This window comes from Prinia subflava, chromosome 2, assembly GCF_021018805.1.
Source record: "Prinia subflava isolate CZ2003 ecotype Zambia chromosome 2, Cam_Psub_1.2, whole genome shotgun sequence".
NCBI classification, from domain to species: Eukaryota; Metazoa; Chordata; class Aves; order Passeriformes; family Cisticolidae; genus Prinia; species Prinia subflava.
This window is the reverse complement of record NC_086248.1, coordinates 33,826,290-33,898,229: the sequence shown is the minus strand read 5'-3', so window position 1 is coordinate 33,898,229 and position 71,940 is coordinate 33,826,290. Positions and strand designations below refer to the sequence as shown.

The 71,940-nt window shown below is 38.5% G+C and overlaps 1 protein-coding gene across 2 annotated transcripts; it reads left to right on the top strand.

Annotated features, from left to right (window-relative positions):
• The first annotated feature begins 15,236 nt into the window (after positions 1-15,236).
• Positions 15,237-69,526, top strand: IBTK (inhibitor of Bruton tyrosine kinase). Of its 2 annotated transcripts, none has more exons than XM_063389537.1 (29): positions 15,237-15,436; positions 22,908-23,575; positions 26,826-26,922; positions 27,258-27,382; positions 27,765-27,875; positions 29,035-29,205; positions 30,485-30,602; positions 32,409-32,589; positions 33,921-34,044; positions 38,006-38,183; positions 38,878-39,052; positions 39,871-40,464; positions 41,793-41,879; positions 42,779-42,861; positions 42,967-43,004; positions 44,785-44,878; positions 45,267-45,368; positions 46,110-46,227; positions 47,854-47,914; positions 48,673-48,800; positions 50,232-50,344; positions 50,952-51,100; positions 51,301-51,464; positions 52,627-52,719; positions 53,846-54,001; positions 58,982-59,134; positions 65,487-65,555; positions 65,651-65,783; positions 68,152-69,526. In XM_063389537.1, exons 2-29 carry the CDS (start codon positions 23,252-23,254, stop codon positions 68,275-68,277), a joined length of 4,065 nt encoding a protein of 1,354 aa, XP_063245607.1. In that variant the 5' UTR covers positions 15,237-15,436; positions 22,908-23,251; the 3' UTR covers positions 68,278-69,526. The 2 variants fall into 2 exon arrangements, with proteins under 2 accessions (XP_063245607.1, XP_063245606.1); XM_063389536.1 differs by having other exon boundaries at positions 15,238-15,436; positions 53,843-54,001.
• Positions 69,527-71,940: the final 2,414 nt, after the last annotated feature.

Below are 71,940 nucleotides of genomic sequence, written 5' to 3'. Positions count from 1 at the left end.
CAGGCTCAGAATTAAATTGTTTCCCAATTCAGAGAGGAGAAAGTAATTCCCAGGTTTTATTGTTGTCATTGACACAGGCAATACTAAGTGTGAAGGCTAGAATAATCATTTTGTTATCTCAAATCTTTTTCAGGTTTCTCAAAAGAATTTAAACTTATTTCTTCCTCAGTTTTAAGTCCTTTGTTTTCTTCAGGTTAATTGAGAATAGGCTAATGAATAATCCATCAGCATGTGAATTCAGATTCTGTGAGAGGATGAATTGTTTCACTCAGAAAAAAACCCAACACTTTAGCAAATGCTAACCTTGTGGTTCCAGGCATTTCATTCATTGTAAGTAACTAAATTCTCAAGTCAGGGCACTTTGTAGGGCTTCTAACTATTTCCTTGTTACAGAGACATTCTTGTCCTCAGTATTCACAGTTGGTGTCTCTACAAGGTAAATATATACTGTTTGCAGACTTCTGATAAGTAGAACAGCACTACTCAAAAAATGAAGGTTCTAGATGTAATATCAAAATACCTCCCTTGGGAATAGGGAAAAATACAATTAATAATTTTTGTTATTGGCTAAATTTTTCTGCTAAGTCTATAAAGGAAAACATGATATTTATCCTCACTAAATCTCAAGTCTTACCTTGCCAAATATAAACTTAAAGAAGGTTTACTAATTGTTCAGACAATGCCTTTAATAGTGAAACATGAATGGGGAAGATGTATCCCCTAATTACTTTTTGATGGTAGCTTCTTCTTGGAAGAAAAAAAGAAGTGCTGTAGTTATTTAATCTAAAAATAAAGTTAATTTGTAGAAAGCAATTCTGAGTGTGTAAAAAGGTCAAATGTTGAGAGAGAGCTAAATTTGTCAAGGCATGTGTTAATTGTATGTAACAGAGGGCTTTAGTAGGATGGGGAAGAGAACTAGTTTTTCATTCAATTAATTAAAAAAATAACCTTACGTCAAGGCTTAGATTTGAACAAATCATATTTTTTTCATTTAAATTATATTTGCTAAAGGCTGGGACTTTTTTAAGCTGAGATGTCACATGAATTTTGATAGGAGTATTTTTAGTTTGTTAAGCCTACAACTGACTTTCTGTATCTCAGTGGTTGCCTTGTTTACCTGCAATAATAAAACATTGCTGGTTCTGGAAATCTAACCTCTCTTATATTTATACACTCAAGCTTGTTTATATTTTTAGATTAGTACAAAACCACTTTCTCATGGATCTATGCTGCCACTCTGTAAATGAGCATGAGCCCATGTATATGACTTCCTGTGGGGAAGAAAGGAGATTCGTAGGAGAGGGGCTTTGCATGTGGCTTTCTTAGGCTGTAACCTCAGCCATCACACAGATTCCTTTTTTTTCACTAACCATTTCCTCTCTGTCAGTGAAGTTTGCCCACCTGAAACTGGTCACGATGTGCAATATGGAAATATTTTTTGTGTTGAAAAGTTATGTTGGACTGTTGCACATGCTGTCAGATAGCATTGGCAATCAGTGAGGCATTCACACTCTCTAAATTTTAAGTTAATCAAAACTTTTCATTTTATTCAAAATTCAAAATTCATCACTTATGTTAGGTTCTTTTGTTTCCTATACTGGTTGCTCCTTATCGACCTGCTGTAGCTATTTTCATTTCTTTTGCATACGAGATTGATTTGACTGTGTTAATATAATGAGACCTGCTATTTTTATAGGAACAGAGTATATTTTTTTTCTTTTTCCATAAGAATGTTATATAAAACACCTGGCAGCCTAAGAATCCCAGAGATGCGTTATGTGGAGCTGAAGTAAAAGTCTGCCTTTGTTACAATGGCCAGAAATTATTTTGGTTGCAATGCCAAGTGCATTATAGAGTATATTACTTTGCTTATGAGATAGTATTTGTAAAATCACAATAATGTGAAAATAGGTAAAAACATTATTTTTCAACAGATTAGATGACTTGTTTACTGTTTTTTTTTTTAAGTTAACAACTTTGAGCATTTTCCACTTTTCATGAGGCAGTTTTTATTATATTTATTTTTGCTAAAATAACATATCTCCAACCTCAGATACAGTTCTTATTACAGTGACAATAAACTTAATTATATAAAGGGAATAACTCTGCTGGGTCAGAACAAATTTAAAATTACAAAAACTGCTTGACTAAATTTCAATGCTGATTCTACAAATAGCTCCATATGTTACATTCCTGCTCCTAGCCGAATCCCAGGAAAGGAGCTGCACTCCAAACTGGGCACTGTCTATACAGAGACAGAAAGAAAATCAGTGCTGTACTAGCATTTGTATCAACTTAATATTCTACTTGCCTGTTATTCAGTGTAACAGTAACAATAATGTAGATCCTTGGGATAACCCAGTGCTTATTTTTCAACAGCTTGAGATAATTTTAATTTATGAAAACAGGTAATGAATAAAATAAGATTACAGATACCTTTTTTTTTAAAGAAACCATCCATTTTTCCTCTGGAAGGCACCAATTCCATTCAAGCAGAGCTAGTGCTGAGCTCTTTTAACCCATTCATCTTCCTTACTAGTTTTTCACTTCAATTTCTGGACTTTTCTGGGATCCCGGTTAAAATTATTCACTAGATTGCATCTCTTAGATCACACCATTTCATTAATGATGATATTCCTTTTTGATACTTTGGTATTCAATACCTATGTATCTATGTATCCATGTATAATATGTATCTATGACATCCATGGCTCTCTGATACTCTCCTTCTGGACAAAGTAGCCCTACAGCTGTTAAAAAGCTTCTGTGATAATGTACAGAGCATCCCGGAGATGTCTAATGTTTTTCTTTAACCCACCATAAATAGCAGCCTCTAGACAGTGTAGCAGATATATTCAGTGTTAATGTTTCACAATAATCATTAGATTTATGAACTCAGGTTTTTAAAAGATCATAATTTCTCACAGGACAGCTTCAAAACTTACATGTTGAACAAACTGACTGTTACAAACTTGTGCAGGCATTTCTCCCCCCTCACCCCCCCCCCCCCCCTTTTTTATTTTTGTCTAAATCTTTCACAAGGAGAATTGGGATTTGTGTTCATCTTGCTTTAGACAATTAAAAGTTGATATCATTTGGCAGGGGTTATAGATGTAATGGGAGACAAAAGAAGTGCTCTGAGGTAAAATGGCTTGTGAAAAGGTCATATCTTACTGTTTTAAGTCAGCCTCATTTTCTTAGCAGCATGTAGAAAGTCTGACTAGCTCTGGTATATAGAATTATTTTATAAGCTGCATATATGTAAGTCTGAACTATGCACAAACACTATAAATGTCTACTGCTGCATGTACAGTACTACAGATATGGTAAAAAAAAGACCAATTAGATACATTACAGAGTCACAAACCTGAACTTTTTCCAGCAGCTGTAGTTTTATGGAGAGGCTGTCTTGTGCCCCAGGAGACAAAGGAATGCTTTCCTCTCTCCTTGTGCAAGGGGCACAAGGGGCAGCTGTTGATAGCCTGGTTTCCTAATTGAGAGGCATTAACATTTTCAGTACTCCTCTCACAGCACGAGAGATGCACTGGTAGCATTCTCTCACGCACTAAGAGAGGAAATTACCTCCCTACCAGATCTTCAGGTGCATGAGGCAAATGCCTACCACTTCAGCTGCATTGTTATAGGCATTGCTGTACTTGCTGTGCCAGGTAAGTGTGCAATAGAATGAATTACTGCTGTCTGCTTGAGTGACTGAGCACTCTGTTGAAGGTAACAGGATGACATTTGTTCATATGCTTTCAGGAAAAACTCTTTAAAACATCCTAATGGACTTTCTTTCATTACATAGCTAGCTACATTTTAGGATGTGAGAAAAGCAATCTAAGATGAAGTGCATGAGGGAGGTCACACCAGAATTCTTTTTCTGCTTTCTTGACTGATGGGAGAATAATGGTTTTGTTTATCTTTTGTCCTAGCAGCTGGTAATTCCTATTGTCCTTTCATCTCTAGATTGTTTTTTTCCTTCTGCGGGACAGATTAGAACCACAGACCTAATCTTCTGCTGCTTTATATCCTATGCAGCCACTTACAGGTGTGTGTATAGTTCACCTTACCAAAATGACAATGCTTTACAGGGACATAAATTAGAAGATACAAGCAGTGAAAGCAATTTAAAGAGCAAGGCAGGAGACAATCAAGTCCCAAGGAGACAGAGAAACTACGTTTAAGTCTTATGCCATCTGGACACAACTTTTTGTGAGTGCTTATGAGTTTAAAATATCTGTAGGTGCTGAGGCATCTGAAGGTTCAGCGACATATGCCATTTTTATGCGATGAGCAGCTGAGTCCCAGATCAGAGATTTACTAGCTGTTAAAGGGAGACACTCCTTAAAAGACTGCTGCACACAAATTAAGCTTCTTAGTTTTCAGAAGCTGCTCTTATAGAAGAAGTTTTCTGTATTTTCTTCCCCTTCAGCTTGTCCTTTGCATAAAGCTATGCTGGATTTGGTGTCTGGCTATGTGCAAGTCATGGCAAATGCTGCTGTGCAAGGGTAGTGCCTATACTGGTAATACAGAGCTCTTTGTTGGACAGAGTTGAGAAAAATCTGGCTGTAATCTTTCAGGCTGAAAAAGACTGGATACAAAGCTTTAAGTCATATAAAAGCAGGCTGCAGAGAGAAAAGAACCCTGAGGAGGGCTTGTAACAGCAATGTCCTTACAGAGTAACCAGTGAATCATCACATTGACTACATGATGTCATTAAACCCCACCTATTTGGGCCTGTTTATTACTGAAATTGTGTTTTGTATCTCGTCCCTTCCACAGCTTTGCAACACCATTCACTTAAAAGTTTCTTAATGGGTCTCTTACCTCAGAATACCACCTCTTAGTATCTTTTGCCCAGCCTTGTTTCTCCGTGCTTTGGTGAAAGTCTAGCATTATGCCACTTAGTATAAAACATGCTTGCATTGATAAGAGCATCATAAAGATTTTTGTTGTGCTGCCATATAGCTGAGCCAAGACATAAGACAAAGACATTGCTGCAAACTCTTTACTAAGGCAACTAAAAGACAGACAAAAAAAATTTTCACAGTTTGGATCTTTAAGGATGTTATTGAATTATAGGGAAAACCAGGCTCCTTCATTGCATTTTTGCCTTTTCTTTTTGCTTGGGAGCTGAAGCAAGTCTGCTTAATGAGCTTTGGCATGAAAAATGATCTTTGTTTCTTTCTTTCTATTATTTGCTATAAAAACAGAGCTGAGAGAGCAGGGAAGAATACCTGAAATACAAATGGGTATGTTCAGAGGGAAATGACCAGTTTCCTTGAGGTAAAGCAAATGTCAGGGCACAGTGGGGCTCGGGGCTGGAGTGGAAGGTTCCCCCCCGGGGCTTGAAAGGTCTCATAGCCAGGGATCCCATCACCACAGCCAGCCAGCAGGGCAGGACCCTGGGCTTGTCTTAACCATGTCATTGGTGGGTGAACTGACACCCAGCAGCTATAGCTGAGAGATGCTTCCAGTCCTTCTTCCTTTTAAAAACCATTTTAATCTGTAATTTTTTTAAACATAATCTTTTCATGTACTATTTTGCAGGACAAGGAGCCTGTACTCTTGTCGGTCCCTATTCCATTTACACTCTCATTATATGAAGGGCTGAAACACAACTAGTATGGTGAGCCAACCTGGAGCATCCTGGCTCAGCAGTGATTTTGAAGTATTTTCCCACTTACCTTGGAAAAGTTACATACCTCTGCTAAAACATCCATTTGCAGTCTGGGCAGTATTATGCTATTGTTTCAGTGTTATTGCTGATAAGAAAGATGTTAGAATTGTGCTGTGAACTATGTTGTATTCCTTGTTTTCTTTCTTTTTGCATAGCTGGCCTACAGAATTCCTGCCTCTCCATCCTGTCCTCTACACATTTATTGCCATGTCTGTGCTGCAGTTGTTCTGTTGGGCTCCAGCAGGTTTGTGAGGCTCTGCTGAAAACAAGATCTGATCTGATTTGGATTAAAAAGAGGAGTACTTTTGAAATCCATATCACTTCAGTGTAGATCTACTGATGTGGTACTACAATATCTTCACTGATCTGAGAAGATACTTACTGGCTTAATAAAACCTTAATTTAATCCTCTATGTAATCTGCCCTGAAAAGTTTATTCTCTTAAAAAAATAAATTAAAAAGCAACAAGCAGCAAGATGATAAGGCTCTTTTTCAAGAAGTAGCAGCCACATGTTCTGTAAGCAATTTACTGCTGACCAAACTCTTAAGCAGAAACAGCTAGGAAAGATGTATGCATGGTAAAAAATACTTTTAAAAATGAAGAATGAATCAATGAATGTTTTTGCATTTTTAACATCATTTTGCATTTCAAATACTACAAGTTTTAATTCATTTTTCAAAGTACTGAACATTCACTGAATTGCCACTTATAGATTCTGAGCACAAATCTCTTTATTTCACTTCCAAATGATGTCAAATTAAAACAGTTCTGTGTTTGATCAAAATAGCATCAGAATTACTGCAGTGTCACTCTTTCTCAGTTGATGCTTTAGGTCAGTCTCCCTGTTCTGCTAGCCTATCCAAGCCTGAAAATGATTCTGCTGCCTGCAAGTACCTTGGGCAGGAGCTGAACAGTATTTAGCACAAGGACAGCTTTTCAGGTAACTCCAAAACCAAATAAATGTGGGACCATGTGAACACACTCTGGGCCAGGAGAACTGCACATGATTAAGGGATAACTTGTTAAGGGCTTCCATGATGTAGCAATAGGATTGCAAGTTTGCTTTAGCCCAAATCAGATAGGTGGATAGAGTCCTCCTAGTCTGCATTATTCCTTCTTATTTCCTTCATTATCTGAAAAAGGAAGTGAAAGAATGGTCCAGCTCATCAGTGCCTTTCTTTTCCTCCTGGCTGTTGGTTATTAGCAGTCTTTCATATGAGAAAGAATAGAAGTTTCTCAGCTCAGTGAGGAAAGCATATATATTCCCAGATATATTCCCAGATAAGAGGACTGGCAAAACTAGGGAAGAACTAATTTTTCTTGGTCAAATGAAATAGAAATTTCACATGCCAACTTCTCTCCCTAGTTTTGATTCTGTAATGTTTGAGTAGCTACTTGAAAGTAGACGACAGAATTTCATTCTGTCTCTAAATAGTACCATAACTATTTAAACAGCTAAATACAACATGAACTCATTCACTTGCAGTAGAATGAAAAGATGTTTCCCTGGTTCTGCTTCAGGAAAGTAGATCATACTCGCTAGAAATTTTAGTTTCTTAGACTGTATTTTCCCCTCACGTTTTAAGAATAAGGCTATCCAAAACACTGCTTAGAAATATATATCTTGCCATACTTTTAATTCCTTTTTGGATAAGCGGAATCAAAGACCAGACGTGTCTCGACAGTGGCATCTAGTGGCGCAATACGTGCGATGCCTTTAGAGAGCCGCAACCCCCCCTTCACCCTGACTGATGTTTGCTCCACGGATTTGTCCCTTGGCAGCTCTCCCTGCGGGCCACTTGAGGGCTTCTTCCATCCAGGATAGATGAGGAATACATCTAGCAGCCTGCAGGGGAGATGATGTTGTTCTGGGGGAAGAGGTCCATGCCTTTAGTTCAGTTGTTAAGATTTGCCCTTTGCCCATCTGAAAAGATTTCCCTTGTAATGAAACCATAAAGGGAGATTGGTATCTTCTGGGAACGTATTGAAGCTAGTCTGACACAGCAAATCATGAGCCTAAGATCTATGAATTTATGCTGAGAAGCTGCAGAAGAATGTCCCAGCAGAGCTAACAGGAACTATTTAACCATCCGGGTACTTAAAAAGAAAAGGTGGAAAAAAATCACTTTTTTTCCCCCTATGTCTAAATAGCTTCACTTTACTTACATTTGTGCTACTGTACTTAGATGTTTCCACTACATTGCAGAATTCCAGCCTACTGTCATGAAGATGAGGATCATCACCTTTATTCACGATCTGGGACATGAGATGTACCCTCCCAGTCAGAAGAGGAGAGAGAGGTATATCCTATAGACAGCCATGATTATCTGTAGGGATTTTATCTGTATGTAATCTGTGGTTGCCCAGCACTGAAGAGTTTAGAATGAATGTAAGGACAGGAGCTGGCTTGATTCTTGAAGCAAACTTTTACAAAAATGAGATACAACTACAAGTGCAGTGAGATAACACTACTTTCGTATTACTTGGACTCCCATTTTTGGAGGTCTTGGTCCCAGGGAATGGAGCCAGGTAGTTGAATTTACTGCTCATTTGGGAAGGAAGGCAGAACAGAGTTGAGTGGTTTTTTGTAGTATCGTTGTTCAATCTATGCTGTCTCACAGACATTAAAGATCTTTTGGGCTACAGTACTACTAAAATACCCCTTTGTATCTGCAGTGTTGTATTGGATGTTCATACTGCATAATCAATGCTAGAAGAGGAGACAGAAACCTATTCCATACCTGGAAATAAACAAAATTAAAACTAATCAGAAACAATTACATCGAACTTGAGATTACTTTATTAAAACTTAGAAATCAGCACAGTGTATGAAATCCATCAAACCTAGTGCATCCTCCTGGCGAAACTAGAGCAAATAATAGAAAGTATAATTTCCATTTATGCTCATTATAATGGTAGTTCATAGAAATGCTGCTGCTTAACTTCTGCTATTAGAATCCTTAGCAGAAACTCAAACAGTTATTTCAAAGTTGCTAGACTTAATGTTGAAAACTATTAATCAAAAATTTCCTTAAAGGTGTTAATTGAAAAAAAATCTGTATGTTTTCTGATCTATTCTGTCTAAAATACAATATATGTATGTATGATCTATTTATGGTGGGTCTAAATGATACCTGGGTAGTTTTGAGTTATCTGTGAGAAGAAAAATGAATGTTTTCAGTTTTTGTGTTTTGTTGGACCTCTTGGAGTGAGTCCAGAGGAAGGCCATGAAGACAATCAGAGGCCTGGGGCATCTCTCTTATGAACACAAGCTGAGAGAGTTTGGGCTGTTCAGCCTGAAGAAGAGAAAGCTCCAAGAAGCCCTTATAGTAGCCTTGCAGTACCTAAGGAGGCCTATGAGAAAGATGGAAAGTGATTACAGGGAGTGAGAGCACAAAGTCTAACGGTTTCAAACTAAAAGAGAGTAAGTTTAGATTAGGTATTAGGAATGTTTCACTATGAGGGTGATGAGGCACCGGAACAGCTCACAGAAAATGCCCCATCCCTGGAAGTGTTTTGTCAAGGCCAGGCTGGATAAGAGTTGACCTGGTCAAGTGGAAGGTGTCCCTGCATATGGCAGGGGGCTGCAATGAGATGATGTCTAAGGTCTCTTCCAACCTAAACTATCCTATGATTCTATATGTTTTAAAAATTTTGTAAAAAGGAGGCCCTAATCACCCCTTTTATAGTTTTATTTGTATCTTCATTTGCAGTTTCATCACACACTAAAACAAAACTGAATCTCAAATTTTAGATATGAAACTATTTAGTGTTTTTTATACAACCTTTCATTCCTAGGATTTGACCAACTTTAGAGAGTCCTATTTGCATCCCACCTTCTATTTCCCTCCAGTACCTAAAGGGAGCCTGCAAGAAAGAAGGAGAGATGCTATTTACAAGGGCATACAGTGACAGGACAAGGGGGAATGGCTTCAATCTGAGACAATAGGAAGAAATACTTTATGGGAGTGTGAAGAGACTCTGGAACAGGCTGCCCACAGAAGCTGTGGATGCCCCATCCCTTGAAGTGTTCACGGCCAGGTTGGATGGGGCTCTGAGCAATCTGGTCTAGTGGAAGGTGTCCCTGACAAGATATTGGAATGAGAAGCCTTTTATGGTTCCTTATCAGGCCACTCTGACTCTGTTTGGCTGGGGAGTCAGCAATCACAAACTGCTTCATACAAGGGACAATTTGAAACAGAAAAGTTAAGTTCCTGTTTTCAGCAATCCCAGCAGAGGTGCTTATTTAGATTGTACATGGAAACAGACCATGATCAGAGTGAGGAAGGATGAATATCCTTCCCACTGCATGATGCAATATTTAGAAAGCCACTGGCACAGCTAAAACTAGGTCAAGAGAAATGCCTTCAGCTCTGCGCCTGCACGTCACAAGCTCAACTTGCAAAGAAAACTGCGGTGCCAGGTTCTTGTTGCAGAATTGCCTGCTAACTGAACAACACTGGCATCATCTGAGTGTTGCAAGACTTTTTCGACTGTAGATGGCACTGCAAGGTAAGTGCAAAGGTGTGTCGGTTGTAGTGTTGGAGATTTTATTCTCTTGAGATTTTTTTTTTTAATCTATCAAACACTCTGATATCAGGAGAGTATTTTATGACTAAAGACCTAAAATAAAGTAAGTTAAAGCCAGAGGAGACCTATCTGGAGGTGATGGAAGGGAATGCCATGCTATCTTTGCCAACATACTATTTAATGCAGCGCTACTGGGAACCAACACTTTCCACAATAGTGGTGAGTTGCTACAGGGATGGACACGCGTGGTGCTTCCAGCTGTTCCTGGCATCCCTGGTCATGCAACTGGAGCAGGACAATTCACACAGAATCACGGAATCACTAGGTTGGACGAGACCTTCAAGATCATTGCGTCCAACCCATTCCCTACACCTCAACTAAACCATGGCACCGAGTGCCACATCCAATTCCAGTCTCCAGGCATCATTTCAGCTGGGCATGAGCTCCTGCAGAGATCACGGTGGCACACTCAGAGAGACAGGCTGCCTCTCGCTGTGCCCAGTGCTGGGAGGCACATCCTGAGCCAACCCTCTGCGCTCTGCCCCCCAGCCTCAGCACAGCAGCATCACACTGCCAGAACGGCCGCTAGACCTGGGGCTCAGTGCCAGAGTGGGTGTCAGATGCCTTCTTCAGGGGCAGCACCAACATCGCTGCATCTGGGCACGAAATGGACAGAAAAACATCAGCTGTACCATAAACAGGACTTTTACCTAGTCTTTACAAAAAGTTTAAAAAAACTCCTTATTTTTTCCCGTAATTGGAATAAGCCAAAACAGGTAGTTTCTCTCTGTTTCCACACGTTCAGAAGATAGAAGCAGATGCTCTTCTTATCTTAGCCTCTCTCTTTTTCTCTCCCCTCTCTGTGAGACTGCCAAAGACCAGCAGTGTTATTTGCCATGGCTCTAGACTGAGATTTGCACTGGAAAGTCTGTATGAAGCCCAAGAGAATGTCCTTGATTCTCTTGTCTTTTCATCCATCTCTCCTCTCTACAGAAAGTTGATGCTCTGAAATAATCTACAGCCTTGCTCCTTCTCTTCAGGAAGGGTGATGCAGGAAAGGCCACAAATTGAACTTTTTGCTTCAATTGTACAATAAACTTTCCCCAGAATTAAAAAAAACCCAACCAACCAACCAACCAACCAACCAACCAAACAAAAAACCCCCCACAAAAAACCAAAAAACAAAACAAAAAAAAAAAACACCCAAAGACCAAAAGAACAAAGCTCAACAACCACTTTGTTTAAAATCATGTTCTGTAAAATATTTCACATCACAACAGACAATACCACAATAACTTTACATCTTTACATGTACTGCAGTCTCTGATTTTATTGAAGATTGCATTTTGGTAACTGTCCCTTTACCAGGTCCCACAAAAGCTCTTTTAGTACCTGCAGTATGCCAATATCATTTTCATGTATATTAGGCCCTTATCACAGGATTTTAAAATATGGAAGTTCTGAAAAAAAGTGGGGCAATGCATTGTCACCACACACACCTCATATCACTGATAACAAACTGTCCTTTCTGTGTATCTGGACTACTACAATAATAGAGCATCAGAGGCTCCCGAGGTCTAATTAGACAAGCTGGAAATTTGCAAGCTAAAGAGGAGATGTTTCTGACATGGCACAGCTACATGGAAGTGTTCCCAGTCATGCAAGATGAGGAACCTGCTTTGCTGGAGCCACAGTTTGCTGAGAGAAAGCTCCTGGATGCCACCACATCTCTATTTCCTCCTTCACAGGGTAGCTTGATCAGTTTGGGAAGCCCATATCCATCACCACTGTCATTTCCACGCTGTTTGATTCCTGGACTTCTCCACACTTTTCTTAGGTTGTTATCTATTAGGAATTTAATGACCTCGTCTGTTTGAGTAAGAGGATAAGCTTTGTTAAAGCAACCACCTTAATAATAAATTTGGAGACACTTTTTTTTTTTTGCGAGTTTTCCCTTCTAAGAGGTGTTACATTCAATTTTGCTTTATTAGTCCTGTAATACAAATTTTCTAGCTTTTTTTTTTTTTTTCCAGTTCATTAAAGAGAAGGATCATGAGAAACTTTTTTAGTAGCAGAAGTTAAGCCTGGAGATGATTAAGGTTCTCTTCAGCAGAGTATTACTGCTGCCAATAACAGTTATTACTCAAGGCTCCAGAGGACATTGGTAATAATTAGGCCAGCTAAAGCACATAAATAGATATGGGAAGGCAGAAATCTGTCACTTGACATTTAGTATAGCTAAAAAGAAAAAATCTAATTATTTTCATTTTTGATATATAGACTGAAATTTTTGATTCCCGACTTAAGAAAATAATCACCCTTCCTTTTTTTCAACATTTAGGATCAATTTCACATAGAATAAAGCAGAAAGTTCTTTTTTTCCTTACTGTCACTTACATCTTCTCCTCTAATTCCTCCAGTAACCTAAGTCTGGTTCAGAGTACACTGGATGGATGGCTAAGACTAATAGGTCACCAGAAAGCTCTTAATGGGGTAATGTCCTCCCTATAGCCTTGCTTTATTTCCCCTAACCTTAAATTTATCTCCCCTACACACATTTAGAGCACAGTCAACCTGCAATTCTTCAACAGTCAATGAACTGAGAAGCATATTAAGACAAAAATACACTCTGTATGCTAGTTAAGTTGTTCAGAATTGATGTTCCTCCTCAAATTCTGAAGATGGTTAAGTATACTGGTTTTCCTTTTTAAGTGTCACTCTTCCTTTCTTTTTTATGGAATAAACTCTAGAGCTTCTATAAAAAGTCACAGCAGCAGTTAGAGACATTTTTTCCTGTAATTACAAGTTTATTTCTGATAATTCAGATTTTTTCATCACAGACTGAAAGAAGCCAGATGAACAGTTCTTTATTGACAGACACATACTACATGTGTCAGGAACTTACAAATCTGGCTCTTGGACTACCCAATTAAAAATATTCCTCAGTGACTTGTTGCTGGCTTTTCATCTCCACATCCTGTTATTTTTTCCAAAAGACTTAAAATAGTATGTTTTTATGCAACAGTGCTGTAATTTTCCACAGTAGAAAACCCCAAACCAAAACAAGTAACTTAAACAGAGGCTCAGGTTACTCTGTTTGAGCTACTTTTGTTTTACAATATTACTTTAGCACTCAACATTGCTTTGCAAATCAAGCTGTAGCATCCTGGTCCTGTGAATGGTATTGATTAGTTTGCTGCTGCTTTTCCAGAGGTAGTAAAAGATAGCAGGAATTTTTATTACTGACCTGTAAACTGGGGTCAATTAGAAAAACCTAAACAATAAACAACAGACAAAAAGGTTAATATCTTATTTTTTCCATGAGTATATTAAAAGTCCCGCAAAGAGGATAAAACACTTGCATAGAAAACCATTGCTAAAAGTCTTTGGTTATTCTGTCAAGATTTTTTCTGACTCAGACTCTATCAGGTCTTATTAATGACTGTTATTTTCCCACTTTTCTGTGTCCCTTGCTGCAGTTTTCTATTCTTTACAGTAACATTTATTATGAAAGACCTGAGGGGCAGTCCAGCTTCCAGAAATTATCTTTTTCATCTAGAATATTAGACATTATTCTACTTTAAGCCTCTTCATTTTTCCACCATGCTCTTTGCTGCTCCAAAGTCTGTCCAGGCTAGTCACTTGGAATTTGTTATTATGCAACAAAGCATTGCTTACAAGTGACTTCAGCTGTATTTGGACCTCCTTATCTCCCCAGATGGTCATCTCTGTTCTTAGGCCAGCTGGCTGCAGCCTTGGAGCAAGGCCACCTCCGACCTTTATTTGTGACTGAAGCACTAAGAAACTATCATTGGGAAAATAATGCAGAAATAAATTTCACGGAGCTTGCAGGTTTAGTTACAATGCTGAATGGCTGCTGGCGAACTAAACGTTTATACAGAGAGAAAATCAGAGAGCAGATTGTACAGTTCACATTAACTGAGTCAGATGGCACAGGTAAAAATGCTTTTCACCTAAACACAATTCATACTGAATTGTTCCCAGATTGAACTGCTGCTGACCATCATGCATGACTTTTTTTTCAGCTGTTTTGTGGTTTTAAAGATAGCTAGGTTCTTTTAAGGTCATAATGCTCTCACTGCAGGGGATAATACTGTGGCTTTAAAAACCATGGGAACTCTGGCCATTACATTAATATCAATACATCATTAATGTATTAGAAAAAATGTATCAATTTCTTTTTTCTTTAAGGTGATGTGTGTTTGTTTTACTCTTCATTTTACATTGGCTACTGCTTGTCCTGGGTTCAGCTTCCTGCCCTTAAACAGTACACCCTAATCCCGTTCCAGATTCGTTTGTAATCTGTGCCACCTATTGCATCACCCCAGACATCCACCAAGGAGAAGTCAGCCCTCACGGAGTGTCCCGCCGTGGTTACAGGAGCAGGTGTGCAAATCCTTGTGCACACACCAGGCTTGCTTAGAGACTGCCCCGAGACGGTGTCAAACGTGTCATAAAAAAATCAAACTGTATCTGATACACTAGACCACTTGCTCTGTCAGAGAGAGAAACCGCTGCGATTTAACACAGTTCAGTCGGCACAGCCTTCTCCACGCTTTCCCTCCCTTACTCTGAGGGGGCCTATTGGCTGCTATTTAACTAGTTGCTTTTGAGCCCTCCAGGAAAGAGGCATTACCTTGCCAGACACCCATCCCCCTCCTTCGCAGCAAGACACGGAGCTTCTTCTGCCGACAGTGCCATAAGGAGGCCCCTCGGCTCTCGCCCTACCCTCCTCTCCCGTTATCTCCAGCCCCTTCCCAGCCCGGCACAAGGAGCGATACCCCAAGCCCACACTGCCGGCGGCCATCTCCGTTTAACCCCCGCAACACCGCGGCAGCCCCGCCTCAGGCCACGCCCACCGCGCCGGGCCCCGCCCCTCGCCCCTCGACCCCGCCTGTCAGTCAATCCGGGCCCGGCCGAGGGGCGGGGCCGAGGTGGCAGCTTCAGCCAATCGACGCACGAGGTGCGGAGGCGCCGCGGCCAATCGGCGTGTCGCTTCTTCGTGGGTGCGGCGACTGCTGTCGGTGCGCCCCGCTGCGAGCCGCGGGCCCCGCCTGTCGCCGTCGCTGTCGCCGGCGGAGCTGTCGCGGTAGCAGCTGCAGCCTTAGCCTGGCCCTGCCCCGGAGTCACTGAGGATGAGCCCCCGCGCTGCCCAGCGCGCGTCCCGCCCCGCCCGCCCGAGTCCATTCATCTAGCGACTGGTGAGGGGCGGGCCGGCGCGTCCGGCGGGGGAGCCGCTCGGGGGACGGGTCCTGTCGGAGGGGTCGGGACGGCGGCGGTGGGCGGCCGAAGGAATGCGGAGAGCTCCGGGCAAGGCAGCCAGGGAGGGTAAAGGGCAGCCGGCCACGTAGGATGGGAGGTGACCGGCTTCGTGGCTCGGCCGCCTGTGTCAATAAGTCTCTTGTGTCCCTTGTCGCTCCTCGGCTACGTGGACGCGTGTAGTGGCAGTCAGAATGGCCCCTCTGCCTGCCCCTGGGCTCTCTCTGAAGCACTTCAGACCTTCGCCCGCCCTGACACTGGCAGGAGCCTCTTGCCAGGTTTCCTTAGCTGTGGATTCAGGGAAAGCCTGTCATGTTTTTCGCCTTCTTGGTGATACTTGTCTGGTTTTGGTAGCAGCTCGCAGTGCTGCTGGATTAGACCAGCACCTTAAGCACTGGAGAGCCGAGGTCTCGTAGTTATCTTAAAAGGATATTTCCATGCAGTCTTCCTAGGCGAAATACAACTCCTCTTTTGGTTACGTGGTCAGTGTAGTTCTCTGTCTTAGTGAAAAGTGGTCTCAGTTTGTGGTTTACAGCACACAGTAATCGCCCACCAACATCTGGTGTGGGTAGTCTACAATAAAACTGTACCACAAGTTCACAAATTAATTAAAAAATGTCACTTTTTCCCAAGATGGGTGGATTTATCAGATATAATTGGAAGTGTGGTGAAATTGTAGTGCACTCTTGTGGTTTGTTGTGTTTAACTTCCCTTCAGCATTATCTGTTTCAGTAAAGCCTGTAGCAAGATCTTGATGGATTGTGAAAGTGACTGTAGCTGCACTCACTGGACTTTTGTCTGTACCACTTTGTTTTAATTTTTTAAACAACATTAAGTTATTAAACATAAACAGTCCTGAGTATTTCTAGATAAGCCCAGCACAATATTTCACAGTTCACTGTTTATGTGTGATGATTCCCAACTAATAGAGGTGCTCTGACGTTTGTAGCTGAATTTAGCTACCAGTGGTACTTTGGTCTTTTTTTGACAGATGTGTCAGCCTTTAATTGGCAGTGCTGCTTAGCTCAGCTAGGACCAGCTGAATTAGGCTTGTTGGATTGCTGAATGTCTCATTCTGATAAGGATTATGCTGTTACTGCTATGAAGGGGGAGGTAACAGAAAATCTGGAGAGAGCCTCTAAAGGTCACTTGTGCAGGGGTGTGCCTGTGCCAAGTGGTAGCACGGAGGCCCCATTCTGGTAAATGAGGCAGCTTGGATCTGCCGTGGCCCGAGGGACATAGTGGGCATGGTGGAATGTGATGTCTTTCAAAGCAAGTTGGTTTTCCTTTGTAGCTTCTGGACAGGCCCCATTTATTTATAACTTGTGCAGTTTGCTTGTTGTCTAGCCTGCTTTAAGAGCCTTGTGTGCATTCAGTTTGTTGTTTGAAAATCCTTCCTGACATATAATCCTAGTCTTTTATGAAATTTGAACACATTCTTTGCCCACTGTCAGGAGTAAAATGGACTGGAGTTTTGATTTTTCTTCTTTGTGTAACAGATGCCCTAATCAAAGACTCTGGGTGATCTGCTGAAGCCACAGCTGAAGGAGAAAGGAGATCCAATTTGTACTCAAGGGTTGTTCCATAAACATTCTAATTCCCAGTGGCTCTTTCCAAGTTTTTCTCTACATACTTGATTCTCTTAAAACTTGCTATTTGAAATAGAAGCAGGACACTATTGGATATTTTGTGCATTGAGGAGAGCAGAACCCTTGTTTTTTGAGTCTCAGTGCTCCTGTTATATGGCCAAGAATGAGCTGCTTTTTTTAAAGGTCTCTCTGTGGGGATTTCAGGCTGCTAAACCACTTTTAGCTTCTGCGTAGCTTGGGTTTACCTGTTTTTCCTTGTGCATTTAATCACTTTTCTCCCCATAAAACACATTTTGTGTTCAAGGTGTTGGAAAGTGTAGATTTTTGCTCATTCTTCAACAAATGTACAAGGAATTTCTGAACAGGTTAAACTCTGTGGATATGTAATCTGAGCAGGAATTAATAGTCTAACTGTTCTGTAAAGGCAAGGACAATGGGCTACCTGTACGTGAAACGTGTACTTGCTTTGTTTGTCTAGGAATTCACCTGTGTTTTCTTGAGGATATCTTGCTTAATGCCAGTGCTAAACCTGTTATATTACTACCTAGCTTCAATTTTCTAGTCACCTTTGTTAGATTCTAAACTTTGTTAGATTCTAAAAAAGTTTCCTGCTTTTTTATGTGTTAATGAAAGTAATCTTTAGGTAAGAATACAGTCAACAGAAAGTCGTGAAAATGTGGTAACATGATATCAAATTCCCATGGCTTTATTTCTGTAAGCCTTTTTTTATTAGCTTGCTAATCAAGTGGTCTGTGTAGTGAAGTTTGCTTTGGGTACAGATATTCTCAGGATTTCCATGCTGTTATGGTTACAGGTCTTTTGTGATTATGAAACAAATGTGAATGGACCAACGTGGAGAAATATCAGCATGCTTGTTTAAAAAACAACCCCCTTCTGTTCCACACTGGAAATATTTAAGATATTGCAATACCCTTATAAGGATGGACGTGACCTTCCTGAAATGTGTGGTGTTGCCAGTCATCTCTCACTTCGCTTAGCAACTCATTATCAAAAGGAAAAGAGAATGAATTTAGTACCTTCAGAAAAGCCATATTGTTTTTACTTATTCTTTTTTAAAGGAAGGATGTTAGGATTGACAAGGAAAGCACTAGGCTTCTTTTACACAAAAAATAGAAACCACCGCTTAGTTCCGTTTTAGGAGAGCCTAATTAGGGGAACTAGGTAATTTCTCAACTTATACATTTTAGATGTGACTGGTATTTAGTAAAATTAGTAACACTTAAAAATAAATCAATAAACCCCAACAGGAAAGCGGTGAATGGAATGAAGTTATGCCAATTTTACAGTCTTGAGAAATAAGTTTTTAGTAAAGCAGCCCAAGTATGGGTTTCAGGGCCATGTGACCAATTTGACAAGTGAGGTACTTTAATGCTGTGCACATTGAAGATGCAAACCCAGCAATCTGTCTTTGAGTGGACTGAATTCTGAGTAGCTGAATCTCTTCTGTATTCTCTTTCACTTCCATGTAAGACCATTGTCTGTATTAAATGAAAAAAGGCACAACAGCATCTACCAGGCACTGTCTTGGTACCAGTATCCACATCCATGTCAGCCAGATTTTGGTAGCTCTAATACCCGAGTATAGGACAGGTGAGCATTCGAGTATCAAATCAGACTGGGTGCCAGAAACATACATTGACACTGCCAACCATGAGGTGAGGGTTAGTTGTTGTTTCCTTCATACCTCTGAAACGAGAGCACACAACCTCTGTGGAAATGCTTTCTGGAAAAAGAGAAAGTTTGGAATGCATTGATAGCGAATACGATACACAGAGAGGTTTCTGGAGCTGCACAGTAGGAGGTCTCTGCCAACTCTGTTCACTTGTCCCAAATGTTGAGATTTCATGTCTGCTGTTTGCAGGAAATGAAATCTATCACCATCAACCTTAGTCACAAAGGTATTTGTAGAATCTTTGCTCACTTCATACTCAGGAGAGGTGTGCTAGCTTTGATTTTTGTAGTGACTTCTTGAGAGAAACAGATTTTGAGACATCCTCAGTTGGTAGAGAGCTGCTTTTTCAGCTGTAGGAGTTCTGCCTCCATAGGGTCAGATGACACATCTGACACACTCCTCCTTGGAGGGTGTCTGACAGCTCTGGTGCAGTGGTGCTTTGCCTTCTCTGAGGGGGAGAGCTGAGTGAGACAGCTCTGCCTACCCACTTGCAGAAGGCAAGGTACCACAAACACTTTCTTGCTGCTAAAGAATTACTTCCAAATTGGTTTCAATCTTTTAAATTTTCCTGGGCTGTGTACATGTGTAATAAATAGCTCATGTGTCTGAGGGTTAGAAACGCACTTGCTGCTGAAATAAAATGTCTCTGGGATACTCTGAACACTGCTCTAATTCCTTTATTTTTTGTGACTTTTTTCTATAATGTTAATTAAGAATCAGTTTTTAAAAATAATTTGAATTGCAGATAACACCTACTGGATCACAAAAGTGTTAAAAATATTACAGCCTTATTTAGCTTTTCATGTCTTTTAATAATTGTTAGATTAGGAAGACACTGGTATTATAACATGGATGTGGTTTGTGTTGGGAAGCTTACAGAAATATCTGTAATAATCAAAATGGCACCATGTTCTAGATCATCTTAATTCAAAGTTTAAAAAATGCTGGTGCTTCCCGTTTTGTGCTCGTTTTAGGTGTTCATTTGGGACTCTGTATGCTGGAAGTAAGCATTTGACAGCAGAAAGGTTTTCACACAGACCTGTGCTTCAATTCACAATTCAAAGTTTTCAGGTTTCTCTTAAGGACTTCCTTTGTATAACAGTCAGATCTGATTGTCACCCTTTTTCAGATTTTGTTATAATGTGACAGTGTTTGTTACCAGTGTGACAGCCTTAATTGTGGAGAGGTGAAAACTTGATCTACAACCTTCCATCTTGAGCTCAGGGTGTATGTATCTATGTACTAATATAGTATCTAGTTTTGTAATGTTTACAGTAAATGAAAGGCTGGGTTGGAATGACTTATAAAGAAATAATTCAGTAGAGTCAGGTTTCACATAGCTGCAGTAAATGTCACCATGATGGAGTTAGTGTGTGATAGGCAGGCTTGTATTTTTGTTTACTAGCAGACTTTTTATTCTTTTAATGTTTGATTTGTTACTGACATTATTTTGGTGTTTGATACGCTGGAGCTCAGGTGCCTTCAATAATTTTTTGTCTGGTCTCTCCGTTCCTTTCTTGTAATGGCACAAGTCTCAGGATTTGCTTTCTTGTGCATCATTTTCTTATGCAATTCAGTGCCTTAGGTAGGTGTGGATGTGCACAGAGGAAGGTATGGCACAGGGGACAGCAGGATTGCTTTCTTGGGTGGTGGTGCCGCATCTTACCAGTTAAACAGATTAGTCCACCTTACTTTGTTTCCCTTGAGTGATTTTTCTTAATGTTCTTTGTCTTTACCTTTGTTTTCCTGTGTAGCACTGATTGTAATGTTTAAACAATGAATTGTATTTAGGATGTGCTTTGCAAGGCATACATAAAATTTTTACTTCTTCCACAACATAATTCTATTACCTTGTGTCATATTGTTGAAATGTGATAATTTTTTCATGTAGATGTCAAAATGTTTGGGGTTTTTTTGTAGGTTTTTTGTTTTGGTTTAGTTTTTTGGAGGGGTGTTTTGTTTTGCTTTTAATTATTAGTTTTAGAAGGGTGTTTGATGCACTTGCAGTCTGAGTGTGCTAATAGCTACCTATCACGCTTTGATTCATTGGAGCAACAAGTCAGGCTGTGTTCTTGAAATCAGAGCTTTTTTCCAAACCTTTTACATTGATTTACTTCTCTTTATAGGCTGAGGCCTGAGAAGGTCAGAGGACAAAAGTCCTCACATATGTATTTGATAAATTTCTTGTGTTACTGCAGAAGTTTGTGTGTTGTTTGGAAAATGCCCTGTAGAGTGAACTGAAGCTTGTTGTGACGAATTTAAGCTGAACAGTTGTGGTCAGTTCTAGTCTTGGAAACATTTCTGAGTGCTACCCTTGGTCAGGGACGAGAGACTAAATTGTAGTGAATAAAAATGACTTTTTCCTCTTCATTTGCCTGCTCTCTGAACTTCTTTTGAAGGTGTACACTGAACAACTTCTGGTCTATCTGGTCTATAGATTTGCATTCTGAGTATTGTAACCCTTCTGAATGAGGTGAAAAAGTAATTGTTGAAGACTTTGTTATGAGATGTTTAAATGAATACTCTGGACTGATTTTTTTTTTAAAGTTCAGGTTATGTTACAAATGTTGGCTCTAAATTGATTGCTTGCAGCAATCTTGGAAAGGAAATCTTGATTCTTAAAACCGGAGGAGGACTTGGATTTCTCTTTTCCAAACAAAATCACTTTTTTCTGATGTGTCTTTGCAAATAAAGATATTAAGAAAATATAGGTACACATTCAGTGGCTTAAAAGCAATGGAAGCTAAGCTCAAACTTTTTGATGAGGTTGGGTCAAGGACTAGGATATGAACATTTATAATCACTGTTAAGCTGAGTGGGATGGGGGAGTTCTGTTTGTTTTGTTGGGTTTTTTTGGTGTGTCCCTGTATTTTCTCCCCCATTTCCCACTCTGAGGGTTTGTTAACATTTTTAGTTTTATTTCTTTAGCTTTCAGGATGGCATTGTTCAGCATCTCTTGGAATATTTCACTTGTGGGTAGAACAACCTTAAATTACATTTTGCACAGCGAACAATAATGTGAACTGAATACTGCTTCATTCAGTTTCAAACTTACATCTGGAAGACTGAAATGTTATTTTTTGGGGGTCTTAATAGTTCACACTACATTAGTAATATATGTAGTTCACTTTTTCAGTTTTCTGGGTTTGTGTGTGATTTTTATAGTGCAGTCTGTACTTCTTGTAAAACTTCTGACTATAACTACATGAATTTCATAGGCTACATGAGTGCTTCTGACAGGCCTCCTTTACTTTTGAGAAAAGGGATACCAGACAAAGATGTGTATGCTAAAGATAAATCTACACAGCTAAGCAGAATTGCTGTATGCTCCAGACTGTCAATATATTTTTCATGAAGAAGAATTCTTGGTTTTGCTTCCTTTTCCTTTCCAACTTAGACCTTAATTTCTTCTTGCCTGTTTCAGGAGCTTTAGACCTTAACCCTGCATGAGTGCTAACAGCCTGATTTCATATCTCTTGTACAAGCTGCTTTTATCTGCTCTGATGCTGTCCTTCTCACCTTTGTGAGCAGCTCTGGGAGTTGTGAAGAGGAGCCTTCCTGTTGATTCTGTGGATTAGAATTAGTAGGGACATGGGTAGGCATTCGGGCCAGGGAAGAGCAAGTGGGGCATAATCCTTTCATTACAGTGGCTGTGAGGGCTGGTGGTCCCTCCTCTCTTCTACCATGTTACTACCAATGCCTCTGTTAGCCATGGTGTACTCAACAGCTGAGGGATTTTTTGGTGGATGCCTTCCCCCCTCACCCGTTTTTTAGTTCAGTTCTTGCTTTCTGATCACAAAGTAATGATACAGTTGGACACAAAACAGGCAGGATCCTGAGGACCTTGAGGCTGGGAAAGCAAAGATTTTTGGATTGAGTTTACCTTGTTGCCTAAACAATTTATGTCTAAGAAAGGTAGGAGCTGCCTTTGGAGGGTGGGGAAGGGAGTAATGCTTTTTTAAGCTGACTAAATGTCTGCATATAAGCTCAAATGGCATGGGGCAGGTCAGTCAGCCCTTGTCACATTGTCTTGTCCTGTACTTAATAGTTGGATATGTAGTTAAATTGGTACAGTTGTGGGGGAAAAGTGTTTTTGTTTTGTTTAATCTGTTCTGTTTTGTTCTCTTTCAGGTCTCCCTTGCAATTATGGAGTTTTAGAAGAATAAGGTAGTGTGGAGGGGGAATCCCCCTCTGCACTTTAGAGGTAGTTCACTTTTGGAATTTTCTATGGACAAGAATATTTGTTATATAAGATGGTGAAATAAGACTTCTAAAAATATATATTTATAAATATTTATTTGGATCAAGTGCCAAACATAATAGTACAAAGATTTCTAATGGCAGCTCAATAAACTTGGATTTACATCCCTGGAATTACAATTTTTCTGAGGCACTGTGTTGTGTACTGAATCGGAGTGCCTTGATACACTTAAGGGTTGTTCCCCTTAAGGAGAAGAGCAGCTTTAGAAGTGAAGATGAGCTCTTACATGCCAGAGTGCACTTCAAAGTGTCGATCTCTACAGCATGCTTTGGATGTTATTTCTGTAGTCACCAGAGGAAGTGAAGGCCAGATCAAGGCCTTTCTCTCTTCTTACTGCTACAATGCTGCAACTATCAAAGATGCCTTTGGTAGAAATGTTATACATCTTGCATCGTCTTGTGGCAAAAAAGGTGTGCTGGACTGGTTGGCTGAGACCAAAGGAGTGGATCTCTTGGCAAAAGACAAAGAGTCTGGATGGACAGCTTTGCACAGAAGTATATTTTATGGATACATTGATTGTGTTTTGTCATTACTGAAGGTGAGTGATTTGCAACTGTAATTTTCCTTGGCATCTACAATTTTGAGAGTTGTATTGCTTATGTAAAAGTGCGTTTTTAAACATGACTGGAAGCCTCTCGAGGCTTGTCTTAATACTGTGTTCAGATTCAGTGCATTGATTTACTGGAAGGTTATCTCTGTTCATAGAGATGTCTGCCTTTGCCAATGCAGAAATCTGCACTGTGTGAGGATCCCTGATTAATTGTGGACTTCCTTGCAGACTTGTTTGTGTGGATGATATCAGGCTCAGGATCTTTAAAACAGAGCAATCAGGCTGAAGATACTCTGAAATTAGATCCTGCAGTAATTGTATCAATTGATGTCAGAGAACATAAAATAAGGGAAAATTAAATGGAGTTATAATTAGAAATTAATCTTACATTTAAGAAATAAACAATTTAAGATATGGAGTATTCTGTTAAGTGAATCTCCATTTCATTAGTATGTTAAAAGAGGGCTTTTGCTCAGTCCCCCTTATTCATTTCTTACAACTGCTGTTTCTTCCAATCCACTTAGAGATTGTATGTATTTTTGATTAATCTTCCTTCTGTTCCTCCTTGTGCAAGTACAGCAAAGGGAAGAGATGTTTTTTGAGATGTTCAGGATCTCTTTAACTGTGAGAAAATTAAATATTTGTGGGTCAGGGTTGTTTAGAAACAAACCTTTTAAGGCAGGAATTATTCCATTTTGAATGGAGTCTTAAAAATACAGTGAATAGCCATTTGTAGACATAACTCTCTGCTTTCTGCAAGACTTCAAACGGAAAAATGGTGGATCCAGAAGTTTTTAATTCTTGAAGGTCTGAGAACTGTTAAATATTTATTTCATATACAGAATGAGGAAGATTTCATTAAACTTGAAAAAAGTAGATGTTTTTATAAGCATTGTACATATGATTCTGTTCTCTAGAAAACTGGAAACTGCACATGATGTATGAAAAAGTGTTCAGTCCTCTAGTGCATGTATGTATATCTGTATCTTTAATATTTGTGTACAGGAGGCCTGTACAGGTTTTCCCCAATGTCTTTTATTTTTCTGTCAGTTACATATGTGAATGAGTGTTTTTTCTAGCCAGCTCTGCTGATACTTTTCTAAGAAGCAAAACAAAACAGCTCGTGGAGGGTGCTCTCTCTTCCAGTTCCTTAACTGAAGTCTCTCTGCTGTACTGTGTTATAAAAATGATGTGTTCTTAAGCTATTAGAGCAACAACTGATTATGGAATAGAATTTTGAAATAAATGAGATAGAAAGAGGTCTCTGAAGTCTAGTATAGCCCCCATGCTCAGGCAGAGTCAGCTAGAGCAGATTGTCCAGGACTGTGTCTGGTTGGATTTTAGCAGAGCATCAGATGTGTCTGTTCCAATGTTTTACTATCAGTGCAGTAAAAATGTGTTTTAGGTTTCAACAGGATTTCTTATATGTTAGTTTGTACCCATTGCCACTCTTTCTGTCACTGGGTATCACTGTGATCCCTATCCCTTACCTCCAATCAAGTATTTATTACGTATGGTAAGGCATGCTGTCCCCCTCCCCCATCCCAAACCTTCTCTAGGCTAAGCATCCCAGCTCGCTCAGCTTCTGTTTGAATGTCAGATGCCCCAGTCATTATTTTCATGGTCTTTTGCTGAGCTTGCTCCTGTGTGTCCTTATCTGTCTGGGAGTCCAGAGCTGAACCCAGCACTCCAGCTGTGGCTTGCCAGTGCTGAGTAATGCTTGCTGGCAGCACTCCCACCTGCAGCCCTGGATGCTTTACCATTCTTAACTCTGAGCTTGCTGCCTTGTGGTCATCTGGTGGTCTACAAGAAGCCCTAAGTCCTTTTTTACTCAGGTGCTTTCTAGTCATTCAGCCTCCAGCTGTACCAGTTGTTCCTCCCCAGGAGGCAATTTGCGTTTCCCTTTGTTGAACTTTACGTGGTTCCTCTCAGCCTGTTGCTCCAGCCTGTCAAAGTCCCTTTGAATGTCAGCACAACCCTCTGACTTATCAGCCACTCCTCCTGCTCTTGTATCATCACCTTTGCTGAGGGAGCAGCACTCTAGCCTATCATCCAGGTTGTTAGTCAAGATATCAAACAGTACCAGCTCCAGAATCAGCCCCTGGGTTCCTAAACTAGTGTGGATGACAGACTTCTGCTGTGGGCTGGAGGCAGTCTTGGCTTATACTCAGACTGTATCTAATGTCAAGATTTGCCACTCAGCAATTGGAGTTTGTTTTCACAAATTCGAACCATGTGAATATCCCTGCCAGCCTTTGTCTGCCTATGAATATTTTAAGTAACTTCCAAAATGAAGAATATCTAGCTATCTGTTAAGTCATAAAAATAGGTCAGTCTTTTCTGTCATATGGTGAATTACTCCCAGCCCTGTTGCACTGAGGTTGTCTTCATAATTTGAAGAATGTATGCTGTTGTTCTTCTGGGGAATATTTTTCCAAATAAAGTTGTATTTCATGTGTTTACCTCTTAAATGTGAGGTTTTATAAGGTTTCCATTGTATTAGCTATGACCTCAGGTACACAGATATAGCCATGTTGGCCATTAGGTTCTATTTGAGGACATCTGGAGTTCTTCCCTTTTGGGAAGTGATTGATGGCACTTGACTTCCTTCCTAAAATCAGTGCTGCTGTAGCAGCACTCTTGTATATTGAGAAAATGGTATTTACAGAGATTGTGTGTGTTTTTCTAAGTTCTAAAAGAATGACCTGTTTATACTTTGTGCCTCTGAAACTTCCCTAGTGCTGTCTTTGCTGGCTGTTTGTGTCCTTTTGCCTTTTCTCAGCAGCAGTTTAACTCTGTTCCTTGATTGTTTTCAAAGTAATAGTGGGTAATTTTTTGTTTTTTCACTTGTCTAGCTTGTCAACACTATTTCTGTAGAATGCCAGTTTGAGAAAACGCATCCTTAGAAGCTGGTAAATTCATTTTTGGTGAATACTTGCCATTCGTAGATGTCAGTGCTTTATCTTCACATTTGTTTCCTTTGTGTTTTGCTGGTTAGTTTCTTACGCAGTCGGTGTGGAGACAGTAAAATCCATGTTAACATATCAGCAAGATGTATACATGTCAGAACAGATTTGCAGTGTTTTCAGGTTTTGTTAGATTTGCTTACAATTTACCTAATCGGAAGATTTTCTTCTATCAGTACTAAACTTCAATTAAAGGTGTGCTTTGCTCTTAAAGGTTTACCTGGTTTACTTCAAGCTGAGCAGTTAACTTCAGTTCTTCTCTCCTCTTTCAGCATGGTGTTAGTCTGTATGTTCAGGATAAAGAAGGCTTGTCAGCCCTGGATCTTGTAATGAAAGATAGGCCTATCCATGTAGTGTTCAAGAAAACTGGTAAGAAATAAAATAGACTATTTTGTATTTTGCAGTGAGATCTGTTTCAGCAATGTGTTAATGGATATACCAGTGTATACAATATTTTCTGGTTTTAATTGGGACTTCATAAATTGTGAGATGTCTGGTGCTAACGTTGATCATCTGAACAATATTATTGGAATATTTTGTCATGATACCTTACTTCTTACAATATTAAATGTTTTTAAAGTTCAGTTTTAGGTAAAAAAAGTTGCCTCTTCAATTTTTAGATAGAAATAGGAGTTGTTTTTTTAAGTCGATGTGCATAATGCTGGCAAACCTACAAGCTTCAGAGAGGATCTTTTTCATTACAGATCCCACAGAAGTCTATACCTGGGGGAACAATATCAATTTTACTTTGGGTCATGGTGGTCAGCAGGGTAGACATCATCCTGAGCTGGTGGACCTTTTTCCTCGGAATGGCGTGTATATTAAACAGGTACTTTAAAGTATTACATAGGCACTTTTCTTGGTGAGGAGTGTGTAAGGGGGGAAAGGTAGCCAAGGAATTATCAAGTGTTGAAGATTTCCATGGAAAAAACAGTTCTTGGTGCCTTCCCCTCTCTGCCCACCTCCTTACCTCCCTGCAACCCCAATCTTACTTTAACAAACTGAAACTGTTAATCTCTTCAAGTAGGTTAAGGCAGTACATAATATGTTTAAAACAAGTATTTTATGATTTAATACCAGTATCTTACTTGTATTTTCGTGAACATACCTTTATTAAAGCAGAACTTCTTCACAGATGTTTTCAGATTATCCAGGAAAAATAATTTGTCCTATCTTGCCTCTTCCCCATTCCTTTTTTGCTCTTTTTTCAGGTGGTGCTCTGCAAATTCCACTCTGTGTTCCTTTCCCACAAAGGCCAGGTGTATACCTGTGGACATGGGCAAGGAGGGCGCTTGGGTCATGGTGATGAACAAACATGCTTGGTATGCTGTCTTGTGTTATTTCTTGTAGTCTAGTATGATATTCCTTCTATGTCTAACAGCAAGTCTAAAAAGGGAATTAGAGTTTCTCTCAGTGTACTTTCAAAAGGAGTTTGCCATTCATTTTAAACCAAACCCCTTGCTTCCCACCAGGTAACAGAAAATCTTCTCCAGTGCCTAATAGTGAGGTGGCAGAGAGCAGAGGAATGTGCATTCAATTATAGTTTAATTTCAGATAGCTAGATGTTGTGGTCAGACTTGTGTTCTGGCTGAATTGATTTAAAGGCCAGCTGATGCTAGATAAGAGGAAGCAAATGTTTTTTGGCAGAGAAACAGTAGTACAGTACTGTGAAGCTGTTGTGGCAGGAAGAGGGATGGTAGGGTTGCTTTTTACTAGATTTACCTAACTTAAGTGACATGTCACAGATTGTTTTCATTTGAATAATACATTGTTGCAATGCACAAAACTAAAATTTGAGAAGACTAAGACAATTCCTAGACTTAAGCATCCTATCCTGCCTCATGGTGTGCGTTTATCGTGCAGCACAGTAATTTCTAAACATTTCTAATATCAAGTATCTGGTAAAACTTGATATTCTGTTGTTGAATGCTATAGTGGAGACCAGTACTCAAATTTTCTTTTTTTTTTTAAAGGGAAATCATGTTAAATTAGGATTTTTTTCAAAGTGCTTTTTGACATTGTGATGTTACATAGTTGAATAAAGGAGAAGTCATATAGAGTGCATGAAGACTCAAAGATACAGAACTGCTTCCTTATTCTGTGAAATTTCATTAGGATTATTCTGTGTTGGAGGGAGATAGCTTTAATGTTTGTGGTATTTCAAATACCACATAATAGTTAATATTTGTTCAGTTGTCCTGAAGATGTAGTTTCCAATCTGATTTCAGAACAGGTAGTTTAAAATTCATCTCCCCTGATAGCAAAGGACTTTTCACTGATAGCATTTTAAAGGAAAGTAGTTCATTACTGCACTGGATGTGGTTGTTATGTTAATGAGTGTGTTGTGTGTTCAAATGCATTTTATCTTTGGTTCACTATTTGGTCATGACTTTCTCTTGGTGTTACTTTAATTTCATAGATGGCCACTGGTTAGTAACAAACCAATATGGTTTTATATCAACTTTTTTTCTCCTGGTTCAGGTTCCAAGACTTGTGGAAGGCTTAACTGGTCATCAGTGCTCCCAGATAGCTGCAGCTAAGGATCACACTGTTGTTCTAACAGAAGATGGATACGTTTACACATTTGGTTTGAATACTTTCCATCAATTGGGTCTTCTTCCTCCTCCTTCTAATTGCAGTGTTCCTAGACAGGTAAAAATAACATCAGGCAAAGCTTAATTGTTTGGTGATGTTGTTTTGGTTTTTCTTAACAGAAAGTAAAATGTGCAGATTATAAAAATAACTCCTAAACTTTTTCAGAACAGCAAAGTTTAATGTCAGTTCATATAAATCTTGATTCTGTCTGATAATGTGTTATCAGACATCTCAGATCTTAACTGTGTTCTGATAAATGTCTTAGTTTGTAACTTGAACAGTACCAAAATTTGTAGTGTGAAGCATGATACAAGGTACAACTGCCAGAACTGTTTTCTTCCATCTTCCCCAAACTGTTCTGTGTCTGAAGTTTTAATAGGTATGTATCACTGGAGAATCATGCTCTTAACTCCTTTTGAATCATTGGATGATGGCTCTGAGGGTTTGATCCTTATGTCCTTTGCTGGAAGCACTGGAGTCAGTGCTTTGGGAAGAGTAGTGACAGGGAAGAGGGGGTATGGGCATCAGCAACTTAACCATATTTCTATGCCTAAACTCTTAATTTTTTTTTTGTAAGTAAAGAAGCTTTAACTTCATCTGAAGTAATAAAACATGGCACTGTCAGTGTGGCACTGTCAGTGGCACTGTCATTTTTTTTTACTTTCACTGTACAGTGAAAAGTAAAAAAAAATGATTGGCCAAAATGCAACAGGATAGCGTTTTGGGGTACCACGTGTTCTTCAGTAGTGTAATGACAGCTCTATATCCACAGTACTTGCTTTGATTTTATCATCTTAATCTGGAAGACTCAAGTTAAACTGAAGTGTGGAATTAGTAGTGTCGTGTTCTGCAGTGTGTTTAGGCCATTAGGACTTGCAAGTTTAAACTTCCAGCTGACATTTTGCAGCACCGGAGTCTTCTGTGGCTGTGCTATACGTGTCCTGTTCAGTCTTGTTCAACATCTTGCCTATGAAGACAGCCTAAGGAGACTTGATTCCAGTTCTGATTAGATAACACAAAAAGTTTAGTTCTTTTTGGGTCATGGTGATGAACAAACATGCTTGGTATGCTGTCTTGTGTTATTTCTTGTAGTCAAGTATGATATTCCTTTTATGTCTAACAGCAAGTCTAAAAAGGGAATTAGAGTTTCTATCAGTGTGCAATAGTGCCCCACTTGACAAACTTCTGAAATAACCTGATTTATTAGAGTGTATGTGGATTGATACTAGTCCTTTGTTCTTAATGACTTTAGGAGTTAAATGTTGTCAGAAGTTTGTACATGTGAAATTCACCTGTTGCTACTTAATATTAAGATGTACTTTGGATTTGTGCTTAGGTTCAGGCAAAAAACCTGAAAGGTAGAATGGTGATTGGAGTGGCTGCAGGCAGATTCCATACTGTGCTATGGACTAAGGAAGCAGTGTATACCATGGGGCTGAATGGCGGCCAACTAGGTAAGGTAGAAGCATTCTGAAAGTAAAACCCAGCCATTGAAAGATGTTGTTTGTGCTTAACCTGTCATCTGCTTCTTACAACAGAAGCCTGGGCGAAGCTTTTCTATCTCTCTCTTTTTTTTGTTTTTTTAACCAATCTGATGACATTATCCCTTCACACTTCTTTCAAAGAATATTTTTCATTCCTACCAGTTACTTTCACATTTTGAGGTGATAGGAGCTAGTCAGATTTAGCTCGCATTTGAACTCTTTATAACTTCTACCTTCTGTGTATCTTGTGTGGTCCTGCTACTGGAGACTTTGAGGAAACGCAATGTTGTCGTTTGTGTTGGAAATTGCTCCAAGGCACATTTGTCTCCTTCCAGCTATCTGGCTGGCACTGCCTTTAATAAATTATAAACTAGCCTTCAGCTCTCCTGCCTGTGTCCTTCTTTCATCAAGCACTGTACACATGCTACTGATAACTTTTTCCATACTACCTTTTAAAGTGAAATATTTGCCTTTATCTAGATTTTTTTTTCAGCAAACACCATTACCAGAATCTTCAGTTAACTCTCTCTTGCTCTGAAGTCAAGAAAGAACCTTTAAAAAATATATGACCAACCGGTGAAGTTGATTTGTTGTGTGAATGAGGCATTTTAATTGCTTTTATATTTTTTAATAAACAAGTATTGCTATATTGGTTTGGATTTGCATTTTTGCAGTTTTGGGTTTATGTGCTAACAAAACTGTTAGCTATCTGTGGTACTTAACTTGCATCAGCTCTGTCTCAGGTTCCAGCTCTTTTTGTGTTTCTATGTTAAGGTGTCAGAGGTATGTGAAAAAACTTGTCTTTGTCAGAGAAATATCTTATTAATGAATTTCTTCTTGTTTGTTTTTGCCTTTTTTTATATGCATCTATCCTGTAAGCTTTTTTTGTGATTGCTTGTGTTTTGGGGATTATTGTGGCTCTCATGTGGCCCAGTACAGTACCACAGAGAGACAGTAATTGAATCCTAAGTGATATTAGCTGTGTCAGCTGGGCACCATGGTAGACCTGTGGTGGTAAACCTTGCCCCTCATAAGATGTTTGAGCATAGCCCCACGTTGTCCTGTGGCTGGGTTGCTTCCAGCTGTAGAGACAGCTCTGCTGCTTGTTTCTCAGTCTCTGTACCCTGCTCTGCTCTCTGGTGCAGGCATAAGTGCCCTGCACACAAAACAGGACTGTGCTGTGTATGAGATTCCTGATGTTAGGTTTCTTGTTGCAACCGAGCAGCAGTGGCCTGGTTTTGATGGTTTTTTGGGTGTTGGTTGGTTGGTTGGGTTTTTTTGGTTTTTTTAATTGTTTTTATTTTTTCAGAGATATTGCATTACATCTCCAACCTATTCTGTTTCATGTAACTGCTGCCTTCATGCTTACCTGCAGTTACAGTAATTTTTTTGACAAGCTTATTTTTTTGTCTTCCAACATCGAAAGTAATCTGTAGTTTATGCCAGTGTTACGGTATTTCTACTGTCTTGAATTTTCATATGATGAAATAATTTTTTTTTTGAATCAAAGCAGTACCACCACCTTAAATAGCTTCCCTGTCGAATATGCCTTACTTCATTTTTATGTATCAGGTCTTGTTTTTTGAGTATTTGTAGTGAACTAACAAGTAGGTGTGGTGGGTGTCATCTATGTAAATATTTTGAAGACAAATTATCCAACTACCTAAAAAATCTTTTGGAATTTAAAGGTTCTTCAAACTAGTGTCATAAAGTACCCCTTAAGTGCACAATGTGTGGAATGGCAAATAATTTTTTTGGGTGCGTTCTATTTTGTAGGTTATCTGCTGGATCCTAATGGAGAAAAGTGTGTAACTTCACCTCGCCAAGTCTCTGCTCTCCACCACAAAGACATCTCGGTGTCCCTGGTCTCTGCAAGTGATGGCGCTACAGTATGTGTTTCTGAAAGAGGAGATATTTATTTACTTGCAGACTATCAGTGCAAAAAGATAGCTTCAAAGTATGTGTTACTTTTCTAATTTGTCATGAAGAACAATAGGGGAAGATTTCACTGTAGTTGTATACTTGCAAGCTATTTTAAAGACTTTTGTGCATGAAGTACAGATAATACAGTGGTACCCTCTGTATTTTTCATTTGTAAGTTCTTTCATATGAACTAGGGCACTAGGGCAATTGTGTGGTGTTTTTTTTGTGTGTTGTTGTTTTTTTTTGTTTTTTTTTTTTTTTTTTTTTTTTTTTTTTTTTTCTTTTTTTTTTTTTTTTTTTTTTCTTTTTTTTCTTTTTACAAAAGGCTAAGGTCCCACTTGCTGTTTACCAAAGATGTTTAAAAAAACACATTAGGAGGAAGTATTTTGTGCTGGAAGTTTAAAAGCATTGAAACTGTTAATATTTCTTCCTTTGTTACCCTGAATTTGTTTAAGTGCATCTTGGTAGAGACATTGAAGATCTGATGTTCTGTTTATTTATGTTGTTATGATTTTGAGTCAGTAATTTGAGGTCTGAATTTCCTAATTAACATGTAGATATAGTATGTTACAAAGAGTAATTCAGGTTGCAAGGAGGACGTTGTAAAATCATCTGGTTTGTATGCTAAAACCAGGCTGTAAAACCTGTTGAAGAAGCTCAATTCTTGACTCATGAAAATATTTATATATCCTGAAAGTGTTTATATATCCTGAAAATATAGCCTGTTCTCTTTTCCTTAGTTTGCAATGACAGATTAGAATAGATTTTTTAAATTTGATTTTTGCCCAGTTAAATCCTTGCTAGTTTTTCAGCTTTGCTTCAAATTCTAACAGTATTTATTGACATATTATAGCATAATGATTACCTTATACTTTATGTCTACATGGCTGTAAGTAAAGGTGTTGACACTTGTAGAAACTTAATGCCATGTCCTGTGCTTTTATACTAAGCAGCTGAGAAAAGATAATGAATATGATTTTGATCAGCTAACCAAGACCTAGCAAACCCCTGAGAAATGACCTGCTGGGATAGGATCAATGTTTTAATACAAACAGCTGAATAAATTTTTGTAATGATGAAATCAAAGCTACATCATCTACTGATTTTCAGTCATGGAATTTTGTGAAGAACTTAGAGGTATACAATATGATATACTTAAAAACAAACAAAAGTTATACTCTGCTGTAATAGTAGCAGTTATGTTAATAGTACCAGTAGGATGAAACTAAACATAAGTAATTTTTCTGTGTCACTGCCTCAACTTTATTTTTTTACTGCTTGTCTAAGTGAAAAAGGTAACTGTCATAGAACCAACATTAAGTACACAATAGGGAAATACTAATTTAACCTTTTCTATTCTTTCAGACAGCTGAACCTTAAAAAAGTTCTTGTCAGTGGGGGATATTTGGAATATAAAGTAGATACCCAGCATCTTCAAGAAAACGGGGGTCAAAAGACTTGTGTTCTGGCACTGGATGAAGCTGGAAGAGTAAGTTGTTGTAATTATAATTGTATAGCAGGCTGCATAGTGATTAATCAAACTTCAAACATAAGACAGGACAAAATCATGCATAGAAAGTAACCAATTCCACAGAATCATAGAATATGCTGAGTTGGAAGGGACCCACAAGCATCACCAAGTCCATCTCTTGCCCCTAAACAGGACCATCCCCAAGAGTCACACCAGGTGCCTGACAGCATTGTCCAAATGCTTCTTGAGCTCTGTCAGGCTGGTGCTGTGACCCCTTCCCTGGGAAACCTATTCCAGTGCCCAACCACCCTCTGAATGAAGAATCTTCTTGCAGTAAGCCTCCCCTGACACAGCTTCAGGCCGTTTGCTCAGGTCCTGTCACTGCTCACCACAGAGGAGGTCAGTGTCTCCCCTTCCTTGTCCCCTCGAGAGGAAGTGAGGTCTCTCTCTCCCTTAACTGCAGTGAGGTCTCCCCTCAGTCTCCTCCAGGCTGAACAGACCCAGTGCCCTCAGCTGCTCCTCACACAGCTTCCCCTCAAGGCCCTTCCCCATCTTCACTGCCCTCCTTTGGACACTCTCTAACAGTTCAATGTCTTTCCTATCTCGTGGCACCCAAACCTGCCCCCAGCACTCGAGGTGAGGCTGCCCCAGCCCAGAGCAGAGCAGGACAATCCCCTCCCTTGCCTGGCTGTGATGCTGTCCCTGATGCACCCAGGACAGGGTTGGCCCTCCTGGCTGCCAGGGCACTGCTGATTCATGTCCAGCTTGCCATCGACCAGGACCCCCAGGTGCTGCTGTCCAGCATCCCATTCCCCAGTCTGTCCATACACCCAGGGCTGGCGTGTTCCAGGTGCAGAATCCAGCACTGTCCCTTGTTGAACTTCATGTGGTTGGTGATTGCCCAGGCCTCTGATTTGTCAAGGTCCCTCTGCAGGGCCTCCCTGCCCTGGAGGGAGTCAGCAGCTCCTCCCAGTTTTGTATCATCTGTGAACTTGCTCAGTGTCTCTCCAGTCCTGCCTCCAAGTCATTTATGGAGATGTTGAAGAGCACAGGGCTGAGGAGCCCTGTGGAACAACCCCACTAGTGACAGGTCAGCAGTCTGATGTCACCCCATTTACTGTAACCCTTTTTGTCCCCCTCATGAGCCAGTTGCTCACCCATCCCATGATGTGTTTATCCAGCTGTGTGCTGGACATTTTGTCCAGATGGATCCTGTGAGAAGCAGTGGTGAAAGCTTTACTGAAATCCAAAAAGATGACATCAGCTGGCTTCCCTTGGTCAGCTAGGTGGGTTACCTTGTCATCAAAGGAAGTCAGGTTTGATAAGCAGGAGACTGTCCCCTCATGAGGCCGTGCTGGCTGTGACCAATGACTGTGTTGTCTTTCAGGTGTTTTTCAACACCTCCCAGAATAATCTTCTCCACAACTTTACCAGGCACTGAAGTGACACTGACAGGACTGTAGAGTGTGGGGTTCTCCTTCTTGCCCTTCTTGAGAACTGGGACACCATTCATCAGTAGCTGGGACCTCTCTGGATTTCCAAAATTGCTCAAAAATCTTGAAGAGAGGTTTTGGGATGACCTCAGCTGGCACTTCAAGGATTCTTGGATGAATCCCACCAGGCCCCAAAGCTTTGTAGGGATCCAGTTGGAGCAGCAGATCCCACACAGTCTCAGGTTGACTGAGAGTTGATCATCCTCACAGTCATGATCTTCCAGCTAGGGGCACTGAGACCCCCTTGTTGAAGGCGGAGGCAAAGAATGTGTTAAACACCTGTTCCTTTTCTGTGTCCCTGTTTTTGAAGTGACCATCCTCTCCCTGTAATGGGCTGATGTTACTCTTACACTGCCTGTTGCCATTAGTATATTTGAAAAAACTCTTTTTATTGTTCCCCAGTCAATTTATTTCTGTTGAGCTGCTAGTGTTTTTTTTTATATTAGGGCCACGGGAAGGTTACAAAAGTAATGTACAGTAGTTTATTTTTAAATCTGTGGCCTTCTAATGGTTTTTCAGTGAAGATGTAAACTTTGTTTTTACATACACATTAGGGTTATATAGTGTATGTGGTTTAGGTTCTTTTTGTTGGTAGTTTTTTTTTTTTTCTTCCCGTCTCTTCATCCCACTTACCCCAGGTACCTTCACACCTTTCAGAAGTAGTCTCTAGACCTGATCTTTTAGAGCCTTTGCTTAAACAAGGCTGTTCTGTAGATGAAATGTCCCTTTTTATTGTCAAAATGTTGCACCTAAACCTGGTGAATCATTTAGTATTTAAGTGTTAAGACAACAGTCTGTTGTCTTAGAATTGGAATGCCATGGTGAATTTATTGTCCTTTACTCTTTTTTAAGTACTGATTTACAGGACCCTACAAAATCCCTTTTCGTGATATGCTCACTGAGATCTCATCCTTCACTGCCATCTAGTGGTGTTTACAAGGAAGCTTTTCCTACTGAAATGCCTTCTTGAAGAATGTTAAAAACAGAGCTTGTGTAGCAAAATAAGGAGCAATGTGGTTATTTCCTTTTCTTTCCTTGCATTTGGCTGTATTATGTTTTGAGATGATCTTCTCTTTTCATTCGGTTATTAGTTGTCTCGGAGATTATAAACTTCCGATTCAGTAATTGATCATGTGAGGTGTAGCATCTAGTGTCTGTAGGATTGGTAGTGCCCCTTCAACATCTTTGGGACACTGCTCTAGCAGTAAGATACTCCGTGATCTTCCTGCATCAGAGGAACAATGTCCAAGTACATTTCATATCTTTCCGTGTTGGATACTGACAAGTATTGGGATCTTTGGTGCTTTTAGGCATTATAAATTATTGAGTAAGGAGACGGATGGGATCTTAACACTTGAATTTCCTGAATCAGTGCTTCCTGGTCTGGCTTGATTGCAGTTGCTCTAAGGAAGTACTGTTTAGCCTAGAAAATAAAAGTCACAAGGGGAATCTTGTGTATACATATTTGAAGAGAAGACGTAAAGAATGTAGAGCCAGGTTATTTTCAGTGGTGCCCGGAGCCAGTAGCAGAGGCAGTGGGCACAAACTGAAATAGAGGAGGCTCTGTCTGAAACTCTGGAAGCACTAAGGGTGGTCCAGCACTGCCACGTGTTGCCAATTAAGGTTGTGAAATCACTGTCCTTGGAAATACTCAAAAGCTGTCTGGACATGTTCCTGGGCAGCTGGCACTGGGTGGTCCTGCTTGAGCAGAGGATTGGATTAGACAGCCTCCAGAGATTCCTTTCAATCTCAGCCATTCTGTGATTCATGGTGCTGAAGGCAGGGGAAAGGAAATAGGTTCCACAAGTTCTTCTGTCCCCTCCTTATGTAGGTGCTAACAGACGTGCGGAGGTCTTTCAGTGGGAGAAAATGAAGGCCTGACTTCAGCACTGCTAATGCCACATATGGGCTTTACCTTGCTTGGGACTATCTTTCAGACAATGCTTTGTATTCCTGAGGATTTTGAAGTTTGTTTTTGGTCATGACCTCCATTCCAAACCTTGACTGGTACAGAGAAATTTGAGATTTTTGTCAAACAATTAACACGAAATGGTTTAAATTTCCAGTGTGCTAGCTTTGAATTTTGTCTTAATTTATAAACAAACCAGTTGGACAAATCTGTAAATTAAGAACTAGATAAAACTTGTCTCTTGACATGACATCTTTTACTCTCCTTGTGAGATGTCAGTGAAATGTGTCCTATAGATGACTGCTGTGAAGATATATGAATATTTGGAGAAGCTTTTCAAATGTTCTTCATGAGCAAATGGATCTTTATATCATGATAGATTTTCCCTGTTTTACTTGTGAATTCTCTCTATTAGATGTTCATAACACTTTATCCTAAAATTATAAAAAATCCCTTTCTCCTTTTATATGCAGTTTTGAGATGACATGTTCTTGTGTTTAAAAAAGTAGTGTGGAATATGTAACTGCTTTTCAATTATATGAAGATTTTCCCTTTCTTTTAAAATTTGATATGATAGGTGTTTTGTTGGAAGTCATCTAACAACTCCATGAAGCAGTGTCGTTGGGTGTATGGCCGGCAAGTCTTCATGTCTGATGTTGCATTGAATGGGAATGAAATAATGTTTGTCACACATGATGGTGAAGCCTTTACAGGAAAGTGGCTGGAAGAAGGGAAAAAAAGCTCAGAAAAGAAAGGTTAGCTGTGATTTCTTAGTGCTTTTTAAGTACTTCTAAATCAGTAAAAAAGTTTAATTGAATCTTTACAGTCTCTTACAGCATAATATGGTGAGTTTGTTTTTTCCTCTGTGGCTGACAGTTTTAGCATCGATTGCTACTGTACTCTTCCCTCAGTAATACTAAGATTTACTTTGCAGCCTTCAGTTAGCCTTTAGGTGGAGATTTCTGAGAAGAAAAGAACTTCTGAAAAATAATAGTAGCACAATAGTGTAGCGTAATGATCTTGTCACATATTAGATGATGAGTCCTAAGAGAACTGGTATTGAGCAAAGGAAGGAACATATACTTGCTTGCATTGCTAAGTTTGTGAAATCTGTTTCCCAGTCCCTTATCTGGGCACAATTCAGAGTCCAAAGCAACTTCCAGCTTATTAACTTGGCTCATATTGCTGAAAGTAGGTCCTGATGGTTTTGTTTTTCTGCCAAGAACTTATCTGTCTCATAGAGGACAAGATTTTAAGTTAAACTGTCAGCTCTCCTCCTATATATTGTGTAAATGAGCAAGCTGAAATCTTCAGCATGGTATAGCCTTATTCAATTACTCTATCAATGGACATACAGAAGTCATAATCTTCCTTTTTTTGTTTTATTAGTTGTATTTTAATTAGCAGGATCTTTCTGTGATGTGTATTCACTTTCTTCTTTTTTGACAGAACATGTATCAGGCCTTCAGCATCCTTCATGTGATGTGTCTTGTGAACATGATACAACCAGTGTGTATGAAAGAATTCGACTTCAGAAGCTGACTTTTGTCCACCGAGCTGTCAGTATTGCCACTGATCCTAGTGGCTGCAATTTTGCTGTTTTACAGTCAGATCCTAAAACCAGGTATGTTTAAGATAACAACGGCTTTAATTTTTCCTTTTTTTGTGTGTGATTGCAATTGAATAGTTCTTTTCCAAACCGTTTTTTGGCTCATACAGAAGTCACAGTAGATACAGTTATCTGTACTGCTAGAGAATAGCACTTTGTTAGTATTTATGTTGAAGTTATCCAAAGGCCTCAGTTTATGTATTTGCGTAATAATAGACAGTATTGATGTTTTATCTGAAGTGTTTAAGGCAAGCATTTGCCATGTATTTCCTAAGACACTCTGAGTTCTAAATACTGTAGAAATTCACCCCTTCAGTGATCACCAATAATCAGCTTTTAAATGAAATTGACAAGTGAATTTTTCTTTGTTTGGAATGAAATGTATAAAACAAAATAAACAAACAGAATACTGGACCATGTTTCTTATGTGCTTGTAATAGTTTCCAACATTTGTGATAAATAGCTAAACATTAACTTTTTTTCCTTAATGCTTTAGTTTGTAATATGAAATACAGCAAACATTTCTCTGTTTTCATGTTGGAAAAATGAAATGAAGATAAGATAGTTCTGATAATACTGGTACAGTATAAAGGCAAAATACTATATTTGATATACTGAAGTTAGACTTATTTATATAGTTTAATTGCCTAAATACCATATTATTAGTTATTTTGGTAAAGAACGGGACAAGAAATGTTGAGCAGTGCAGCAATGTAAGAAAAAAACCAAAGAAACCAAATGGGAACATGATTATCCTCTTCATTTAAACATACTATGTAAAATGTGATGAAGGTTGTAAATAGTGTTTGATTGTGGATTTAATTTCGTTCTAGTCTCTATGAAATTCCAAGTGTGTCACTATCAAGTTTTGGAATGGATTTTGGCAAACTGTTAGATGAAACAGATGAGATGGACAGCATCCATGATGTGACTTTTCAGATTGGCACCAGAATGTACCCCGTGCACAAATACATCTTGGCCGTACGCTCCGACTTCTTCAAGAAGCTTTTTGTTTCCAATGACAACCAGCTGGACACTCCAGACATCTACCGTAAAGATGAAGATGCTGTTGGATGTGATCTCTATGTGATTGAGAAGCTCCATCCAGATCTGTTTGCATACCTTCTGCAGTTCATATACACTGATACTTGTGATCTTTTGACTCAAGGTTATAAGCCAAAAATCTCATTTAAAGAAAAATCAGATGAATATCAAGATACTTTAATTTCTAATCTCAGCAAAATGAGTTTCGATGAAAATGTCAATGGAAAGTCTGCATTTGAGATTTATAGAAATAATCAAGTGCAAGTTATAAATGAAAAACAGAAGAGCAAATCTAAAAAAGGCAAAGCTGGTGATGAAGCTAACCTCATCAAAATGTTGCAAAGTGCAGCAAAGAAGTTTGGGCTCAGCAATTTAAGTGGAAGGTAGGTGAAAGGAAATGCATTTATATTTTGATGAGCTCTCCATGGAGTTTTTTTATGTAAGCTGATATAACTTTAGTTGTTATGACAATAGTGGAAATTAAGACACTGATGTTAGAATAGAAATAGGGGCAGATGATGAGTGGATGCTACTTGGGAACTGACTGGGTTTATTTCCAGTACATAGAGGAGTTTCAGGTTGGTGGTTGGTGAGCTATTCCATCACTGTTTGGGCATCACTTGTTTTGTATCTGGTCAGTCTCTTAGCATTATTATTTTCCATTTTTTTTTACCCTATTAAAACTGTCTATCTCAACCCACGAATTTTACTATTTTTGCCCCAATTCTCTCCCCCATCCCACTGGTGGGTGGTGAGGGCAGATTGATTGAGCAAGTAACTGTGTGGTCTTTATCCAGACAAATTAAACCATGACAGTATCCTTTAAGGCATGAGCTCTGTGGGATTTGATATCTGATATAAATCATCTGACTCTCCAGAAAGGCTGTCATAAAACATCGATACTTGTAATGTGAGAGACAGCTGATCTGACTGAGTTTTGGACTGTATAATTTCTATACCGTGGTCTGTAGTCTAGCAGTTTTTTCACAGACTTCAAACATGTTTAGTATAAAACAGCACAAAGCAAAGTTAAATTCTTGTTCAGCTGATGTAATTTTTATGTTACATAGTGAAACAAATGGAATTGAGATCTAATGTCTCTGTAGAACTGTATTAATCAGTCTGAGTTTTTTTCTTCATTTGTCCTTTCAAAAGAGGGAAATGAGCTTTTTCAGGGCACTTTTCTTCACTGTACTTCTTGCATGCACAGCCAGGATGTGAAGCTGTTGCTAAAACTAGGTTCCTAAGTAACATTTCCATGGTAAAATACTTTACCTTTAAAGGTGTGTTACTTTGTAATCCACCATCCCATCCTACATGTTGAATTAGGATGCTAAAAAAGTCTGTGCTGAAACTTGCATCTCTTCCCAACCACTGCCTTTGCTCAGTTTATTGACTAGTAGTGATATGTATTTAACTTCCATTTTTTTGGCCCTGTAGTATTGAACTTTGGTCTAAACTATCCAGTATAGGTTTCATCTAAGATAATAAACCCATATCAAAGATGTGGAAAGAATGTCAGTTACATTTTACATCTGCCTTGAAGACTTTTCAAGTAATAACTGGCCTGCCCTTTCTGTTTTTGTATGATGATTCATTTTCATATTCACAATGTGATCCCACTGAAGTACTGTTACTTTGTGAAACTGTTCTTAATAGTTTGAACTGTATACTAATTGTATTGCTTATTACTCATGTTAATAATTTGCAGGTTGGATGGAGTCAGGTTAGAAAATGGAAAAATTAATGTTGTCAACAAGAAGAATGGGAACAAACCAAAGTTAAATCAGAAGAAATGGTAATTTTTTAAAATCAAGTTTCCCCTACTCCACCATCTTCCTCTTATGTCATCTCTTTATCTGTTAAGTGAGGGCCAAGGTTGATCCAGCTGCATTTTAACTTCTTGTGTGCAATTGTTGCTATCGTAGTAACTCAGGTTTGGAAGTTCTCTGTAGTTGCTTATAGACTTCATCTGTAAATTAGTAATTGGGGATAGATTATCTGTGGTATATCTTTGTTTCTTTTTACTGTACCCTAATGGGTTCTGTGGATTAAGTGTCACAGAATGCTAATGCTAGGAGAAATGTTATGGGTAATCCAGTCAAAAGCAATTTGACTTCTGTAAATCTGCTTTCTGTGACAATAAGACTACATGGATTGGAAATAAGCAAATGAATAGTATGTTTTCTAATTTGCTTTTAGTGACGTTTGGTTTTTAATTCCATTGATGTGGTCGAGTTACTGATACCCAAAGTCCTGAATAGTTTATTTATATAGGAAAAGCAACATTGCATGAAAGTGGCTTTTTCACAGAATTCAGGTTCATTCTTAAAATGCATCATCTAGGCCTATGGTACCTCCTGATGTTGAAGAAATAGGTAACAGACCATTTAAGATTGACTAAAATTAGCCATAATTAATTTATTTAATCATAGCATTTTTGAAACATTAATTGACTGTGTTTTAAAGGAAATATTTCAGATGGAATTTTTAAATCAACTTCAGACAAAAAAATTCTCACTGGAAAATACAGTGCCTGTTCTTTTGGATGCATGTTCTGTGGTATTACTGAAGTTTAGCTGTGTTTTTTTTCAAGGGATACATTCTATCTTGCTAAAGTTAACATTCATTTGTAGAGTTTACAAAATGGAGCTTTTCTGAATAGTCACAGTTCTGATGCTATTAAATATCTTCTAGTTCATACCTCTACGACGTGACCCTGAAATCTTTAGATGGAAAGGAATTCCCGTGTCATAAGTGTGTACTTTGTGCAAGACTTGGTATGTGTGTGGATTTTTTATATATGTATTTATATAACATAAGTTTTATTGTCTTTTTTAACTGTCATTTTATTGCATCTTGAACTGAAATGCCTTTCTTTACAGATTATTTTCACAGCATGTTAAGCAGCTCATGGATTGAGGTAAGTTTGCCAAAACCCTGTGTGGTGGTATGGGGTTTTTTGCATCAAATAAGTGACAGCTTTTCAGTTTTTCATATAGTAACATATCCTAAATACTAGGAAAAAGGAAGGGGTCTTAGATTCTGCTAGCAAGAAGAAAATGCCACAAGCCACATTTTTGGTTACTCTATATTTGTACTATTGAGACTGTGCATTAAATGAGAGTAAAAAGTGTAATACTCTATATCGAAGGAAATTACTGCTTTTGTTTCAGGGGTTTAGGTTGAACTAGTTCATGGATTTATAAAATACACTGATTGGACTGTTCTTACAGGATACTGCTTTGCATGAATCTTCATTTTCTTTCTGTAAAAGATAGTCCAATTTAAATAGTACACAGTTTGGAAGAGCTTGTCATGTGTGCTGAATGCAAGAGAGAACAGAATCGAGGGTCAGTGTGTAGAGCTCCAGCTGAATTTTGCTGTTAAATGAAATAGAGGATATCAGGGACCATTCTACCTGGTCACCAGCTGCTGTTTCAAAAGGTGCAGATCTTTAATTTGTCTTGATTCTTTTTTGCCAGCTGTGTGTCAATGCCCTGGTTGTTCCTGGACATTGTAATTTCCCTAATTACCTCTGTTTAACTACTTGAGCAGTACCTGAACACTACTGATAATGTTTATGGAAAGACAAGAATGGTGTAAGTGGAGAAGCATTTTTCTGAGACTGAAAACTAAAGCAGTGTGCAGGAGTTCCTCAAATTTCTCAGCTTTCCACCATTACATTAAGAACCTGGTGAAGAACTGGCAGTTCTTTTCTGCTGTGAAGCAAAACTTCACCTGTCCTCCAGGAAACAGTGCTGCCTCTTTTTCTAAATCATCTCAGAGAAAACATATTTGAAACACTGCAAAACAAATGATTGAATTAAGATTTTTTTTAAGTGTTGAGTGTCCATTTGTATCATGTTTTTCTCTATCAGTAGTATGTAGTTCATAAGTTGCCTATTACTTTCTAAGTAAATCTCAATCAACCTAAATTAATAAGTAAATATTTTGTGGAGCAAGGGCTGTAGATGTTATATAAAAATCTTAATGTCTGTAAGAGGTTTTTAAACTTTAGAAGGAAAATATGTCAGTACCAGCAGTGTGTTCTAAAGCAAATTAAATATTTTAGTATGAAGTTTTACTTGAGTACTACCTGAAGTAAACCAAAGTTCTTAAGCAGTGATGTTGCATAAACACAAATGGTAGCAGTTACATGGTTTAGTGGTGAATGTTTGCTCTTACAAATCTTTACCTTCATGGTTGGGATCGTTCTTCAAATGGAGAGCTTGATGAGGACCTCATTTTCAGAGCCATTAACAGTAGTGACTACTTCAGTATTATTGTTATTTGGGAACTGGTGATTTCATGAGATCTTTTGACCTTGAAAGAAAACCAGTTCAGTACTTGCATAGAGAGTTCCTGTAGTTCTACTTTTAGGCAATTGTGTGTAAAGTAATATAATCAAGGATTGTTAAAATAGATGATCAACGTGATCAAACATGAAACTGGTTCATGGGTGTTTATTTAGAAATTTGAACAGATTTTAATTGCTTTGCTACAATCCATTCTTGATTGAGAAACTTGGACAGATTTTGTACAAATGCTTAAGTAATTTAATTTTGAAAATGTTACCCTCAATTTGAGTTATTTTCTTAATATAGTTACTGTCTTAATTTTGGATTTTATTCTAAATAGTCAGTTTTTCTTACTCTTGCTATTTCTTTTTTTTTTTTTTTTTTAATACTTCTGCCTTTTAGGCTACCTGTTCAGCTCTGGAAATGCCCATCCATTCTGACATACTACAGATAATTGTGGATTACTTGTATACAGATGAAGCTCTTGCCATAAAAGGTGCCATTAATATATTTTGAACTGTAACTCTTGTAATTTTTGTATTTTTAAAATAGAAAGTCAAAACTTAATATGCTTATGTTGTAGTTATATTTAAAAAAATCAAAATTCTTGGTTATTTCTTTTAGAATTTGTGGGGATAGCAGTACCCCAGGCCTTGTTTTACCTTTTCTTTAGTTTGTCAAACTGGAGTTTTCCTTTTCTCTCCTTCTGTTCCTTCAAAAAGTGGACTGTTGATGCTCTTTTAAGCTATTCCTTGTGCTGCGAAAATACCATCAAAATTTGCAAAGCCATTATATTTGTGCTTCGGTAAAATCTCATTGAAGCTTTATGTTTTATAGTTGCTTTTGATTTGCCCCCAGTGTTTACATGATGCTTTGTTTTCCAGATTCTCAAAATGTGGAGTTCATATGTAATGTTCTTGTGGTAGCAGACCAGCTTCTTATATCCAGACTCAAAGAAATCTGTGAAGTAGCCATTGCAGAAAAACGTGAGTCCTTCCACTATAAAGGGTTAGAGAATAAAAAATGGTATTTTTAGATATTCTTGCCTTTTGGACCACAGAATTTGTGTGTCTTCCTTTCAGGTGATTATATTTTGATGTTCATTGCATGTCTGCTAGTACTTGTTTCTTTAGTTCGAGTAATATTCTAGGTTAGCATAATCTTCCATTCCTTATGCATCTTCTTCAGCTCAAGCTCTTTAATAAAAAAAAAGTTAAAAAAAGAAAAAAACTAACCACCCCAAACCCCAAGGAAATCTTTATTTCATTTAATTGAAATTTCTTTTTTTTTAAATACGATAAAATGAATTCTGTTTCTATTTCTGTCCTTGTATTTAGTGTCCCCTCTCTCCTCTTTTAGTCCCCTTACTTTTTCTTTCTCCGTACTAAATTGGAACATTTGGAAGTTTAACAACAGTTTATGCTGTATATGAGATTTCCTGTTTTTAACTTCTTTTCCTTTTTGTTTTGGACTCCTGGTTTTTAATATTTTGAAAATAGTCTGTTTGTAGGTAGGGCTTTTTAGTTCTGTGAAGCAGCCATTGCATACAAGCTGCTGCAAAGTCACATGAGCCTCCTGTAGTTTATGGCCATTTGAGTATTAGCATTTTTTCTAGGAATGAGGTAGTATATGATATGTTTCAACAACTAGATCATGCTGCAAAATAAGTCTTAAAATGGGTGCTTGATGGTATATCTAATTTAGTTTGCTGTGTTCTGTTTCTGCAGTTACCTTAAAGAATGCTGCTGAGCTGTTGGAGTTCTCAGCAATGTATAATGCTGAACAGTTAAAATTGTCCTGCTTGCAGTTCATAGGACTCAATATGGCAGCTTTGCTTGAAGCAAGGTAAGCAGGAATGCAAATGTGTACGTGTATTAGTTGTAAAACTTAAATATCCCAAAAAGGTAAAAGGGTTAGAATAGTGAATACGGACAGATTAATGTTAAAATGCAACAGAATGCTGCTAGGTTAAAGGTAGGCTCATTTTGCAAGTTAGAGAGATGCTAGTTAAGTATCTGTACATACTGTACCAGTTCTGTAGTACAAAACCGTACGTTACAGTCTGGCATGAAGAGCCTCACTTGAATTCAGTGGGCTTTAACATTAGGTCTATTCTTCTTTGGGGTTTTAAAAGTGTTTTTGAAGACACATAAAACTGCTGTGGGGCTTTCCCTCCATTTGGAGGTTGTTTTTTGGGGGTGGGGATTATTGTGGGGATTTTTTTGTTTGTTTTAGGATTGTTTGTTTGGGTGAGAGTTTTTTAAACATGGGTGTTAGGATACATATTTGATTTATTTTAAGTAGGTATATTGTATAGCTGCTTCATTTTCCAAAGAGGATGGCCTGCCATCTGGTAGTCTGTTTGCTTTAATGTCTGCAGTGAGAGCTGAACAAAAAAAAAAATTATTTATCTTGCTTTCCACAGTGGTTCCTCTAAAGTTCTGAGAAGCTGAAGGTGTGCTCTGGCCTTCCTTCAGTTTTAGACAGGCCTTCAAGTTGCTTCCTAAGTACATATCTTCTCAGAGCAAACCTTATCAGCACTCACTGAAGTACTTTTCTATCAAAATCTTAAAAAAAAAAAAACATGAAAAAAGGAAACAAAAAATCTATGTAATTGTTAGTCCTCTCTGTCCTTTTTGTCAGACTTCTTTTCACTTACAGAAGTTCTTAGAGATCTGAAACAGTTCAGAATGACAGCATTTCTTTGCCACATCACACAGTGACCTCACTTGCATCCCAGATACAGGAGTTCATTCATATTAGCAAGTTCCCTCTTCACCTCTTTTTAAAATATAAACATTGTAACCTTTAATTGTAGAGAGAAGAGTAAAAGTCTAGTAATAATACTGTATTAAATATTACTTGCATTTGAGATTTGTTTCATCTTAAGCCTAGAAAGAACATTCAACATTCTTACTATGATTAAGACTGTATCTACATGTTAGTGAAAAGCTGAAAATGTTAGTATTGGCTAGAAAGAATTTAATTTGAGAAATCTGAGACAGAACTAAGTCCTGACAGCTTTTTGCAAGGAAAACTGCACACATGGACAAGACAGTTCTGTTGAGTCAAGTTTGTTGCTGTAGGATTGGTTTTTTTGGCATCCATGTCTATGTTGTGTGTCGTGTTTGAGTTTTATGGAGAATTGACATAGATTTGGAGTATTTAGATACATGTCAGGAAGACAGTATGCAGAAATAGGTAAACCACTGACCAGTTATTGGTAACTTAACTGTATAGGTCTGTTTTGGCTGTGACCCTAGGTAAAGGTAGGTGGAAAGGTTGTGTATTTAATCCTGCCCTACAACAAAGTATTGATTAGTTTTTGTTTTCAGTGTCTTCCTTTAGACTCTGGCCACCACGAATAGGTGAATTCATCCAAAATGTTCATTTGAATTTTGCATCAATGTGATTTTTTTTGTAAGCTGCTAAGATGAATTTGTTTTTAAGAATAAATAATTATTTTTTTAGGACTCTGGACATCTTAAGTGATGAAGTTGTGAAAGATCTTTCTGTTTATTACAGGAAAATGGTAAGTTGTACAACTTGAGTGTAAGCTGATTAGGTGTAAAATGAAAACAGATGAGTGATAAATACATACCTGCAAAGTCTGTAGGCGACAGGCTGAAGTGGAACATCTGACTCAAAAGATAAAGTTGTCTGCTGCTATTATCACTCTCAAGAAGTTCCTGTTTCATTATTCTCTAGCTACTGCTGCAAGAGTGTTGTGTGCTTTAAATGAATTAGTTATACACATTAAATAAACATACTAATGTTCTGTAATTAACAATTGTTGCATGGAACAGCATAAGCAAAACCTATGGAAAAGAGCATCCCTACTTACAAGAAAGTTGAAAAGTTTAGGGTGATTGTATAGATGTTAAAATCAGTAAGAAGAATAATGCAAAACTTGAACTGTAATGCAATGATGAAAGACAAGACACATTATAATGTAATGTATATAATATTATAATACAATGATAAATGGATATATTATGTATATAAATTATAACCCAATTCTCTAACTGTAAAAGATAAATGTTTGCAAAACCTTGAAGCATTTTTTGCCAGAAGTTAACAATAGATGAAACATAGGCATTTTGAGTCTGTCACCTAAGGTATTTCTCCAATTTTGCATAAAGATATAACTTACATTTATAAGCTTCTTAAGTAATTAATTACCTGATATGTGAAAGTGTTTTAAATGATGATCAGTTTTGGTCCTCTTAACATAAATTTGCTAGCATACAACTTAAGTGAAACTTAACATAATGGCTTTCACAACTACAGATTCCAGCTATGGTCAGGAGAGTAATTACTCCATATCCAGATGGACCTGACATAAGTTCTTTTGAGCCTGAAGAAGGAGAGAACTTCATCTTTTTAAGGGAAGAAATGAATACAGAACAAAATTCTCAGTAAGTATCTGTTTTTCATCAATATTTTTAACTAGATGAACTGTGTGTGGTATCAATCTACATGTGCATTGGTGCCTGACTGCGTTTAAGTTCAGAATTGAAATATTAGGAAGTGGAGATAGCAAAGACCATTCTCAGTTTCTTTAAGTCTTTGAAAATGTTGCAAAACTGCAGCAGAGCACTTTCAGTTTATAGGTAGCATGTGAGTAAAGGTAGCAAAATGAGCATTCACAGCTGTGTTTGGGAGTTGTGCATGTGGTGAAAGTGAGACCAACTGTGCCGTTCGTAGTACTTCACAGAATGAGGAGAAATCAAAAGAGAAAAAGCAGACTTGAATATACTATAGGTCTGTTTGAAAAATTGTTATCATCTGAATTTCTTGATATTAACAGAATTGTCAAATGAAATACAGAGCTTTGTCGTATGATAGGATGCCTTGGTAAAAGGGTTCCAAATAGTGGGATGCAGTGTCAGCATGCAGAAGAAACCTCACCTGCAGGATTGTGTACTGTTCTAAATACTTGTGTCAGAAAAAGTTGCACTAAATGAACTAGTGTAAGAACTAGTAGATCAAGGAAACTGAGAGGCTATTTTGTATTCGACTTCAAGCCTTCCAGTGATTTTCAAGGCTGGATGGTAGCTTCTAGGGAATTGGATAGTCCAAGGATTAAAAAATAGCCACCCCAAGTACTGTAGGTAGTGCTGCAGGAAAGATTAAGTAATTATATAGTTACTTAACAAAAAGCTGCTTAAAGAAGCTTTGATATAGTGCAATAGATTAGCTGCAATTCATATAATTACGAATATCCAGTGGTTTTGTTGAAATGAAAGATGCCTTTTATTTGATTTCACTCTTCTAATAGCATATATAGGAACACATGACATTTAGGTAATATCACTCTGTATCTGCTTTATTGTAAAGTCAGTATTATCACAGTGGCAGTGTTTATGTTGGGGAAAATGAGATCAACTGTGGCATTTATTGAACTTCAGTAATTTAGGAGAAAGCAAGAGAGAAAAAAGTGGAGAGTTGTCTGTAATTTGCTTTATGCTGTGATGTGTAGCAATTTTAATCTGACCTAGGTGGCAGTGCCAGCCTGTGCAGCAGCTGTATCTTCCACTGTCTCAGCAGAAGTCTCTGTGCAGTACAAGAGTCCAGAGGCTAGATCTAGATTAGAAAGAGTTTGTTTCTCTTCCTCCTGGATTCCTTTTTTTCCCCCCCAAATCATGAAATGGTTGTGCCAATGTATAAGCAGAGCAGGAGCAAGCAGCTGGTGCCAGCTGCTGAGATCAGGTACTATTGCTTGAAGTGTAACTGCTGCTGCTGACTGAAAAATGTGATAATTGACGTGGGTGGTTCTTAAGGCTCAGTTTCTTTGGCTTTAATGCATTCTGTGGGGGCTTTTTTTTGTTTTGTTTTTTTCCTCTTAGGGAAGCCCTTTTCAAAAAAGCAAAAACTAAGGCAAAAAAGAAACCACGAAAACGGTCTGACAGCTCTGGAGGATATAATCTATCAGATATTATTCAGAGTCCAGCCTCTACAGGTCAGTGGGAAAGAGATTCCTTTCAGATATAAAAGCAGAACATAAAGTGTAGTATGCAGTGCAATTTCTGTATTTTAAGAAGGAAATCTCAGAAAGATTATTTCTTTTCTAGTGAACACTATAGTTGAATTTAAATAGTGAATTTTTAAGATTAGGGTTTTTTTAAAAGGGTGTTTGTCATATGACATTTGTGCCCAAAGTTCAGATAAAAGCATGTATTTTATCAAATAAAGATAGTGCACATTTTCTCATGTGGTTTCAGTAAGTGGAACATTTCTGTTAATGCATTGTGGGATTTTCTTTCTGAAACTTAAAGAATAAGTTAACCAGCTTTTATTGAAAAGATAGTAAAAGATTTCAAATGAAAAATGTTGTTATTTATATATTGTGAGACAGAGGAAGAAAACTGAGAGTAATATTATTCTGAAAAAAATATTTAGGATAGCCAAGAATTTGCTTGTACTTACCACTGGCTAGTGTTCTGGCCTAGGTAAACTTCTGGTTGTTTTATATTCATCATATGGAGTAAATAATTTTTGTGTTTGTTAAGCATTGTTTAATCTGTCTCTCATGATTTAATAGTTCTACTCTGTTTTCTTATTTCTAGGCTCAGTAAAACTGGATAAAGCTAACTCAGTAGAATCACTTCCAGAACTCTTAACATCTGATTCTGAAGGTAGTTACGCAGGACTGGGTAGTCCCAGAGACTTGCAGTCCCCTGACTTCACAAAAGGATTTCATCCAGAGAGGACTGAGGTTGGATTTCTTCTTAGCAATTTTTTTGTTTGTGTTTTCTCTAGTCCATCGAAAGCAGAGTTTGTGTTTTAGAGTCTTTCTGTGAAGCTGTTGTACTTATGATGGAATAGACAACTTTAAAGAGTTATTGATACTTTGATTAAGAAAATAGAATCTAGTGTTTGTAGTGTTTATTTAACAATTTTCTGCCTGATCTTTAGATGAAAGACAAAGCATGCAGTCAGGGTGTGAAACCCTCTCCCCCTAACAAGGAGGTGAAGTCGTACAAGGGAGCATCGGCATTGACGCAGTCTGTTCCACAGACCATTCCCAGTGCCAGACACAACTCTGCAAGCTCTCCCAATTGGGTAGCAACCAGTTTCAGGTGCAGTAATACTTACAGTCACTGTTTTACATTTGGTAGTGAAAGCTAATAATGTTCTAATCAGACTAAAAAGCTGTCTGCTCTTCAAAATGATAGTACATTACTTGACACGTGAGCTCAAGATTTTGGTAATTTAATAAGAGGGGTATATTTTGTAATGATTCATTAAGAAAAGCTGTCTTATAGATAGTATTATTATTTTTTTAATTGCTTCCAGTCTGTACTTCTAGTATCTGTTTTTATAACACTTAGTTGGTTAATGCTGTGTAAAATACTTGAGAGTTTTTTGCAGAATCATAGCATGCTTGAAGCCCTTAGAAGCTCCACTGTACTTTTGAGATTTTTTAGACCTTTAGACTTCAACAGGCTGTAAAAACCAACACCACAGGTTTAACTGGTACAATAAAAAAGGAGTATTATTTTTCTATTTGTAAGAAGAGATGGAGGAAGTGCTGCTTGTGTTTTATTTCAAAGCTTGTCCCTGAATCAAGTTGTAACGCAGCTTAGTTTACAGATGCCTTTAAGTACACACATTATAATTTATAGGTTTTTGTAAACATTTGGAATGTCTAGATTTGATTCATGCTCATTTCTGTGGAAGTTTAAAGTTGGGTCATGTATGAAAAAGAGACTGATACCTCATGTTTGAGACTATTACTGATGTTTGTATAGCACTCTGACTGCAAAACCTATTTTGTTTATCATGTGAAATAATTTTAATCCTGTACTTGAAAGAGAGATGTAATTCAACCTTCAGGACAGAGCTGCAAGCAGTGTCCCTCTGTAACTTAGCATGAGCACTTGACTACTAAATAAGTATACTTATTTAGCTATCTAATTTTTTGAAGTAATCATAGTTTTAGGCATTTAATTTTTTGGAGGATCTAATTTTTTTAAAGTAATCATAGTTCACATCTTTTTGTTTCATAGTATAATGAGTCTTGAAAGTATTTTTATAGTGTGCTCTTAAAAATGTATATATTTATAAAAGTTCTGTCAGAAACATTTTATTTGAGGTTTGCCATAATTGAGGAAACAGACATAAATTATATAACCAGTTACCAATCCTATGTATGATTTAGAGGATTTCAGTGAAGGCTGGAACTGTGGAATGTAAGTAAAAATCAGTGCCTTGTAAGGTAACTTCTTATTTTTCATTTAGCCCTGCCAGCCCCCCTGCTATGGATCTGAGAACCATCATGGAAATTGAAGAAAGTATGCAGAAATGTGGAACTATGCCAAAGGCAAATTCAAGGTTGGTAAAAAACCAAAATCTATAAAAAAGTGTGATAGGCTAAGTTGTTATGAATTTACTTAGTGGTTTAGGCCATTGAGTTTAAAAAAAGCAGAAGAAAAGTTGTCCAATTTGGTTTTGAACAGCTTTGTTTACTTCATTATGGTGTTTTTCTTTGAGCATACAAAATGTATCCCTTTATTTTACTCTAGTCTTGTTTTGTCCACTACTGCAAAAGAGCAAGTGAGCTAGTATCTTAAATAAGTGACCTGTCCTGAGCCTTTCTGTTTCCAACCAAAAAGAAATTTTTCTTGTTCCTAGGACTTTGGGAATTACTTGTGCATGAGTACTGGATTGGAAAAGTTCATTTCTTGTCTTGCATTCTCTGACCTCTCCCAGAACCCATGTCTTGATGTTGACAATTCTTCAGACAGAAGCAAGTGTGGTTCCTTCTTGCAGAAGCATCCCAAAAGACACAGGGAGATAAATGTGCTTTTTTACAAGGCAGTGTATTAAACCTAGTGTTGTTTAAGTGGTGACATAGGGAAGAGAACAGGAGATGACTCTCATGACCTTTGAAGTGTGGCTTTCTTATAAAGGAGAGTTAGGACAGAACTCATGGAACCTCGTAAAGGCTTGCTTACTTCCTAGATAGATTCAAAAACTGCAAACAAAACAACCAAGATTGAAGAATCCAAATAGCTTAGAAAAGAAAATTATTACAGGTAGAAGAAATGGCTCTATGCTGTTGTGTATATATATATATTTTTGTGTATGAATATTTTTGGTTTAAGGGAGCTAAGCTTGACAGTCCCTAAAAAATCACAAGATTAGAAAATAATCTTCATTTAGTGGTTGTCCTCTTTTGGTGACTTGATTCCTACTCTGCATGTTTTTGTTTATGGACATATATATGAAGAATACTTCTGTGATGCTTTTCTTTCTATCACTCTTGATATTAATTGATCCTTTTTTTTGCTTCCCAGCCATCTGAGCCCATGCCCCTCGCTTGCCTTTTGGCACTCTAAGCAAAGTATTTTTGTTTAGGAGAGAGGTTATTTCTCAGTGTAATTTGCAGGATCAAAGGTGAGTCGTCTCAAAGGACACTGATCTTACATCTTTTCTTTGCAATGTCCATTCACAGCAGAACAGTGTCTCATGGAATCAGGCTTTCTCAGAAGCAAAGGAAGATGATTGCCCTGGCAGCAAAAGATAATGGATCAGTAGCCAGCAGCCCAGAGCCTACCACTCTAGTGACTGCGCCACCTCTGCCCACAAAAGTTGCAAAGCTAGGGAATGCATGGTATGTTATAAATCCAATCCAATTCTTTTTCTTTGAAGAGTTTCTACATTGAATAGGCAGACTGAATTATTTGTATCTACATTTGGAAGTAATCTAGAAATTCAAATGGGGTAGGGAAATGCAGTGGTTGCAGTTTAACAGTTATTTGAAATTTTGCTCTGAGTCAGAAGACTGCATCCCATCTGGTGCTTTCCTGTGCATAATGTTGTACGTGCAGATGGTGTCCAAGTAAATCATAGAAGACAATTGAGAGCAAGTCTGAAAAATATTTACAAAGAGGTTATTGAAAACTATTATGAATGGTGTTTTTTCTGTCAAAAACATAAAGAAAAATGTTAGCCTTTCCTGAGGGAAGGTCTGGCATGACTCTGGACTAGATCAAAATTGACCCAAATTAGGGATAACAAAGTTATCTAGGTGTCTCAGAGCTGGAGGGAGCACTGGATGCTTGTAAAAGTTTTCTTGATGTAAGGATGTGTAGGAGTTTAAAATGACTTTGAATGCTGATCACATACAATTGAAGGGTTTGTGTTAATATCATAGTAGTTTGTGTTAATATCATACAAAAGTAGTTTATCATCTCTTCAATGAACTAGGTTTATAACGAATGTAATGAGGTGCTAGCCCAAGTCATTCCTTGTTCTTCACTTTTACTGTTGGTATTGGATAAAAGCGTGATCAAAAAATGTGGAAGTTTCGAACTATGTAAATTTAATGGTTGTAATTATTACAGGATAAATACATATTTGCATACTCTGAGTGTGAAGTAAATGTTCATTTAAAGTTCATTTAAATAAATATGGCCATTTCTCTAATTTTCAGAAGGTCTAGACTTTGATTGCAGATTACTTTTGTACTGTTACCCCAGAACTGTCAGTCTCCTCTCTCTGTAACTTACTTGGTTCTACCTCAGTGGGGGCAAAGGTTTCAGCAAAGCTATCACAGTCACTCTTAAGCTTTCTTTGGTCTCAATTGATTTTCATCCATGTACACCTAATACTAAAATTTAGGGTCTCATTTACTCCCCTGATCCCTTAAATTTATTCTGATATAATAGTGGACAAAGCCCACAATTTTATTTTAAAGAGGAAAGACAATGAGTTAGTTTGCGCTTAGGGATTCAGACTCTTCCTGATCTCTGAACAATAATTGAGACCTTGACAAAAGGAGAAACAAGGTTTGCAAGATTCATCTTCTGAAGTCCAGCGAGTGGATGAATTAGTGTCCTTAACACTGGTCCTCTCAAATGCTTTTGAAGAACATGCTACCTGCTTTACACAGGTGATTTTGCAGGTCAACCAACAGGTTAATTATTAATTATTTGCCTTAGCTAATGGAGGTGTCATAGGGCTGTTACAGCTCGGAGGCTTAAAATTTGCTGGGAGAAACTGATGGTTGAATCACATGTTGATGAGCACGGCAAACACTGGGTTATTCTATTCTTTTTTATATTCAGAAAAACAGTACTTCATCCACTATTTGTAATTTTACTACTAATGTTGTAATTAGCCATAAAGACAGTGTAATATAAAATTCTAAAAAATAAAGACAAAATTGTTTGCAGAAATAAAATGAGGGCGAAGGGGAATCTCCATGCTTTTATCAGGTGCAGTGACAAAGTATGAAGGGAATCCTGAGGCACCTGATGTCTTCTTTGCCTTAGTCTTTAATATTAAGATCAGTCATTCTCCAGGTACCCAGTCCCATGGGCTGGAATGAAGCCCCCATAATCCAAGGGAAATGGTCAGTGATGTACTACACCTCTTAGACACACACAGGTCCATGGGGCTGGATGGGATCAGCCCAAGGGTACTGAGGGAGCTGGTGAAGGTGACCACAGAGCCACTTTAAATCATTTACCAGCAGCCCTAGTCAAATAGAGAGGGTCCAGGTGACTGGAGGGGAGCCAATATGACACCCATGTAAAGAAGGATCAGAAGAACATGGGGAACTACAAGCCTGTCATCCTGACCTCAGCTCCAGGGAGGCTTATGGGGCAGATCATCCTTAGTGCCTTAAAATGGCATGTGCAGAACACCTAGGTGGTCAGGCCCAGCCAGCATAGGTTTAAGAAAACTGCCTCTGAATTGTTCCTTGCCTTTAAAAAGCAAATAAAGACTGATTTTTGAATATGCCTAGATAAATACCTCCAAAAAGTATATTGTGCTCTTAAGGTTCTGATCAAACAGTTTTTGGAAAGAGCTGGGCCTACTGTGTTACACAAACCATCTTGGGTGGAAAGGCTAGGGTATATTTCAGGAGGATGGAATCCAATCTAATGCTCATGTGGTCACTGTGCGTGATTCCACACGTTCCTCCTGCGTTCCTCTGGCTGCCGATCTGGAAAATACCGGTAGCTCAAGAGTTCAAGCACAGAACCAGTGGGAGCTATATGAATTTTTAAAATTAGGCCCTGCTGCTGGAAGAAAACATTTATTGAATAAACTTCAAGCTGCTCTAGGCAAGCGATCAATGATTTGATTGCCCCTGCTAGTTGTTCAAAGTGTTTTTGTGTGTAAGGTAGAATGGTTGTGTTACTCATCTATTCTAATATTATATTTGCAGTGTTAGTCTGTAAATTCACAGTGGACTATTAAGTGCTATTGGCAGTCGGCTGAGCTTTCCACACATGGATTATAGTCAAAGCCATAGAACTTGTGTTCCAGTGAAATCAGATACTCGACTTGGATGTTGAATGCAATGAAGCACACTTGCCAGAAGGGTGTGGGACCTTCTGGCTTTTTTTGGTTGACTGAAAGTCTGTCATACACTGTGCTTTTTCCACCAAAAGAAACCTCCAGTTTCATAGTTTTTGGGGAACCTGAACCTATGTTTCCTCCTTTGAAGAAAAGTGAAAATTAGAAGGGAAAAATAAAATATCGCTCTATTAATACTTTGAAAAATGTCTGAAGTTAACTGTGTGTTGACTTTATTAGTTCTCTAAACCTACTTTGATCAAGGGGAGTGGGAGTGTTACTTACTTGTTTTGGGCCTTTTTTTAAGCTCAGGAGAGTCTACAGCTTTCCAAGACCAGAGGCATGAAGAAATTTGAGGTCTCTCTTGAGAATTAACAATTGTGTATCCCAGTGTCTGGGTTTGTCGGTTTGACAGTATTCCAGCTTATACTTACTTAACATCAGCAGCTGTTTTGGAACTCCATGCTTTGATGGTTTGCAGTTACAGCTTAGAAAAATTTACTCATATTCCACTTTTTAATAAAAATGTATAAATAAGTTTTTCTAGTTTTGCAAATTAGATAAAAATGACAATGTATCAGACAAGCTGAAATTTAGAGTTGTCACATGTTAGGAAAATTTTGTACCACTTTTCAGACAAATCATTTGAAGCCACAAATAATTGTTTTGGGCAGGTTCACAAACTGAGAATGACACAATTGATTTTTGAGGAGATGTTATTTGCAGTTTTTTTGTTGTTGTTTGTTTGTTTTTTTGGGGATTTTGGGGGGGGTTTTTTGGGTTTTTTGGTTTGTTTTTGTTTTTTGGTGGTTTGTTTTTGTTTTTGGCTCTCTGTTGCAAGTGGATCTGATTGCAGTACAGAATTTTCATGGAAATAGGTAAATCAAAGTAGGCTACTTAGACTGTTACTTGCAGAAGCAGCTCCTGTGACAGCAGATCCCATGGACCATATGCCTACTCAGTATAATAGTTTTGGAGGAGGCCTGGTCAAACACTTGCCTGAATGTCTGTGTGCCAGCTGGTGGTAGGAATAGAGGATGTGCAAAATGACTCTCAGCCCCTGTTCTGGAGGTTCCCATTCTGCTTTCTATGTCTTCTGTGCTGTTTATCCAATACTTTAATACAAAAAAAAATTACAAATTTAAGCCAAGGTGGTCTAACATCAGACATCATACATAGATTTGAGATGCTTTTGTTGTAACATTTCAGATACAATGTTGCACTTTAAAAAAAGTCCTTCTTACTTGTTACCTTAAATTGTGTCTCACCTAGATGTAGTTTGCAAGTCCTTGACTTGAGGTGCTGCTCTTTGTAATGGCAGTTGCACAAAGAATTGGCATTGTATAAAGAGCTTGTTTTACTTTAGTAGTGTTTATAAATGGTCTTTTGTTTCTTTGAGTGATAATAAGCAGAGCTGTTTTTTCAGAATGTATTTTGTGTATTTTGCAGTAAGCGGGACTGCTATGCTTAGCAAAGTTAAATGGAAGCAAATATATAAAGAATTAATTCCAAAGCCTTGATAGATAAGAGAAGGACTAGTGGTAACCAACTTGAATTCTGTAAACAAAAGGCTTTGGGTTTGGAAAGTGTTCATAATATCCAAGATGCTAAATTGCTATATTTTCATAATGGTTTAGTTTTGAAAGATAATATACAGGCTTTAATTCAGTAACTTATGCTTGGACAAAAGAAGTAAAGGAAAATGAAGGGTATCAGTTTTATTGAACTTTACTGTGGATTAAGGGATTTATAGAGCCTCCAGCAGGTACGAGTAATTCATTGATCTTGGGAAGAAAAGATCCCCTATGCTTGACTTTCATGTGGTGGTAAACTGCCTGTGTTAGATAGACAGTACCTGGAGCATTGTGAGTTATGAAAATACTTTTCAAGGACTAGCACTGTTAGAAAAGGTACAGCTAGTCTAAGACAAGCCATCTATGAAAAAAATAATTTGCTTTGTAAGAGGATGGGGTGGGAGAGATAGGTGGAGGGGTGGGGTTTGATTTTTTAACTTTTTTAAAAATTTTTTTTATTCTAATGCAATTTCAAAACTACCAGCTTCCTCTGTTCTCACTGATATTTATTTCCTGTTCTTTATCTATATGACCCAAAATTACATATTTTAGCAAACAGGCTCTAGCAGGATAATGGATTTATATAAAACCTAAGTCATAATGTATTTTTAGTAGGCGGAAAGGCCTCTTTGCTATCTGAATGTGTCTTGGAGTCTTGGAAAGTGCAAGTATAAAGTGCATTGGTTTGGTTTCATTTTTGTTTTAAAAAGGTCATCTTCATTACATTCTGCCTTGCCAAAGTCATTCCGTGATCTTGTGGTGGAAGAAGAAAAATGTATGAGTGTGAATAATTCACCTGGTACTGGTATTAAAAGACGTGGCTATAAAGGATCTGAAGATTCATCAGTCCAAAACACCATAAGGTAAAAATGCATTTTTTTGGAATTGGTCAACCATTGTACAAGACGCACAATGACCTGTTAAATTCTGGTGAAATAAGAAAGAATAAAATTGTCATTTAAAAGGAGCATTCTTCTGATGATTCTGTTAATAAGATTTTATGAATGAAATACTCTTAAGAATAGAAAGCTTAAAGAGTTAAGCAATTTATTGCCACTGCTAATACTTCGTTTCAGGTTCAAAATGTTTGTATCCATATAGATGGACATGTGTGTGTATATATATATATATATATGAAAACTTCAGACTCCAAACAAAATATGTCTGTATGTGTTTGTTTCCATATGTATGTATGTATAAAATGATAAACCTGTACTTTCTAACCTCTGTAGAAATTAGGTATTCATGAGCATTCAGATGTGGCATTCATGAAACATTTTGCTAAGGAGTATTTCTGTGTAACCACTGAGTGGATAAAACCAGTTTATTCAAACACAGTTCTGGCATTTCCTAATCCGAGTTTTCTTATAAGATGATTTAATTGTTTAAGTGCAGTTTTTCATGGATTAAGCAGTTTTACAGAAGCATTGATGCACTGGTTATGTCTGTGTATTATAATTACCATGGGGCTACAGTTCTAAGGACAAAAATAAGGCACATGTGTGTGAATTACATCTCTAGTTATTAGACAGTATTGCTGTGTGGTCAAAACGTTTTAGCCATGCATCCTCTTGCTACCTCCAACAGAATTGCTGTTCTGGGTTAAAATAACTGCCTAAGCTGAGGAAAGAATCTCAGCCTTATTCTTGAAGGTCTGTATGACTGAACTGCCCACTCACCTGCATCTCTTCCACCTATCATCAGTAACTTTGAATGCTACACATTTCAAATATATTCACAAAACAGCTTGAAAATTTTAGAGACTTAACCACCTGCTGTCTGGAAGCACTGTAGGCCAGCTGATCCACAGTGGTTGGGAAGCCAATTGTGACAGCAGAACTGGTGACCGGTGCCTTCCCTGGCAAAGGCATAGCCCCAGTGTGCCAGAGAGAGATGAGCAGGGCAGGCTCTGTGACAGAAACCAGGATGAGCCACAGTCAGTGAGCACAGACGCGTGCATTGGGATCAGGCAAGGTTGACGTCAAACCTGCAAATCAAGTCAGGCTCAGGAACAGCAAAGCTGGGCTTGGCCATAGCTGCAGCATAGCTCAGGAAAGGCCTGAGGGACTGAGCTTAAATGCTGCTCTTGAGTGAAGAGAGGAAGCTTCTGTAATCCTTCACAAAACTCTTCTTACAACACAACTTTAGAGCAGCCTGACTCAAGTTTATGCAGCTGTGCTGAGGGAGAAGTTTGCAGAGCTATTGTTGCACAAGGAGCTGTGTCATTATCTAGCTGTTTTTCTTATGAACTTCTGTTCCATTGTCCTCCAATAACTGGCTTCTCTGTGGGGAAAAGAAAGTTCTGCTGGGCCTTGCTTTTGCTTGTTCAGCTTGTATAAAAACTGGTGTTTCCCTAGTACAGAAGTAGTACCTGTTTTACTGCTATATAAAGAATGAAATGTGGGTAGAAATGTAGGAACACTGTGTGTGGCATAGTGTCTGAGGAGAGAGGTAGGAGGCATTTGGAGTGTGTGTGATGGGAAGAAATTCCTCAGGAACAGAGTGATTAAAAAATAAAAAAAAAAAGCTGAAGTTACTGTGGTGAGTAGAGGTGTGGGGCTATGAAACACAAATCTGCAGAACAGGTATTGTTCTTTTTGTTGATAGCACAATAATAAAACTTTTCTTCATATGGGAGATGCCTAGGGCTGGTGATAAGAAAATTTGCACTGGATGCTGTTACTAGCTTTGTCACAACAGCTCTGTAATCTTCATTAAGTCATTTCTTTCCCTTTTGCATTGCCCTGTCTCATCTGGACAGTCTGGCTGGTCTGAACGCTCTCAAAGGGTACTATTAGAGCTGAATCCAGGTCTGATACATTAAATGTCTGAACACCATACATTAAGCTAGTGGAAGCCTAGTAGATGGCTAAATTCACTATCATCACTTTGAAAAGAAGGCCTTCCAAAGCTATTTCAGGTTGTTTTTGAATTGTGTCTGAAGATGTTAATTTCTTTCTATTATGTGTAAAGAGCTTAGGTGACTAGTTCTTCATCTGGAACTTAGGAGTGGAGTTTCTAGTTTGAGGTAATTTTATTTTTTGACTGTACAATTATGTCACTGTAGCCCCTGATTTTTACCTGTGGCATTTAAGGGCTATATCTATGAAGATTAATTATCCATACCCTTACCCCTTCCTTTTTAAGGGAAGCAAGTTACACAAACATAGAGCAAAAGCAGTCCTCACCTGTTGATGTCAGACTTGGTGATGAGACACTGAAGATACTTGCATGACATAACGTTCCTGCTTTGTCTTTATCCTTTGGATGAACTGTGCACTAATTGAACGGACAATTTTCTTAGGTCTTGGGATGAGGGTATTTTGGATGGTGACGTAAGCATTCTTCTATGTACAGTCACCTTCCAAATTTTGCAATACAGATTTTTTTAGGTAAACCATGTCATGAATTGTGGTGATTTGAACTGCATTTAATCCAGAGGCAGATAGCCCAAGAGCTGAGATACTTAGATGTGGCTGTGTTGTTTCCAGGGGCACCTCAGCCTTGGCAGTTACACTGTGCATGAAAAGTCCAAACTAAAAACATAGGCCTGACATGATTTAGTTGTGGCAGCCTGAGTTGTCTTCACTGTGTTGCTCCAGGGAGCAGTGAAGAGTCTTAGCTGAAACAAGTATTTGCAGCTTTGTGTGGGAATGGCCTCGTTCTGTCATGGCTAATAATGAGCTAATATGCAGCACAAGACTTAAATGGTATAGCAAAACCCAGGAGGTTCTGCGGGAGACCAGGCTTTGTGTTCTTTTTCTGAGAGCAGTTATTAGATCAGGGAGGCACCAAACCTGACCTGGCGTCTCATGAACAAATACTCAAGAAACACTAGAGACCTGAGGGCTGGGACATTTTGGGGGCTGCACAAGAGTCATGACAAGTTCAGCCAACTGAGTTAATCAGGTTGTTTCAGTACTGATGATACTTGGCTGGTTTATTTTCATGCAGAACCATTTATGTGTCTGCATCAGTCTTAACTTCTAAGACTTCCAGGTTTCCAAGTTCTATATTTTTGAGGCTTTTTTCCCACATTTTTCTGTGTGTGCTAGCTTCACATTTCCTGTGTATTCCATTTCTCCTAGTCATTTTGATGCCAGCTGAGGAATTATTATAGCATGTTGAAATATCTGCAGTTGATTTAATATCCGGACTGAGTGTCTTGTTAGCAAGAAACACAGATGTATGTATGTACAAACAGCTTCAAAATACCTGACTTCTTCCTACATCTTAAAGCCCCTTGGCATTAAATGAGGGAGATGATACAGGTATTTACTTAACTTTCAATTGATCGCTAGATTAGGCTGTGATGCTGGAACTATTAATTCCAGATTTGGGAAATTCCTGTTGAGGTGATTTTTTTTGTTGTTGTTGTTTGGATTTTTTGGCTTATTTGTACAGAAGTTACCAGGTTTGTTAAGTGTAACAGTCCAGTTTGGTTAATTTATAGTGTTACTGTGAGTTCTTTCGATTGGGAATGGAAAGAAGAGTGCAGCTGTCAAATCAATTATTGTCAAATGTGCTGAAAGGTGAATATTATTAAAACAGGTGGAAAAGGAGATAAAAATGAGAGATAACATCAGTATAAAAGCACAGAAGGCTGCCTTCATCTCATCTTCTTCTTCCCTTTCTTTGTTTCTTTTCTGCTTTTCAATGTTGTTTTCTTTAAGTTCAGTAAAAGCTGGAAGCTAATTTATCATAGAATGGTTTGCGTTAGAAGGGACCTTAAAGATGATTTTGTTGGAACCCTCCTGCCTATCCTCCTAGGGCTAGGGACACCTCCCACTAGGCCAGGTTGCTCAGAGCTCTGTCCAGCCTAGTCTTGAACACTTGCAGGGATGGGACATCCACAGCTTCTCTGGGGGACCTGTTCTAGTGCCTCACCACCTTCACAGTGAAGAAGTTCCTCCTGATACCAAATCTAAACCTGTTTTTTTGTGCTGAGGACCTCAGAGCTGGATGCAGCTAAAAAATAGTGCCCTGCTTTGAAATCACAGAATAATTTTGATTCTATAGTTTAGCCTCCTGCTCAAAGTAAGTCAAACTAGATCATGTTACTCAGGACCTGGTCTGGTTGAGTGACTGCTTTCAAGTGTGAAGGTACCCCTGACTTTTTGGGCAACGTGTTTCAGTGGATAATCATCTCCATATGGTATTTTTATTTTTCCTTTTATCTCTCTGGAGTTTACTATTTTGCCTCTTGTGTATGTTGCCTCTAATCTGTCATTGTGTACCTCTAAGAAGATTCTTCTTCTTCATTTCTTCTCTATCCTGCAGTTAAGTAGTTGAAGATAGCAATGAGATCTCCCCTTTGCTACCTCCCTTTAGGATTAGCAAAACACATTCTTCCTAATCCTGGACTTGTTCCAACCTGACAGCATCCTTCTTGTACTGAGGAGCCCAAAACTGAGAATGATACTCTGTATGTAGATGAGGAACATGAAGGTGAGGAATCATTTCCTCTGCCTGCCTTGCTGCAGTATTGCTAGCACAGTCCCGCAGAGCTGGCTGTCTCTGCTGCAGAGGCACTGGCTGGTAACATCTTCCACTTGTTGCCAGCCAGGACTCTGTTGGTTCTGCCTTCTCTCTGCAGAGCTTCTTTCTAGGCAGTCAGGCCCAGCCTTTACTGCCTCGTGAGGCTGTTCTCTTCCAAAAACAGAACTTTGCACTTGCCTTCGAAATTCATTGGTTCTCAGTTGCCCATTTCTCCAGCCTCTTGAGGGCATCTGAAAGGCAGCCTGGCATCTAAAATGTATGCCATCCCCAACCTTTCCACAGCCAGCTGTGGCCTGCTGAGGGTCTGTTCTGTTCTGTTCCACCAAATAAGCTTAACAGGATTGGTTCCAGTATCAGTCCCTGAGGACCTCCACTAGGACTTGATTTCTAGCTGGGCTTTGTACAGCTAATCCATTTCCAGACCAGTTTCCACCCATCTCTGTCCATTTACTCAGTCCATATTTTTCAGATTGAGTATAAGGATGCATGACCTGGCAACGTGCATTGTTTGTTTTGTGGGAAAAATTGTTTTGTGACAAAAAGCTCAAGACGTTTAATTTAAATCCATTTCTGATGATGGATGTTAGATTTCAGATTTTTTGAGATCTTGCCCTTACTGCTAAGTGGTAGGAATAATGTTTTTTGTTATCCTTGGAATTGTGTTCTGGTGAAAATATTTCAGACAACGAACTTGGCAGTTATTGGAATTCTCTTAACTTTCTATAGATTTTTTTCTGTTTCATCCATCCAAGAGCTTCTGGTCACTTACAAAGGATTACCAAAGCGTTAAAGAAAATCGAGAGCAATTTGTTGAAACAGCAACACCCTTAGCGTTGTTTGCAGTGCCATAGAATAATTCAAAAAATGTTTGCCAGCATGTCACAATATGCTGTAACACTTTTTTGAGGTTCTGGAAATTGCAAAACTATCCTGTCAAAGATAGGTATTAAATCATGAGAATAGGGCCCTCTCTTCCTCCTGGTGTAAGATTTTTCTGATGAATATACTTGTGTCTTACAGTGTAACTTCTTTTTGTTGAGAGGTTAACATTTTGCAACTGAATAAAATATCTTCCTGTCAGGAACTATATGACTAGTTCAAGATTTTTTTTCTATTTTGTTAGTTTTAGTTTTATGCTGTTCTTGTGATTGTGGGAGGTGGTTACAGGATATGTACTGAAAGTCCATAATTTCTGGGTTTACACTTAAAGAATTTACTCTAGTGAGATTGTAGCATTGGCTCTTTTGCATTAAACACTTAATTTGAATGCAGGACAGTTGAATTTTGTATCTTGAATATTTATCTTTTTATCTTGAGTTTTTTTGTTCTTTCATATTAATTGCAGATTATTATAGGTAGTGCTGTTAGTGCATAACTCAGTTGGCTAGTTTACATGTCAAAAAGAAAAAAAATCTTTTTTTTTTTAATAAACAACCAGAAATTAAACTCTTTTTTTTTCAAATTCCCAAATGTTAGGAAATGCCAGAATTAACACCCAAGATGAAATTCCCTTAGTGTCTGGTAGTTATAAATGAGAATCTGTGTCTTTTTCAGTCACAGTATCACACTTAAATTCTGAATTATATCCTAATGCCTTTCCCCTGTAAAAACCCTACACATTTGTTGTAATTTCCTACTGCAGTTTTGTATTTCACAATATGATGTAGGAAAATGCTGTGCCAATGACTTTTCCTTTCCTTTCCTACCTCTGTCTAGGTGCAACCCTAGAAGTAACTCAGGTCTGGAAGACAGTGTTCTGGATTCTCCACAGCTGGAGAGTCATAAGTAAGTTTGGTGGTGGCTTTGGTTCTGGAACTTCTTTACTGTGTCTTGTGCTGACTTTGATGTTGCCTCATAATGCCGGTTTTTTGTTTTTTCAGTCCTTGGTCAGCAGCGTCACCAGCCAGCCCTCCTGTGATAGCCCCTGTCATGTTCTCAGCTATTGTAGAGGAAGAGCTCCAGCAAGAAGCTGCTCTTATTAGGAGCAGAGAAAAACCTTTGGCGTTGATCCAGGTAAAATACTAAGTTACTGCTGCTCTAAAGTAACACAAGGAGTTTCCAAAGGCTCTTTCAGAGATCAGTTGTTAGTACATGTCATTTACATAATGATATTAAATATAATATAATAATAACTTCACAGTGCTGTTTGATAAGGTAGGCCTTTATTAAAGTCAAAATGGCTGAGTCCATGATAAATGTATTTGCAGCATCAGAGAATGGTTGAGTTTAGAAGGAACATCTGGAAATTGTCTCTCCAAACCCCTGGTCAGAGCAAGGTCAGTTTAGAGCAAATTTCTCAAATCCAGGCAGCGTTTGATTATCTGCAAGGATGAAGACTGATGGCCACTCTAGAAAACCTGTTCTAGGGACCATCCTCACACCAAAGATTTCTAAATGCAATTTTCTGTTTTTCAATCTGTGCCCATTGCCTCTTCTCCTGTCTTTGGGTACCACTGAGAAGAGAATGAGTCAGCTGTCTTTATTCTCTCCTAGCAGGTATTTATCCACTTTGATAAGATCACCCTAAGCCTTCTTTTATCCACACTAAACAAGTGCAGTGTGCTCGGCATCTCCTCAGAGTCAGATGTGCTGAGCTCTTAATCATTTTTATGCCATGTCACTGGACTGTTCATTATATCCATGTTTCTCATGTCCTGGGAGGTCAAGAAGTGGACCCAGCACTTCAAGTGTGTCTCACCAGTGCTGAGTAGGGGGGAAGTGTCACCTATGTCATTTTTCTGGCAGTGCTGTCCCTCATAGAGCACAGGAGGCTGTCACCCTTCTTTGCCACACGAGTGCACTGCTGGCTAAAAGGCTAAATTGTCCACCAGGACCCCAGCTCTTTTTATGCTAGGCTGCTTTCCAGCTTGTCAACTCCCAGTGTGTACTGGTGTCTGGGTTTTTTTCTCCCCAGGAGCTGGACTTTGTGTTTCCGTTTCTTGAACTTCCTTGATTGTTTGAGATGCCTTATAGCCCATTTTTCCAGCATTTTCTGGGGCTCTGTGAGTGGCAGTACAACCATCTGGTATATCAGCCACTCCTTCCAGTTCTCTACTGCTCGTAGCTTTACTGAGGGTGCACTGTGTCCTTTCCTGTGGCTAACTGATGAAGATATTAAACAATACTGGCTCTAGTCTCAGTGTTGGTGCTAGTTACTGGCCTCTAGCTGGACTTTGTGCCACTGGTCACAACCCTTTGAGATCACTAGTTTAGCCAGTTTTCAGTCTGTCTCACATTGCATTTATGAGATCTGTTTTTAAGCTTGTCCACTTAAACTCTTGGTTAATACTTAAAGCTGTACTACTTTCCCGGGAATCACCTAGTGGTCACTCAGATCCTCTTGCCCTTCTTGAAGGTAGAAATGACATTTGATTCCTTCTAGTCCTCAGGAATCAACCCTTATTGCAACAGTTTTTCAAAGGTTTTTTTGAGTGTAGTCTTGCAGTCATTTTGGCTGGCTCTGATCTCCATAGCCTGGCATTGCTGGAGACCAGTCTTTACACTTAAGACCAAGATGAAGGTCCCCAGCCTTTTCCATGTCTTTTTCATTCAGTAGTGGATCCATGTTGTCTTTTTTTGCTGCTATGCAGGCCTATTCTGTTGCCCTTCATATTCCTTGCCAGATTCCATCCCAGATGGGCTTTGACTTTCGTAATTCTTTTCCTGTGTGGTCACAGTGTGTCTTCGTTTTCCTTCTGTGTCATTTTTTTTCTTCTTACACATCTTGTATGCTTCCTTTTTGTTTAAGCTTTGTCAGGAGCTCTTTTTTGTGTCTGTGCAGTTCTCCTGCCATTCTTACTTGGCTAGGAAGCTCATTGGCATGGTCTGTTCTTGAGCTTGCCAGAGATGATCTTTAAAATCAACCAACTGTCCTGGACCTGTCTTCTTTCTGGGACCAAATCCCATTAATTTCTCCAAGACGACACCTTCATAGTCTTCTCTTTGGAAGTCACAAGTTGTTTGCTATTTCTCTTGTTCCCAGCTTTCAGGATCCTGAGCTCCAGCGTCTCATTGCCATTGCAGCCAAGCCTGTCTTCAGCTTTCACATCCCTGACCAGTCCTCTTTTTTGTAAGCATGAGATCCATCAGAATGTCTCCCTTGATCATCTGTGTTAAGAATTTTTTACCAATGGGGAGATATCTTAGAGCACTTGTGTCCAGCTCTCTTGCCTTTAGAGCAGATATCAAGGTGCCTCAAGTTTCCCACGAGGGGCAGGCCTGAAACTGTGAGGTTTCTTGAAGTTGTCTGAAGAATGCATTACCTAATACTCCTTCTGATTAGGAGGTCTGGTACATTCAGGACCAGTAAAGCCAGTCATAACCATGCCTGTGGTGTAAATGTAGACCTGACACTGACATTTGTGCACTTTTTTCCTTCCAGATTGAGGAGTGTGCTATTCAAGACTTGTTAGTCCACTACGAAGCTTTTGACAACCCTGAAGAATTTGTGACGGTTGAAAGGGCTCCCCAGGGACCTATAGCAGCACCGATGTGGAACAAGCACTAATTCGTACTCTTCAGTCCTCCCTTCCACAGTTCTCACAGTTGTATGTGCACTTTTGAAATTGTAATTCTTCTTACAAGTAAAGCAGGACTGGAAGAATTAGAATCATGTAGTTTTTAACATCAGCATTAAAACACTGCCCATAATCACTAGGTATTTGTTAGAGAAAATGAAATAATGTGTTCACTGTGTCCTTTACCCACAGTATCTATTGTATGTATGTTTTGAGAGCATTTCTTTAATGACACATACTAGTAATGTTACATGAGGCTGTAGATTGGGAATGTATTTGCTAATCTTAAGTTTAAAGGGTTTTTTGTTAAATTAACTGGTGAAAAGTTTAAACGAGTGTTTATTTTGTGATTTAATGTGGAATTGAATGTGCAGAATTAAACACTTTTAAGGTTTGGGGTTGGTGTGTCCTTCAGACCTTTTTTGCAGATCTGGAGTATTGGGAAAAAGTTTGTGCTTGAACTTCATGTAAACGTACAGTTTGACAATGCAGTTTTTCTTAAGTTACGTGTGCAAGTCCTGTTCTCTGGTTGCTGTGGGCAGCACGTTTCCCTGTTGTGCCCCAGGCTGTGCCTCCGTGCCCAGCCATTGCCTGCACTCGGCTCAGCTGTGCATGTGTGTCACTGCTGTGAGTGAGCCCAGCCTTGGAGCAGCAGCTCTGTCTTGACGTAAAGCACACAGCTCAAGGGAACATGGTGCCACTTAATTAGCCCATCTATAGGCTTACCCTGGTAAATATGGTACAGTTTTAGAGCCGCTCTGCTTGGGGATGATTCACTTGAAGTGCTGAGGAAATAAAAGATCTGTGTATACGTTGTTTAAGCTATAGGGGCGAGTGCTCGATTGGGAAATTTGCAAACACTTAAGCTGCAAAGATTATCATAGATGGCTTTCAATATTGTGTTCCAAAGTTCTCTGTGCCTGGTTGAAACGAATTTATAGATATTTTAAAAAAAGAAAAAAAGGTAGCCTTATCTGCAATATTTTGTCTAGTTTGTCTTGTTTGTATAGGTGCGTTTGAACTTGTACTTCCTCAGTAATGTCAGTACTCATGAACTCTGGAAAACTGGAATGGAGGGATCTACAGAAAATGAATGTAAAGAATTGATCACTGTGTGATAAAAGAATCTTAAAAAAAGTGATGTAGATATGTCTTAATGAATTCAGATAAAGCTACACCAAAAAAATCCCCTACAAAAATTGTAAAAAACTGCAATAAATGGTAAACTCTTGATTTATATGAAGTTAGTATACTTTTATGTGCTGTCCATATATAATCAATGATTTAGGTAACTAGAGTATTGATAAGTATTTCGTGTCAGAAACAATGTAGACATTTTGAAGCTATGCAGACAAGTAAAGGTGTAGGTTTTAATACTGTTTTAAATTCTACTGGTAATTAATTCACTAAACTGATGATAATACTTGCATTAAGGGCTTTATTTGATGCACTAAAGGGCCTTAGGGCCTGCTATAACTATCCTCTGGTTTAAAAGAAAGCTTAAGAAATGTGAGAAGTAGCCATAGAAGCAGCAGACCTTTCCAGGTGGGAACCTAATTTGTTATCAAATGTAAAATTACTGTAAATTTGCCAATTTACTTTTTTTTCAAAATAATGCTGTTGAAAATCTCATTCTCCTGAAATGTGAAGAGAATTGATGTTTCCACCATGCCAAGGAGCTTGACTGCTTTCAAGCTGTGGTTTTATTGTCACAGCTTGTCCAGGTGTTATCACTGATTATATGTAATATTTATAAACAAAAGTGAGGAATGATCAGTGTACCACTCTTCTGGAGTTCAGAACACTAAACTGCTGTGGTAGAACAGCTTTATTAAAGCTAAAATGTGCCACAGAAAGCTGACATTTTCTAGCTCAGATGCCCAACTTTGTGGCCTTTTTTGTTATGCTGAACATGAATTCAGTTCTGACGTATTTTGTAATTTCTGGGCTTGTTAAATCCTTTAACTTGCACCAAAACAGGGTTGAATTTCCAGGTTCTAGTGAACATAATGCAGCACATCAGAGTTTGGAGTAAAAACCAGTTTTTAGCATATAGATACATAAATTCAAGGAGATCTAGTGCAGCTATTTAGTATAAGAAATACAACTTTAACAACAGGAATCTAGTGAAATACTTGTTATATCTCAAACACAAATGAACCATCCTCCAAAAGAGTTTCCTTGAACAACTCTAAGCATTTTGTCTTTTCTTCCTAATCATTCATTATCCCCAACTTCAGTAACTTCTTAAAAAATAGAGGTATAAGTAAAACTTGCAATTTTTTTCACATTCAAATGGAGAAAAAATAATAATACTGCACTATCTTCAGGACTTGCTGTTACTGTCTCAAGGCATTTGAGGAATGTGTAAGTTTTCTGCACTATATATTGAAATGAAAATGTAAGTAAAGTTACAGGACCTTTGCTACTTTTGTCCCTCAAGGACAGAGGTTGTTTTTAGTGACTAATCTGACACTTTTGTTAAATGGAATTTCCATATAAGGACTGACTGTGCAACCTTTCACAGAACAGCACTGATAAAAAATTACTAGATTTTCTAATTTAGCTTGTGTTATAAATCTTGATGATAACTTCCTACCATATATTTTCTAACTGAATTCCTCATCCCCCACCCTATGGTTAGCGTCATTTTTAGGTGGCAATAGGATATATTAGCTGCATATTTTAAAATGAACACTTTTGAACTTCAAATATGTCCATTTCTGTTCCCTGCCTGCTCCCCCCCGCTTTTTTTTTTTTTAATAATCAAGAAAAGACTCTGAGTTCTTTTGACATGAACTCAGTGTTCAGCTTTGTTGTGTTCATTGATTGTTCTGCAATTGAAATGATGTTCTGCAGCCCTCGGCAGCCTGAACTATCCTCACCCAAAGAATTGCTAGCTGTGATGTAAAGACAAGTCAGAACAGAACACCAGATTGTTAGATCATATTCTAAATATAAAGGTAAAATATTTACACTGGAATAAAGTAACTCAAGCCCTTAATCCTTGAGGTGCAGGATGACGCTAGAGACATTGTTACTTTGTAGTAACAGGAGCTGTCAGTTAAGACACTAAATGATCTCAGAATGTATGCCATGCATTTTTACTCCAAGAAAAGTTTGTAAACTCCACTGAAGAGCCTGCTACTTAAATGGAAGGGAAAGGTTTTCTCTCTCTGTTGCTTGATGTGCTGGGTGCTGGTCAAGTGAGATGTTGAGGCATACAAAAGATTAATCCCTCCTGTCAAGGCTCTAGTTGTGGCAACTAGAAATGCCTCAGAAATGGCAAGAGGGAAGGCACTATTTTTGTAGTGTTTGAGGTGTCTGACCTTCAGAAAAAACTTTATTAATTGTAGAAGACCAACAAATTCACACACAGTGTATGTTTGAAATGAAAGGGTTTTAGCAATGTTGCAGCAGAGAAGTTCTTGTGAGTTTAAGGAGTCCTTCTAGTGGCTTGAGTGAGATTTTTCTTGGATGAGAGAGTGGTATCTGACACAAACTCTACCTAGAAAGTTTTTGCTTTCTGGAATAAAATTCTTCCTGAACTAGAGTGGCACCAAAAAAATGCCATTTTTATAGGAGCTTTCAGATACCTGCATGGACTCATATTACACTAGTCCTTCAGCACTAGGAGCTCTTGAAGGCTTTGC

What these genes read in the sequence shown, in the direction of transcription:
- IBTK (XM_063389536.1), top strand. Translation starts at nt 23,252, where the DNA reads ATGAGCTCTTACATGCCAGAGTGCACTTCAAAGTGTCGATCTCTACAG. An exon ending in TAAGCAGCTCATGGATTGAG is followed by an intron (nt 43,005 to 44,784) that starts GTAAGTTTGCCA and finishes TCTGCCTTTTAG; the next exon opens with GCTACCTGTTCAGCTCTGGA. An exon ending in TCAGAGTCCAGCCTCTACAG is followed by an intron (nt 50,345 to 50,951) that starts GTCAGTGGGAAA and finishes TCTTATTTCTAG; the next exon opens with GCTCAGTAAAACTGGATAAA.